This window comes from Amia ocellicauda, assembly GCF_036373705.1.
Source record: "Amia ocellicauda isolate fAmiCal2 chromosome 11 unlocalized genomic scaffold, fAmiCal2.hap1 SUPER_11_unloc_1, whole genome shotgun sequence".
In the NCBI taxonomy this organism is placed as follows: Eukaryota; Metazoa; Chordata; class Actinopteri; order Amiiformes; family Amiidae; genus Amia; species Amia ocellicauda.
The window spans coordinates 9,057-73,269 of NW_027102659.1; the positions used below are offsets into that span (position 1 = coordinate 9,057).

Below are 64,213 nucleotides of genomic sequence, written 5' to 3' on the forward strand. Positions count from 1 at the left end.
CTCTCTGTGTCAGAATAGATCCCAAATATACGCCCCAGTTGGCCGCTGGTTTGAATGCTAATACCTGGTTTTGACACCTTGTACACTCTGTTTTTAATAGGGTTGTAATATAGCTTGATGTTGGGGGTGCCTTCTGAGAACTGTTTATGCATCTCATCTAATATTTTATCCACATTGTCATAATAACCTCCTTGTATCGTGAATGTCCATTGACTCTTTTTAACATCATCAAAAATGGCGAAGGTGGCATCCTTATCTTGTAAAACAGCCCAAGTGTAAGGATACTGTATTTCCGCCAACCCCACTTCCCACGACCCCCTTAGATCTATAGATTTTCCAAATTGTACCGTGTAACTGGATATTTCATTTTTAGGGTATATATCGAGAGAGGCGTTACTGGGTAGAGTCACGTAGAAGCCTCCTGATTCCATCTTGAGTATCGAAAGTAATGCCCACAACACACCCGCGGGCAAGTTGTTATAAGGATTGAATATCGCAAACCTGTTGTTCCGGGACCCAACTATTGAACTTTTCAGGCCATCCAAGCCATTTCATCAACACATATTTTTTCCGGTTCTGGGTTTTTTAAGCTAATATCTTTTCAACTCTGTATACACTGTCTTTACCCACAATAAGTTTTTGTAACTCAGCTTCGTAAAACGTTCCTTCTATATTCTCCCCGTCATAGTCTTTTAACCGGTACACGGGTGGGTCTCTAGCCAACTGTTCGGTAACTGTAAAATATTCGTCAGAAAATGTTTCTTCATAACCATTGGCAAAAGTACTCCTTAGCTTTGAAACGCGAACCACATCACCGATGTTGAACTTATAAGTAGTTTTTCCCTTCTTAATAAATGGTCCGTATAATTTTTTATAGACCTTAAAAGAATTACTTTGATCAACATCTATAGGCTTCATTTTAATACTGGTGTGATACCCTTGGTTGTAAGCATCGATAAAATCCTGAACTTTATCAAAATACTTGAACGTGTTGACCGCTGTAAAATATCTCCACATTTTGGTCTTTATGGTGCGGTTAAACCTCTCCACTACCGATGCCCTAAGCTCATTACCGGTGGTGAAATGATGTATTTTGTGTCTCTTCAGTAGATTCTGAAATTCTCTGTTGAGAAACTCTTTTCCTTTATCAGTCTGCAGTTTTTTAGGACATCGACCCTTGGACAATATATCCTCAAAGGCCCTTGTGACCGCCCGACCTGTTTTATTATGTAGAATGCGAGCCCAGGCATATTTTGATAACACATCGATACACATCAACATCAATTTGTGACCATTGTTATGTTTTGATAAATTTGACATATCGACTAGATCCATTTGCCATTGTGAGTCTGTCAGTTGCATATACGCGGTTTCTTTTAAACTTAATCCTGAGAGGTTTATGAAAGGTATAGGCGTCTTGTTCCCGTAACCATTCTGAAACAACCACAACATTAACCTTCACTCCGGCCTCAGCGAGTCCTCTTTGAAAACCCTTCTTACCCGCCAAACCCCCAATCTTGGCTGGGTTGTAGTATAGTTCCTGCATTTGGGGAGCTTGCCGAGTCATTCTGTCAAATAACCACACAGACCCACACTATGCGCAAAGTTTTTATACAAGGTTTTTTATTCAACTTCAGGAGAGCAGATACCCCTTTTAAGACATTTGAGAAAAGTATAACATACACAACAATTTTTTCTACGGTCCAGACAAAAAGAAATCAGATGATTGGTTACTTGATCTATATCAACAAATATACCTGTTTCTTTATCTTGTAGGCACACACCTCAGTTACATATGTAAATAAAACAACATTATGACCTATTTTAAAATTAAACAGAGGTGTATTAAACATGCTCAGTAAAAGGTCATACAGATGTTGATGAAATGGCCTAATATCATTCTTGGCCCCCTTGAGCCCTTCATCCCAGTGTTCGTACCCCCCGGTCTTTGTTACAGCAGCCATTCACTTTTCCAGGTTTGAAAGTTGATCCTCATCGATGGTTAAATCTGTAGAGAAAAGGCTCGCGTTGGCTACTTTTCTGTCAAGCACATGGTGTAATAGCGCTCTCAGGTTAGCTGCAGAGTGTTGATGACAGAACCAGTTGCAGAACCAGTCCAGAACATTCCCCATGTTCAAAGTCCCTTAGTTCAGGTCAGAGTCTGAATCAGTGGCGTAGATGTCGAATTCTTCGTCGCTGCCCCCAGCTTTAACTTCTTTACGGAAGAAATAAGCTTTTAGCTTGCCAGCGGTTTTTCTACTCGGCTCATCCAGGTCATTGAGCAGCTGCCCAAGTTTCTCTATTATAAACGGCTCCTTTTTCAGCTCCAGCAAAATCTCATCTATGATTTTCTGGACTTGTCCCACAGTGACATGTATGTGGGAGTAAGAGAGCGCCTTGATTAGTGCCGGTTTCAGCCACGGTTTGTTCAGTCTTCTGTAAAACACGTTGAAATAGAACAGGAAATAGTAACGGTCTGGTTCAAACAAACAACTGTGTCTCAACTGACTGGGGTGATTCACTTCACACCCCCGACAGACTTCTTTCAGAGCTCGGTCGATGAGAGCACTCAGAATATACACCAGGGTGCTTTTAACCACTCTGCTTACTTGGTCACATACCCCGGGCATAAATCCTGCGTCTTCATCACGCCCCCGGGACAGTCCGATGCTCATTGGGTCGCCTGGTGGTTTGTGGGGTGTTTCTCCATCCATTGGACTGACCCCCTCCTGAGACGCACAGACGGTAGACAGTTCGGCAAAATCGAGGCCCTCCATGAGCTCCAGAGGCTGGGGATCCCCGAGACTCATTTGGACATCCATCGCACCGCATGTTGTTTCGTCCTGAGGGACCGGGGTCTGAGGTCTTGGAGAGTAACCACAGTCAAAGGGTTCCAGAGTGTATACAAAATCTGGGGAATAGAACCAGGGGTGATCCCGGGTTTGAAGAGGCCTGTAGAGCCTGTCGACGTCCGCAGCTTTCGGGTAAGACATTCTCTTTAATTTTAAACCATGAATGAATTGTTGCACCTTTTATCCTATCTCTTCACTACGTCACGACACACCGCCCTCTTAGAAGAGAGTAGCCCCTGAGCCGTCAGACCCCCCTCCAAAACCCCACACGTCGTCTGTCGTAGTTCTGCAAGCTTTCCCATTCACACCTTTCAAAACCCTGAGTCGGAGACTCCATTTCGCATTCTCTTGGACCCTCTTGCAAGCCTTCTAGAGTCTTATCCACAAGCCCCAGATCTCTCCAGGCCATCACCTTCAACCAGTCCTCATAAGAGTATTCAATTACCGTCTCAAAAGGTTCCAACGTACCCTCCTTCTCTCCCAAAGCAAGAAGCTCCACTCCAACATAGCTGGGATCCCTTTTAAAGCGGTAACCCCGTCGAGCCCCCCAGAACAACACCCAGGAGCGTTCAATCTTCAAATTGGTGAGTACAGGAACCCTTGCCCGGGATTGTTTCTTGCGGGGTTTCATGTTGATGTCGCTGGACATGTTGAAGAAGCGGGATGTTTCAGAAGCTGAGAATTAAAGAGGTATTGCCTAAAAGAAGCGCGGGTTCTTAAATAGAGAGGAGAGTTTCGGGGCGTTGCCTTCAGAGGGGTGGGGGTATTTATGGGTGGCCTTGTTGTTCAGGGTTTTATGGGTGCACACTTTCTGACGGATATGACGTAGGAATAATTAAGGAAATAACTCTACCTAAAATCACGCCCCCCAATTATGACGTAGGAATATTAATAAGCTTAGGGCATACGTCATAACAAAATAGGCCGCGCCCAAAAAACCCTACTATCTACTCTTATGTAGTTGAAGGCGCAGTATAGCTCTCATAGTCTGGTGGTGACGGAAGACCACCAGCCGTTTGAACAAGCCATTCAGCATCACCTTGTTGGGTTAAGTGCAGGCACTGTCAGAGCGCAGGGCGTCCTGCCTTTGAAAGAGTTTCCGAAGTGTCCTGATGTGCCCTTAAGCAATGCCAAACAGGTCTGTGAAAATGGCATCCTTTCGCGGCACTTCAGACGCCATCTCACAGTCTAGCCGACCTGAAACGCCTGAGCCTGTTTTACCAGCAGGCTCCAACGGTAACCGTTTGAAGCAAGAGGCGGCGTTGTCAGTTTCTGTAGTGTAGCGGTTATCACATTTGCCTAACGCGCGAAAGGTCCCCGGTTCGAAACCGGGTGGAAACAGCCTGCTTTGGGCCGGCCCTTTTCGTCCTGCTTGCCCTCATGGTTCCCCGGAGGCGGTGGGTGTCTTTTCTTCATTGGAGTGCCCGAAATCGGTGCTCTCAGAGCGTCCGTCCGTCGACAGGTTGAAATTGTAAACGCTGGTGTAGCCACTTTTAATTAAAATCTGATGATGATGATGATGATGATGTTGTTGTTGTTGTTCTTGTTGTCATCGTGGTCGCCGTCATTATTATTGTTAAAGTAAAGCAGTAGTTAGATTTGTTGCTACCGTAAGGTGTAGAAGACAACAGTAGGTATGGCGTGTGATATCAAAACATTCAGAATACTTTTAACCTATATAATTTATAAGCTTTGTAAAATAAACCCAAATATCTCTTTTGCGGGGATAAACGCTGTTCTGAGTAGTTTGTGACTTGTTTAATACCAAACAAAGCATCGCTATAAAAAATAAATAAAAAAATCACTGTAAAAGCGCTAGTTATTTTTGATCTTTATAGTTATTTTCTAGGCTCAGGTTGTTTTTTAGCGCTTATAAAGGCCTGAAATATTCTTAGTGGTTGTTGACTATAGGTCTTGATGCTTAAAAATGTTTTTTTGAGAGACCAAAAGGTTCTAATAAAAGTTTAGAGTAGAGAGGAGAGAGATCGTCTCCATCTTGGTTTCTATTTGAAATTTGATGCAGTGTCATTTTATTGGTTGGTTTTGATATGTTAATTGGTAACAGGGTGGCACAAAGGCCAGACCAGAACAATGCCTTACAAGCAGATCCGGCATGTGGCCATCAGTATAAGTATGAAGGTCTGGTCTTCAGCTCGACAGACTCACACTGACCTTTCGATTTAAGACTAAAGATCAACAATGTCCGGAAACAACATCAGCGATTCGATTTAAACGAGTTTTTAGGCAAGTCTTCAGATTATTTTCATTGACTCAGAGCGTGTTGTGTGCATGTATTGTAAATAAGGCTATAACATCTGTTTTAAGTTCTGTAAAATTATTTTTCAGCCAGTCAACAGGAGTTAATTCCCAACGCTGAGGAGATCATCTGGAACAACGACGGTAAGATTTTTGTGTTTGCGCTCATGGGTTCTTATGTATGGGTGTGTGTGGTTTTGAAGCGGCTCATTAGAGTTATGAAAACGTTTTAATATATAATAATGCCGGTCTCTTTAATTACACAGAAACTATCGAAAGGCCTGTGATTAATGTCTCCGAGGATCGACCAAGAGAAGTGGTTGTCCCTAGACAGGCTGTCTGCCGACCGGGTAAGAACTAAACCCCTGTTTGTTTGTATAACGTTTCTGTAAGATGTTTGAGTCCAGTTTTGTTAATTTAAAAAAATTATCCTGTCTAACAGTATTAAGAAACGTGGTTCGAGACAACGAAAGGCCTTCCACATCGAGGGCTTGTTTCGTTTTACCTTCGAGAACCGTAACCTTTCAAGAATCTGAAAGGCCGTCAGCCCCGGTATCTGATAGCTGTGAGTATATATCTGCAGCCTGTAAGAGGTTAAAGCTTTTTATAAAGCGGTGTGGTTAAAGGTTAAACATGTCTCTTACCTTCACAGCGGTGCAAAAAGCTAAACCAGCCGAAAAACATAAGAAACGATTATTCTGTGGAGGTAAGTAAGATCTTTCAAACTTTAATGTTTTTAAAAGAGCTTTGTTTGCCCGTTGAGGGCTAATATTTAAGCGATGGGTGACCGTTTCCTGTAGGGCGGGGGGTTCTGGGAAAGATCTTTAGAAGTCCGGACAGGTCTAGGCTTGTTTCTGGGGAACGTGTTTAGAAATGACCGATTGCTGTACCGTCTGGTTAGGAAGTAAAGCCGTCCGAAAGGGTTTAGTAAGTTGTTTGGCTTATATCCCGCTATTATACTTCTGTTTTAAAGTGGTTGTAGGAAAAGTCTTGAAGGTGTTCATTGTATTTAATATTTAAACAGATCGTGAAAACGTTTGTGAAACAGGAAGTCCCGGGATCAGGAAGCGTTTACACTTGGAAGGTTCGTTTAAAAATGAAATGTTGTTGTGTGTGTGTGTGTTTTATTAACAATATTACAGTTTTTAAAGAAACATTTAAGAAACAGTTTATTTACAGCGGCTTCTCTGTTTTACATTTATTATCAAGTCCTAATAAATATATTGTCTGTAAATAATAAGGCGTTGTAGTGAATGTCTAAGGCTATTTTCAAAGGTCTAAAAAAGCTAAAGGTTTTGAATGTCCTGGACATGTTGTTTTAAGTTTGATTTCTGTCGCCGTTTAAAGATGTAAATGTAATGTATATTTTTATTCTTCCCAAGACTCTTGGGATAGTCATTCTGTGAATGAGCTATTGAGGACAATTACCCCGTCTAAGTGGGATCAAACATCTTCCCCGGTGAGATCACCGAGAGGATCCCCCACGGTGGTCTTGGAGACCCCCCAACATCTACTCAGGCCACAGCCTTCTGGGAGTAATTCAACACCCCAGATTCAGCCTGCCGCATTGTCAGGCGGAACAAATACAGGCATCCAACAACCTCAGGGGTCGCCGTCAGTCAGGGCTGACACACCACCCAACGACGGCCTGGTTTCAACATCGTCCCCCCAGACCCGTTTCTTGGCTACAGAAACGCGGAACAGTACCCCGCGCTTGGCCAGGGTGTCACCGCAAAGGCCTTCTTGGTCTCCGTCCATGAGTATACGCTCGCTCCCTGCCTCCTTCGACCGAGATTTACCGGAGCGACCATCCTTTGAAGCTGAGCCAGGCCACCAGCCCCCGGAGCTACATCCTGAAGGTCGGCATGAGTTGCTACATACTTTGTTACAAAATCAAAGACTTGTGTTAGTGGGGCAAAACCTGGTGATAGAGAGCCAAAACACCCTTATTAATACCCTTACTAACGAATTGTACCGTATTTAATGTTTTAATAGACACAAAACGCCTTACTATTGTGGGTTGTTGGAAAAATAAAAAATAAATTAAAAAATGTCCTGACTTGGTAAAAGAACTCACAAACTAAAGGATTATGAACAAGCTAGGGCCCCAAAAAGACCTTCCCGAGAGAACATCCCCGGCCCTGTTGTGAACTCCTCTGATGTCCCAATGAACCTGGAACTATTACAAATGATAAATGATTTAAATAACCCCCAATTACCACCGATAGAATGTGAATTAACAGACTTACCGGTGAACCCCGACCTGTTACAGATGGTCAATGATCTAAATAACCACCTCCCACCGGTAGCGCTTATAGAGGTTCACCCCCTAGTTCACCCCGATTTGTTTGAAATGGTGGAGGCTTTGGAGGAGCTACCCCGACCAAATTCTGCCCCTATTATAAATGATTTGAGACAATTAGAACACAGGATGGCGGCAGAAGCAGCCATCACTATAGAGGAGGGTCTTGACATTAACCGGTTGGATATCTTTGAAGGACTTTTACAGGCTTTAAATGAGCCTCCTCAAAAAGGGGGTTTTGTAGATGTCAGCAGTGGGGGTTTTCGGAATGTGGAGGGTTCTGAGACTGATAAGGCTGTGGAGGTCATGCTCTGTGAGAATGTAGGGGGTGAAGGCTTTGTTCAAAATGATGATGTGTCCAAGAGTACCAGTGATCCCGTGATTATAGATAGACCGGCCTATAACAATTTTGAAATGATTCAGCGTTTTAATTTTGCAGAACTTTTAAATTGTGACAATTATGCAGAAATATTTGTCAACATACACGAGGCCTTGCAGAAAATGCTTGAACAGGTTGCTGAAAGGGTCAGACCTCGAGATGTTGTACAGTTAGAACTCAGAGGGGATGATTTGTTTAGCAACCTATCTGTAATGCTGAGTGGAGATAATTTAGACGTCTGGCTAAAATCGAAGCGTTATTGCAAAGTAACGCAGCCATCATAGCTGATGAAAGTCTGTCTCTGGTAATGAATGTGGTTCGTAACCCTGAGGGTGGGGCGCTTAGAAGACTGTCGAAATGCTTGAAGAACGACATAATTAGGACCAAGCTCAGGCAATTAGTGGTGAGTTCCAGTGGGGACAATAAGCTCTGTTTTGCTTACAGTTTAATAAAACTACTCACCCCCGACATGCCTGAACCCCAAGCTCTGCAAGAAGCTTTAATGCTTCATCAGAGGGCCGGCTTAAACTCTCAACAGATGGTTGCCTTTTCAGACATCACCAAGTTTGAGGAGTTGTTGTCTTTAAAAATTGTTGTGTGGTACCGTTGTGAGGTAAAGGAAGTATTTGTGAAATTTCAGACACATCCTGAAACCCATACACAGACACTGTTTCTCTTCCTAAGTGATAGTCATTACTTTGGAATAAAGAGTTTGACGGCTTTTTTGGGTTGTTCGTATGTTTGTCATTGGTATTATAAGGCCTTCAATGATAAGCTTAAGCACCGATGTGACGGTTACTGTAACGTCTGTTTCAATCCGCAATGTCGTAAGGGTTTGGCCCCTACCATCCGATGTAAAGATTGCTTAAGGATTTGTCTCTCAGCGTTCTGTTTTTCCGAGCATAAGGTACAGAGGGCCGCTACTGAGGGGGTTAAAAAACTGAGTTATTGTGATCAAACTAAATATTGCCCGTAGTGTTGCCTCCAGTACCGTTTTCATGAGGTTAAACCACACAAATGTCTGGAGCCGAGATGCAGGATCTGTAATGCTGATTTAACCCCGGGGTCCGAACACCAGTGCTTTATTCAGCCGGTTAAAAAGGAGCCGCCGCACAACCGGTATGTCTTTTTTGCTTTTGAATGCCGGCAAGAAAACGGGGTCCACGTTGCTAATTATATACTCTGTATTGACATGTTGGATCGTGAGTGGTCAGCTAGCGGTGAGAGTTGTGTCAGGGATTTCTTTACGCGGTATCGCGGTCCAAAATACCTCAATTACACATTTATTGCCCACAATGCTAAGGGTTATGATTCTTACATTTTGATGAAGTATCTGGTGGAAAATGGGGTGACCCCAAAAATAATAGCTCAGGGTAGCAAGATCATGTGTTTCACCGACGAAGCTTTCAACTAACGTTACATAGACTTGTTAAATTTCATCCCCATGAAATTGAGCGCTTTGCCTAAGGCTCTGGGTTTTGAGGCTCAGAAGAAAGGTTGGTTCTGCCATTTTTTTAATACTATGGACACTCAAAATTATCGAGGGTCCTACCTGCCCGCCACTTATTATGGGGTTGATACTATGATGTCTCATGAGAGGGAGGAATTCTTTAAATGGTACAATACGGTTAAGGGAGGTGTTTTTGATGACCGAGAAGAGATGGCTGCTTATTGTAAAAATGATGTGGTGATCCTTAAAGAAGCCTGTGTGCGTTTCCGCGCCGAGGTTATCAACACATCGGGTCTCGACCCTTTGCAAAGTGTGACCATAGCGTCTCTCTGCATGAAAATGTATCGGTCCAATTTCTTGCAGAAAAACACTATAGCGGTCACCACTTCTGACAACTATCGTGCTAGACAAAAGAACTTTTCGACTGTCTCCATACAGTGGCTGGAATACCTGAGTGCCCGGGATAACATCTTCATCAGACATGCTTTAAATCAAGGGGAAGTCAAAATGGGGCCTTACTACTTAGACGGTTTTAGCGACGTGTCCGGGCGGCGTACCGCTTATGAGTTTGCAGGTTGTATTTAGCATGGCTGTCCTCAGTGCTTCGACCCAAACACCTTTAACCCCGTAACACAAAAACTCTGCAGTGATATGTACTATGATTTCCAGGAACGAATTGAAACTTTAAAAAACACCTATGGTTTGAACGTGCTGGTGATTTGGGAACACGAGTGGACGACCCTGAAGCAACAGGATGCGGGGGTACAACGGTTTATGGAAACCTTGGACTTTCCTGAACGTCTTGAGCCCCGGGATGCGTTATTTGGGGGTCGTACCAACGCCCTCTGTTTACATTATGAGGTAAAGGAGGGTGAGAGAGTAGATTACTATGATTTCACCAGTCTGTACCCTTATGTCAACAAGACCAAAATGTACCCGGTGGGGCGTCCAACCATTGTTTATCGTGACTTTCTCGAAATCGGACATTACTTTGGTTTGATCAAAGTCACCATGTACCCTCCTCGCGAGCTGTTCTTACCCGTGTTGCCTTACAGGTGTTCGGGAAAATTGATGTTCCCTCTGTGTAGAACGTGTGTGGAAACTGAAAATAAAACTACCTCTTGTCTGCACAGTGATGAAGAGAGAGCGCTGACGGGTGTCTGGTGTAGCATTGAGCTTGACAAGGCGGTGGAGAAAGGTTACAGAGTCGGTAAGGTGTATGAGGTTTGGCATTTTTCTGAAAAATCTGATACTCTTTTTGCTGATTACATTATGACCCATCTGAAAGGGAAACAGGAGGCATCGGGCTATCCCTCATGGTGTGTTGTCTCCGCGGCCAAAGAGCGATACGTTCAGCAATATTTTGAAAAGGAAGGGATCCGTCTAGAGCTGGGGAACATAACTGTAAACCCCGCCAAGAGACAAATGTCCAAACTGATTTTAAACAGTCTGTGGGGTAAGTTTGGGGAAAGAAATTACCGTCTAAACACAACCTTGATTAAAACCCCTGAACAGTTTATAGAATTTATGTTTTCCAAACAACATGCAGTATCACACTTTCAATTCTTAAATGACCATGTGGCACAGGTCCAGTGGAGGGCCCCTAAAGATTTCCCCACCAAACAGGGGAACGTTAATGTTTTCATAGCGGTTTTTACCACGGCTTACGCCCGGCTTGAACTGTACAACTTAATGGATCAGTTGCAGGAACGCACGCTCTATCATGATACTGACTCTGTAATCTTTGTCACCAGGCCAGGGGATTGGGTCCCTCCCCTCGGGGACTACCTTGGGGAGTTAACGAGCGAACTAGATCCTCAGGACCACATAGTGGAGTTTGTTTCAGGGGGTCCTAAGACTTACGCATACAGAACGGCTGCGGGTAAGACCTGTATGAAAGTTAAGGGTTTCACTCTGAACCATTGTAACAACAAGCTCATTAACATCAAGTCTCTGACGACCCTGGTAGAAAGTTTTGTAACCGAGAAAGACGCGCCTCCTCGTGAGATTATTACAGCCGGAAATCAGATCTATCGCAATAAAAAGGGGTACACGTTGGAAAATAGATCACTAAACAAACGGTTCAGGGTGGTGTACAATAAAAGAGTGTTGAAGACTGATTATACCACTCTGCCTTATGGATATTAGCGGTGGTTTTGAAAACAAACTTCAACACCCTTTCTCCTGTATTATAGCCGGTCCCTCCAATTCGGGGAAGAGCTATCTTATAAAGAACATCATAGAAGATGTGGACGCAACCGTGTCCCAAGCTCTTGACAACATAGTGTGGTGTTTCACTTGCTGGCAACCTCTCTACGATGATTTGGCTTCGAAAAAAAATAATCTGAAATTTGTGCAAGGTCTCCCCGCCTCGTTGTGTGACGATGACTTGTTCCCGCCCGGTCAAACTAATCTAGTGATCCTTGATGACCTGATGGAGCAGGCCGGTGACAACAGTGAAGTGGAAAAAGCTTTCACAAAGTACACTCATCATAGGAATTTAAGTATTATTTATTTAGTTCAAAATCTATTTTTTCAAGGTAAAAAAAGCCGCACTATTAATTTAAATGCCAATTATATAATTCTTTTTAAAAACCCCAGAGATAAACTACAGGTCACCGTCTTGGCTCGTCAAATGTACCCTAACCAGACCAAGTTCTTTTTGGAGGCATTTGAGGATGCCACCAAAAAACCCTACGGGTACTTGATTGCGGACTTAAAAGCACAAACCCCAGAAGACTTTCGCCTCAGAACAGGTTTGTGCCCGCCCGATTGGCCGGCAGTGTATGTGCTAAAGAAAAGGAAATAAATAAGAATGTCTGTTCGGATTAAAAGAAATCTGCCGCTTTTGCAAATGTTATTTGAGGGGAGCCCGCGCCATAGGAAAGCTGTGCTGGCAGGGGCCCCCTCGGATTTGATCGAGACCCTGTGTGAAATAGCTTTTAACATCTTACGCGGTAATATACCCCTAACCCCTTCTCAACATTCTAAACTCAAAAAACAAAAAGCGGTTATCAAGATCATCGCTAATAAGAAGTATTCTATTAAAAGAAAAAGAAAGAAGATTAATCAAACCGGGGGTTTTATAGGACCGCTGTTGAGCCAATCCGTGCCTTTCCTAACCAGTCTTCTAGCTTCCAGAGTGGGTTAATAATGGAATATGCTCAGAAAATGTTCTTGATCCCTCAGGAGCAGCTTGAGAAACTGAGAAAAAATGTTGTCGGGCCAGAGCCCATTAGACAAACGGCCGAAAACAACCTGGACTCTGAAATGAAAGCTATACAGGCCAGGGCCGATTTAAATCAGTATTCCAAAGCCCAGTTGTATACCAACACGTTACAGCGCTACCTCCGTCTGGTTAGACAGGGTGAAAAAGATCAAAACATTTTAACTTTAACCATGGCCTCTCAAGAAAATGGTTCTGGGGCTGATGCGGGGGGTACGGTTGATAAAGATGTTGCGGTGACCGAACCTGTTGAGAGTTCAGAGGGAGATGTTGTAACGGATGTTTTGAGAAACATGCCGGCCAGAAGCAAAAGACATGCACAATATATCCTGCACAAAATGGTTCAGAAACCGCGGGTAACGGCTTGGAATGAACAGGGTGAATTTGTTTTTAAAGGACAACTGATCAAAGGTTCACACATGTTTGATTTGTTGAAGAGTGTCACTAGCACTAATAAGGTACCCGATAGTCGCCGACCTGTAGGCTGGAATGCTTTCCTACAGGCGATGGCCTGTCTGAACATGCCCCAATCCACAGTTCCTAACCAGGTAACGCGACAAAAAATCTGTCTGTGTAAAGAGGTGGAGCCTGATCTGACTCCGATATCTCATTACTCTGACCGTGCTGAGCGACCATCCTCAGGATCTATCCATCGTTGGGAAGCTTATTAATCTCATGTTTTTATTTGTCTCCCCTGTAAATAATGACCCGACAAACAATTTTATTTTTTATTTTTTTTATTTTCAAATGTTGTACATTTATTTATAACATAACCTCTGCTTTGTATAAGAATTGTGTTGAATAAAAACAAAACTAATGATTCAAAGGCTGTTTTCATTATTTTTTCACCTTAACATGCATGACATCTTTTAAAATCCTCACAAGAACACCCCATCTGTATACATGGCTGGCTAGGGTTGTAAGTCATTGTGTTATAAGGGGGGGTCCACAGTGTCCTGACAAACTCTGCCACTTTTTTATCATTTTGGCCTAAATCCTCACTGTACAAGGCCATAATATCGGGGTATGACCTTCCTTTAGATCTATGATATAAGAAAAACACACAGTGCTGACCACAAGTGAAGGTCTGAAGACTTTGTACTTGACGACCGCTGTAAATGGTTTCTTGACAGTTGTTGAGCAGAAAGTTATTGATCTTCCGAGGGAAAGGTCTGAAATCCGGGGGGTTTGCATAGGAATCAAAAAATTCACCACGGTGGTCCTCCCTTAGATAAATAGCCAGCCAATGTTCTCCGGGCATATTTTTAGGGTGTGTGTTGATTATGTACATTGCAGGTAAATTCTTGATCTTAAATTTAGGCAGCTGATCGCAGGCGTAGACTCCTTGAAACAGTTTCCGTGAGCCGGCCAGGGCATTCATGATGTGGTTGAGCTCTCTGGTGTTCATTTTAATAATAATCATACGGAACGTTTCTCCTCTGATTCACCTCAATAATGTTGTCAAACACAGCATACACGACCATATTTACAGTGTGTGGTAGAGGCTGCTTGAAACGCATCTCCAAACGCATATTGCCCGTCATCATCAGTGAAATATGTTGTCCACACTCTTCGTCAGGGGTCAGGTTGAAACCGTACAGGGTGTAACCGCTGCAGTATTCCCGGCGATCGATCAGCAGAGTTTGATCCTTGAGATGGCGACCCGTAGCCAGTACTAGACTGTAATATTCACGAACCGCATTGCCGTTTTCAAAGTCAGGTTGAAAAGGTCTGGATGGAACCTGCACACCATCGACGTACAACGCTATAAATTCCGCGTTATAATGTTTAAAGTTAAAGGGGTTCTTGTTGTAAACCCCGGTAAATGCATCATTATCCACGAGACCTATAATAACCTGTTTTGGGAGCTGTCCTAGAAACAGATTTTCCTGGTTCATCACCCGTGTCACTGCGGGGATACTGTGGACTTTCATATAGACTCTTTCGATCGGGTACTTGGCGTTTGCCGTCATTAACGCCTGCGCGTATCCTAGTTTAACCGCCGGGGAGACGGACACTTTTTTCACAAACAGCGAGGCCGATAATATGGTCAGTTTATATTGTTCAGTATCAGGGGTCATCAGACAAAAAGCACTTTTACTACGGATCATTTTAATTTTAATGTCTACCCCGTTGAGCATGAGTTTTTCTTGGAAAAATATGTCTGCATGGATATGCCCCATTAGCTCAAAGGTCCTCCCTTCTGTTGAAGAGGCCGTTCTTTTTTGCAAACCCTTATTGAGTCCCTCTGGATCCTTGTCGTCCATAGCTTCCGGGATGTCTTTGACTAAAGGCTGAACTGTTTGCTTAGGGTCTCCTCATTATAATTAAGGATACACTCCATCATGGCTCTATAGGGGTAAGTATTGCTGCTTTGACTAATGAGCCGATCTCCCAGGGTCACATCCACCTGTGAAAATTGATGACCCCAGCGTTGGCCGTCTTCTCGACTGCATCGCCATCCTAATCAGTCACTTTACAGTTCATTAAAATAAATGTGTTATTCAAATCAATATAATCCTCGCCATTGCCAGCTATAAAAAACTCCAGAGGGGCCGTGTCTGAAATTGCAGAAAGAGGGGGAATCTCTACATATATGATCTTATCTATACTCGTTTGAGTGTATGGAACTGTAAACAGATCCAGTTCTGATTTGACGCATTCTTCCGATAGACTGTGGACAAAAGACATGTTTAAAAGATGTATCCTGAGGCTCTATTTTTCTTTCTTTGAGACTTTCTTTTTGCAGGTTTTTTCTTGTGCTGCTTCCTTCTCCGAGTGTTTCCACGATATGTTGGAGAATGAGAGATTCTTCGTTTTTTGTTAGCCACGGATCTTCGTCGCCCTGGTGGACACATGCTGTTTCTTCTTTTACCCCCCCTCCTCGCCATTACCATGAGACCCGAACCCTCCTGATGCTCATGGCTAGCTGCCCGGTTCATAACATTGGTGAACACGTCACTAACAATATTTTTAGCCGCTGATTTCAAGTGGGGTCTGGCTATAGCAAAGCCTCTCTTAAGCAGGGGTACGGCCATTCTAAAGAGACCATGAAAGAGTCCTCCTAGACCGGCGCCATACATTGTGGGGGCTCCTACAAAACCGGGCAAGCCGTTCCCGGCTTGCATCTTGTAATAATCCACATAGGCGCTAGGATCTACATAACCCCTCGAGGTAGCCATTTTAATAATGTACAAACTGTTTCAGGGGTCGAAAATGTAGTTTGACAATAACTTTACTGAAGCGGAAGGGTACGTTGATATTCTGATCCGATTTTACTTCGATCGTGATGTTGTCAAATTGGGTCTTTGAGACTGGTACGTAGTGTGGCTTGTCATAAGTAATTGTGACCATGTCATTGCTTTTACCTTTAATAAGTACATTTCTCAAAAGGGGGACATAACTATCCCCGACCCTCTGGTGGGTTATGATATCCGTATACACATAAAGAGTGTAAAAGCCGCCCCACCACTTCTGAGAACCTGCTCTCTGTGTCAGAATAGATCCCAAATATACGCCCCAGTTGGCCGCTGGTTTGAATGCTAATACCTGGTTTTGACACCTTGTACACTCTGTTTTTAATAGGGTTGTAATATAGCTTGATGTTGGGGGTGCCTTCTGAGAACTGTTTATGCATCTCATCTAATATTTTATCCACATTGTCATAATAACCTCCTTGTATCGTGAATGTCCATTGACTCTTTTTAACATCATCAAAAATGGCGAAGGTGGCATCCTTATCTTGTAATACAGCCCAAGTGTAAGGATACTGTATTTCCGCCAACCCCACTTCCCACGACCCCCTTAGATCTATAGATTTTCCAAATTGTACCGTGTAACTGGATATTTCATTTTTAGGGTATATATCGAGAGAGGCGTTATTGGGTAGAGTCACGTAGAAGCCTCCTGATTCCATCTTGAGTATCGAAAGTAATGCCCACAACACACCCGCGGGCAAGTTGTTATAAGGATTGAATATCGCAAACCTGTTGTTCCGGGACCCAACTATTGAACTTTTCAGGCCATCCAAGCCATTTCATCAACACATATTTTTTCCGGTTCTGGGTTTTTTCAGCTAATATCTTTTCAACTCTGTATACACTGTCTTTACCCACAATAATTTTTTGTAACTCGGCTTCGTAAAACGTTCCTTCTATATCCTCCCCGTCATAGTCTTTTAACCGGTACACGGGTGGGTCTCTAGCCAACTGTTCGGTAACTGTAAAATATTCGTCAGAAAATGTTTCTTCATAACCTTTGGCAAAAGTACTCCTTAGCTTTGAAACGCGAACCACATCACCGATGTTGAACTTATAAGTAGTTTTTCCCTTCTTAATAAATGGTCCGTATAATTTTTTATAGACCTTAAAAGAATTACTTTGATCAACATCTATAGGCTTCATTTTAATACTGGTGTGATACCCTTGGTTGTAAGCATCGATAAAATCCTGAACTTTATCAAAATACTTGAACGTGTTGACCGCTGTAAAATATCTCCACATTTTGGTCTTTATGGTGCGGTTAAACCTCTCCACTACCGATGCCCTAAGCTCATTACCGGTGGTGAAATGATGTATTTTGTGTCTCTTCAGTAGATTCTGAAATTCTCTGTTGAGAAACTCTTTTCCTTTATCAGTCTGCAGTTTTTTAGGACATCGACCCTGGGACAATATATCCTCAAAGGCCCTTGTCACCGCCCGACCTGTTTTATTATGTAGAATGCGAGCCCAGGCATATTTTGATAACACATCGATACACATCAACATCAATTTGTGACCATTGTTATGTTTTGATAAATTTGACATATCGACTAGATCCATTTGCCATTGTGAGTCTATGTCAGTTGCATATACGCGGTTTCTTTTAAAGTTAATCCTGAGAGGTTTATGTAAGGTATAGGCGTCTTGTTCCCGTAACCATTCTGAAACAACCACATCATTAACCTTCACTCCGGCCTCAGCGAGTCCTCTTTGAAAACCCTTCTTACCCGCCAAACCCCCAATCTTGGCTGGGTTGTAGTATAGTTCCTGCATTTGGGGAGCTTGCCGAGTCATTCTGTCAAATAACCACACAGACCCACACTATGCGCAAAGTTTTTATACAAGGTTTTTTATTCAACTTCAGGAGAGCAGATACCCCTTTTAAGACATTTGAGAAAAGTATAACATACACAACAATTTTTTCTACGGTCCAGACAAAATGAAATCAGATGATTGGTTACTTGATCTATATCAACAAATATACCTGTTTCTTTATCTTGTAGGCACACACCTCAGTTACATATGTAAATAAAACAACATTATGACCTATTTTAAAATTAAACAGAGGTGTATTAAACAGGCTCAGTAAAAGGTCATACAGATGTTGATGAAATGGCCTAATATCATTCTTGGCCCCCTTGAGCCCTTCATCCCAGTGTTCGTACCCCCCGGTCTTTGTTACAGCAGCCATTCACTTTTCCAGGTTTGAAAGTTGATCCTCATCGATGGTTAAATCTGTAGAGAAAAGGCTCGCGTTGGCTACTTTTCTGTCAAGCACATGGTGTAATAGCGCTCTCAGGTTAGCTGCAGAGTGTTGATGACAGAACCAGTTGCAGAAGCAGTCCAGAACATTCCCCATGTTCAAAGTCCCTTAGTTCAGGTCAGAGTCTGAATCAGTGGCGTAGATGTCGAATTCTTCGTCGCTGCCCCCAGCTTTAACTTCTTTACGGAAGAAATAAGCTTTTAGCTTGCCAGCGGTTTTTCTACTCGGCTCATCCAGGTCATTGAGCAGCTGCCCAAGTTTCTCTATTATAAACGGCTCCTTTTTCAGCTCCAGCAAAATCTCATCTATGATTTTCTGGACTTGTCCCACAGTGACATGTATGTGGGAGTAAGAGAGCGCCTTGATTAGTGCCGGTTTCAGCCACGGTTTGTTCAGTCTTCTGTAAAACACGTTGAAATAGAACAGGAAATAGTAACGGTCTGGTTCAAACAAACAACTGTGTCTCAACTGACTGGGGTGATTCACTTCACACCCCCGACAGACTTCTTTCAGAGCTCGGTCGATGAGAGCACTCAGAATATACACCAGGGTGCTTTTAACCACTCTGCTTACTTGGTCACATACCCCGGGCATAAATCCTGCGTCTTCATCACGCCCCCGGGACAGTCCGATGCTCATTGGGTCGCCTGGTGGTTTGTGGGGTGTTTCTCCATCCATTGGACTGACCCCCTCCTGAGACGCACAGACGGTAGACAGTTCGGCAAAATCGAGGCCCTCCATGAGCTCCAGAGGCTGGGGATCCCCGAGACTCATTTGGACATCCATCGCACCGCATGTTGTTTCGTCCTGAGGGACCGGGGTCTGAGGTCTTGGAGAGTAACCACAGTCAAAGGGTTCCAGAGTGTATACAAAATCTGGGGAATAGAACCAGGGGTGATCCCGGGTTTGAAGAGGCCTGTAGAGCCTGTCGACGTCCGCAGCTTTCGGGTAAGACATTCTCTTTAATTTTAAACCATGAATGAATTGTTGCACCTTTTATCCTATCTCTTCACTACGTCACGACACACCGCCCTCTTAGAAGAGAGTAGCCCCTGAGCCGTCAGACCCCCCTCCAAAACCCCACACGTCGTCTGTCGTAGTTCTGCAAGCTTTCCCATTCACACCTTTCAAAACCCTGAGTCGGAGACTCCATTTCGCATTCTCTTGGACCCTCTTGCAAGCCTTCTAGAGTCTTATCCACAAGCCCCAGATCTCTCCAGGCCATCACCTTCAACCAGTCCTCATAAGAGTATTCAATTACCGTCTCAAAAGGTTCCAACGTACCCTCCTTCTCTCCCAAAGCAAGAAGCTCCACTCCAACATAGCTGGGATCCCTTTTAAAGCGGTAACCCCGTCGAGCCCCCCAGAACAACACCCAGGAGCGTTCAATCTTCAAATTGGTGAGTACAGGAACCCTTGCCCGGGATTGTTTCTTGCGGGGTTTCATGTTGATGTCGCTGGACATGTTGAAGAAGCGGGATGTTTCAGAAGCTGAGAATTAAAGAGGTATTGCCTAAAAGAAGCGCGGGTTCTTAAATAGAGAGGAGAGTTTCGGGGCGTTGCCTTCAGAGGGGTGGGGGTATTTATGGGTGGCCTTGTTGTTCAGGGTTTTATGGGTGCACACTTTCTGACGGATATGACGTAGGAATAATTAAGGAAATAACTCTACCTAAAATCACGCCCCCCAATTATGACGTAGGAATATTAATAAGCTTAGGGCATACGTCATAACAAAATAGGCCGCGCCCAAAAAACCCTACTATCTACTCTTATGTAGTTGAAGGCGCAGTATAGCTCTCATAGTCTGGTGGTGACGGAAGACCACCAGCCGTTTGAACAAGCCATTCAGCATCACCTTGTTGGGTTAAGTGCAGGCACTGTCAGAGCGCAGGGCGTCCTGCCTTTGAAAGAGTTTCCGAAGTGTCCTGATGTGCCCTTTAGCAATGCCAAACAGGTCTGTGAAAATGGCATCCTTTCGCGGCACTTCAGACGCCATCTCACAGTCTAGCCGACCTGAAACGCCTGAGCCCGTTTTACCAGCAGGTTCCAACGGTAACCGTTTGAAGCAAGAGGCGGCGTTGTCAGTTTCTGTAGTGTAGCGGTTATCACATTTGCCTAACGCGCGAAAGGTCCCCGGTTCGAAACCGGGCGGAAACAGCCTGCTTTGGGCCGGCCCTTTTCGTCCTGCTTGCCCTCGTGGTTCCCTGCAGGCGGTGGGTGGCTTTTCTTCATTGGAGTGCCCGAAATCGGTGCTCTCAGAGCGTCCGTCCGTCGACAGGTTGAAATTGTAAACGCTGGTGTAGCCACTTTTAATTAAAATCTGATGATGATGATGATGATGATGTTGTTGTTGTTCTTGTTGTTCTTGTTGTCGTCGTAGTCGCCGTCATTATTATTGTTAAAGTAAAGCAGTAGTTAGATTTGTTGCTACCGTAAGGTGTAGAAGGCACAATAGCTCTGATAGTCTGGTGGTGAAGGAAGACCACCAGACGTTTGAACAAGCCATTCAGCATCACCTTGTTGGGCTAAGTGCAGGCACTGTCAGAGCGCAGGGCGTCCTGCCTTTGAAAGAGTTTCCAAAGTGTCCTGATGTGCCCTTTAGCAATGCAAAATAGGTCAGTGAAAATAGAAACCTTTATCTCACAGGCTGGCCCACGGGAAACGCCTGTGCGTGTTTTATCAGCCTGCTTCGATGGGAGCCATTCGAAACGCCAGGACGGGTCGTTTTCCGTAGTGTAGTGGCTATCACGTTTGCCTCACACGCGAAAAGTCCCCGGTTCGAAACCGGGCGGAAACAACCTGCGGTGCACTCGTGCCAGTGCCATGTTACCCGTTGCCATCTCTCTGCCCCAAGGCCGGCCGTCGTTTTCTCTTCCTCGGAGTGGCAAGAAATCCTGACCTTGAGAACAAACGATCGCAGAAGGGTAGCTTTGCGAGGCGCTGGAACTCACACTTTTAAAATCGATACATGTTGTAGCTGTTACAATACGACCGTAGCAGGATCAGCGACATTGCTGTTACTCTTATGTAGTCGAAGGCGCAGTATAGCTCTGATAGTCTGGTGGTGACGGAGGACCTCCAGCCGTTTGAACAAGCCATTCAGCATCACCTTGTTGGGCTAAGTGCAGGCACTGTCAGAGCGCAGGGCGACCTGCCTTTGATAGAGTTTCCTAAGTGTCCCGAAATCGGTGCACTCAGAGCGTCCGTCCGTCGACAGGTTGAAATTGTAAACGCTGGTGTAGCCACTTTTAATTAAAATATGATGATGATGTTGTTGTTCTTGTTCTTGTTGTTGTTGTTGTTCTTGTTTTTCTTGTTGTCGTCGTGGTCGCCGTCATTATTATTGTTAAAGTAAAGCAGTAGTTAGATTTGTTGCTACCGTCAGGTGTAGAAGGTACAATAGCTCAGTGATTGTCTGATGGTGGCACAAGACGAGCAGCAGCTGTTTGAACAAGCCATTGAGCATCACCTTGTTGGGGTAAGTGTAAGTCTTGTCATAGCTCAGGGCGTTCTTCCTTTGAAAGAGTTTCCAAAGTGTCCTGATGTGCCCTTGAGCAATGCAAAATAGGTCAGTGAAAATAGAAACCTTTATCTCACAGGCTGGCCCACGGGAAACCCCTGTGCGCGTTTTACCAGCCGGCTTCGATGGGAGCCATTCGAAACGCCAGGACGGGTCGGTTTTACCAGCAGTCTCCAACGGTAACCGTTCTAAGCAAGAGGTGACGGTGTCAGTTTCCGAAGTGTAGCGGTTATCATGTTCGCCTAACGCACGAAAGGTCCCCGGTTTGAAACCGGGCGGAAACAGCCTGCTGTGGGCCGGCCCTTTTCGTCCTGCTTACCCTCGTGGTTCCCCGGAGGCGGTAGGTGGCTTTTCTTCATTGGAGTGCCCGAAATTGGTGCACTCAGAGCGTCCGTCAATCGACAGGTTGAAATTGTAAATGCTGGTGTAGTCACTTTTAATTAAAATCTGATGATGATGTTATTGTTGTTGTTGTTGTTGTTCTTGTTGTCGTCGTGGTCGCCGTCATTATTATTGTTAAAGTAAAGCTACCGTAAGGTGTAGAAGGCACAATAGCTCTGTGATTGTCTGATGGTGGCACAAGACAAGCAGCAGCTGTTTGAACAAGCCATTGAGCATCACCTTGTTGGGGTAAGTGTAAGTCTTGTCATAGCTCAGGGCGTTCTTCCTTTGAAAGAGTTTCCAAAGTGTCCTGATGTGCCCTTGAGCAATGCAAAATAGGTCAGTGAAAATAGAAACCTTTATCTCACAGGCTGGCCCACGGGAAACGCCTGTGTGCGTTTTACCAGCCGGCTTCGATAGGAGTTATTCGAAACACCAGGACGGGTCGGTTTCCGTAGTGTAGTGGCTATCACGTTTGCCTCACACGCGAAAGGTCCCCGGTTCGAAACCGGGCGGAAACAACCCGTCCCCCATCTCTCTGCCCCAAGGGTGGCTGTCGTTTTCTCTTCCTCGGAGTGGCAAGAAATCCTGACCTTGAGAACAAACGATATAAGAAGGGTAGCTTTGCGAGGCGCTGGAACTGACACTTTTAAAATCGATACATGTTGTTGCTGTTACAATACGACCGTAGCAGGATCGGCGACATTGCTGTTACTCTTATGTAGTTGAAGGCGCAAAATAGCTCTGATAGTCTGGTGGTGACGGAAGACCACCAGCCGTTTGAACAAGCCATTCAGCATCACCTTGTTGGGCTAAGTGCAGGCACTGTCTGATCGCAGGGCGTCCTGCCTTTGAAAGAGTTTCCGAAGTATCCCGAAATCGGTGCACTCAGAGCGTCCGTCCGTCGACAGGATGAAATTGTAAACGCTGGTGTAGCCACTTTTAATTAAAATCTGATGATGATGATGATGATGATGTTGTTGTTCTTGTTGTTGTTGTTGTTGTTCTTGTTGTCGTCGTGGTCGCCGTCATTATCATTGTTAAAGTAAAGCAGTAGTTAGATTTGTTGCTACCGTAAGGTGTAGAAGGCACAATAGCTCTGATAGTCTGGTGGTGAAGGAAGACCACCAGCCGTTTGAACAAGCCATTCAGCATCACCTTGTTGGGCTAAGTGCACGCACTGTCTGATCGCAGGGCGTCCTGCCTTTGAAAGAGTTTCCGAAGTATCCCGAAATCGGTGCACTCAGAGCGTCCGTCCGTCGACAGGTTGAAATTGTAAACGCTGGTGTAGCCACTTTTAATAAAAATCTGATGATGATGTTATTGTTCTTGTTGTTGTTGTTGTTCTTGTTTTTCTTTTTGTCGTCGAGGTCGCCGTCATTATTATTGTTAAAGTAAAGCTACCGTAAGGTGTAGAAGGCACAATAGCTCTGTGATTGTCTGATGGTGGCACAAGACGAGCAGCAGCTGTTTGAACAAGCCAGTGAGCATCACCTTGTTGGGGTAAGTGTAAGTCTTGTCATAGCTCAGGGCGTTCTTCCTTTGAAAGAGTTTCCAAAGTGTCCTGATGTGTCCTTGAGCAATGCAAAATAGGTCAGTGAAAATAGAAGCCTTTATCTCACAGGCTGGCCCACGGGAAACGCCTGTGCGCGTTTTACCAGCCGGCTTCGATGGGAGCCATTCGAAACACCACGACAGGTCGGTTTCCGTAGTGTAGTGGCTATCACGTTCGCCTCACACGCGAAAGGTCCCTGGTTCGAAACCGGGCGGAAACAACCCGCGGTGCACGCGTGCTAGTGCTTTGTTATCTGTCCCTGTAACGCGGCCGGCCATCGTTTTCTCTTCCTCGGAGTGTCAAGAAATCCTGACCTTGAGAACAAACGATCACAGAAGGGTAGCTTTGCGAGGCGCTGGAACTGACAGTTTTAAAATCGATACATGTTGTTGCTGTTACAATACGACCGTAGCAGGATCGGCGACATTGCTGTTACTCTTATGAGTAGATAGTAGGGTTTTATGGGCGCGGCCTATTTTCTTATGACGTATGCCCTAAGCTTATTAATATTCCTACGTCATAATTGGGGGGCGTGATTTTAGGTAGAGTTATTTCCTTAATTATTCCTACGTCATATCCGTCAGAAAGTGTACACCCATAAAACCCTGAACAACAAGGCCGCCCATAACCTGTTGTTCTTGTTGTTCTTGTTGGTCAACTGTAGAGTGTGAATGGGTCGGCTCTTCCTGTAGTGTTTGGGGGTCTTTTTTAAATATACATGTAATGGTTTAGTAAATCTAAACCGTTATAAGATCAACAAGTTCTGTTGTCTGTAATGGTCCCAGGTCTTAACAATGCCAGTTTTGAATAGTGCGTTTATCATATTCACACTGTCTCTGTCTGTCTCTCTCTCTCTCTCGCCCAATCATTTTATAAGATCAACAAGTTCTATTGTCTGTTATGATCCCAGGTCCTAACAATGCCTGTTTTGCATAGGGTACTTATGTTATCCACACTGTATCTGGCTCTGTCTCTCCCCTCAAATTTAATTAAAAATAAAATTAAAAAAGAGGGTGTGTGTGTGGGTGTTTGTGTGTATAGGTTAATTGTTTTTGTAAAAAAAAAAAAAAAAGCTGTGGTTATATTTTATCTCTCACATAATGTGTTCAGTCGTTTTACTTAAATACATTCTAGGGTCTTAAAGCTCATAAGAGTTAGACTTAAGATAAGGATATGCTTTTAAGGTATTTTAGCAGTCTCAATCCCTGATGATAAGGAATCGTTTAAAAAATAAAAACAACTGATCACTCAATGCTAAATAGATCACAACACTCAAGGCTAAATCACTCACACCATGGGTGGCGGGGGTGGGCTCAGACAACAGTACGTATGGCATGTGGTATCAAAACATTCAGAATACTTTTAACCTATATAATTTATAAGATTTGTAAAATAAACCCAAATATCTCTTTTGCGGGGATAAACGCTGTTCTGAGTAGTTTGTGACTTGTTTAATACCAAACAAAGCATCGCTATTAAAAAAAAAAAAAAAAACACTGTAAAAGCGCTAGTTATTTTAGATCTTTATAGTTATTTTCTTGGCTCAGGTTGTTTTTTAGCGCTTATAAAGGCCTGAAATATTCTTAGTGGTTTGTTGACTATAGGTCTTGATGCACAAAGGCCAGACCAGAACAATGCCTTACAAGCAGATCCGGCATGTGGCCATCAGTATAAGTATGAAGGTCTGGTCTTCAGCTCGACAGACTCTTACTGACCTTTCGATTTAAGACTAAAGATCAACAATGTCCGGAAACAACATCAGCGACTTCGATTTAAATGAGTTTTTAGGCAAGTCTTCAGATTATTTTCATTGACTCAGAGCGTGTTGTGTGCATGTATTGTAAATAAGGCTATAACATCTGTTTTAAGTTCTGTAAAATTATTTTTCAGCCAGTCAACAGGAGTTAATTCCCAACGCTGAGGAGATCATCTGGAACAACGACGGTAAGATTTTTGTGTTTGCGCTCATGGGTTCTTATGTATGGGTGTGTGTGGTTTTGAAGCGGCTCATTAGAGTTATGAAAACGTTTTAATATATATTAATGCCGGTCTCTTTAATTACACAGAAACTATCGAAAGGCCTGTGATTAATGTCTCCGAGGATCGACCAAGAGAAGTGGTTGTCCCTAGACAGACTGTCTGCCGACCGGGTAAGAACTAAACCCCTGTTTGTTTGTATAACGTTTCTGTAAGATGTTTGAGTCCAGTTTTGTTAATTTTAAAAAATTATCCTGTCTAACAGTATTAAGAAACGTGGTTCGAGACAACGAAAGGCCTTCCACATCGAGGGCTTGTTTCGTTTTACCTTCGAGAACCGTAACCTTTCAAGAATCTGAAAGGCCGTCAGCCCCGGTATCTGATAGCTGTGAGTATATGTCTGCAGCCTGTAAGAGGATAAAGCTTTTTATAAAGCGGTGTGGTTAAAGGTTAAACATGTCTCTTACCTTCACAGCGGTGCAAAAAGCTAAACCAGCCGAAAAAAATAAGAAACGATTATTCTGTGGAGGTAAGTAAGATCTTTCAAACTTTAATGTTTTTAAAAGGGCTTTGTTTGCCCGTTGAGGGCTAATATTTAAGCGATGGGTGACCGTTTCCTGTAGGGCGGGGGGTTCTGGGAAAGATCTTTAGAAGTCCGGACAGGTCTAGGCTTGTTTCTGGGGAATGTGTTTAGAAATGACCGATTGCCGTACCGTCTGGTTAGGAAGTAAAGCCGTCCGAAAGGGTTTAGTAAGTTGTTTGACTTATCTCCCGCTATTATACTTCTGTTTTAAAGTGGTTGTAGGAAAAGGCTTGAAGGTGTTCATTGTATTTAATATTTAAACAGATCGTGAAAACGTTTGTGAAACAGGAAGTCCCGGGATCAGGAATCGTTTACACTTGGAAGGTTCGTTTAAAAATGAAATGTTGTTGTGTGTGTGTGTGTTTTATTAACAATATTACAGTTTTTAAAGAAACATTTAAGAAACAGTTTATTTACAGCGGCTTCTCTGTTTTACATTTATTATCAAGTCCTAATAAATATATTGTCTGTAAATAATATTGCGTTGTAGTGAATGTCTAAGGCTATTTTCAAAGGTCTAAAAAAGCTAAAGGTTTTGAATGTCCTGGACATGTTGTTTTAAGTTTGATTTCTGTCGCCGTTTAAAGATGTAAATGTAATGTATATTTTTATTCTTCCCAAGACTCTTGGGATAGTCATTCTGTGGATGAGCTATTGAGAACAATTACCCCGTCTAAGTGGGATCAAACATCTTCCCCGGTGAGATCACCGAGAGGATCCCCCACGGTGGTCTTGGAGACCCCCCAACATCTACTCAGGCCACAGCCTTCTGGGGGTAATTCAACACCCCAGATTCAGCCCGCCGCATTGTCGGGCGGAACAAATACAGGCATCCAACAACCTCATGGGTCGCCGTCAGTCAGGGCTGACACACCACCCAACGACGGCCTGGTTTCAACATCGTTCCCCCAGACCCATTTCTTGGCTACAGAAACGCGGAACAGTTCCCCGCGCTTGGCCAGGGTGTCACCGCAAAGGCCTTCTTGGTCTCCGTCCATGAGTATACGCTCGCTCCCTGCCTCCTTCGACCGAGATTTACCGGAGCGACCATCCTTTGAAGCTGAGCCAGGCCACCAGCCCCCGGAGCTACTTCCTGAAGGTCGGCATGAGTTGCTACATACTTTGTTACAAAATCAAAGACTTGTGTTAGTGGGGCAAAACCTGGTGATAGAGAGCCAAAACACCCTTATTAATACCCTTACTAACGAATTGTACAGTATTTAATGTTTTAATAGACACAAAACGCCTTACTATTGTGGGTTGTTGGAAAAATAAAAAATAAATTAAAAAATGTCCTGACTTGGTAAAAGAACTCACAAACTAAAGGATTATGAACAAGCTAGGGCCCCAAAAAGACCTTCCCGAGAGAACATCCCCGGCCCTGTTGTGAACTCCTCTGATGTCCCAATGAACCTGGAACTATTACAAATGATAAATGATTTAAATAACCCCCAATTACCACCGATAGAATGTGAATTAACAGACTTACCGGTGAACCCCGACCTGTTACAGATGGTCAATGATCTAAATAACCACCTCCCACCGGTAGCGCTTATAGAGGCTCACCCCCTAGTTCACCCCGATTTGTTTGAAATGGTGGAGGCTTTGGAGGAGCTACCCCGACCAAATTCTGCCCCTATTATAAATGATTTGAGACAATTAGAACACAGGATGGCGGCAGAAGCAGCCATCACTATAGAGGAGGGTCTTGACATTAACCGGTTGGATATCTTTGAAGGACTTTTACAGACTTTAAATGAGCCTCCTCAAAAAGGGGGTTTTGTAGATGTCAGCAGTGGGGGTGTTCGGAATGTGGAGGGTTCTGAGACTGATAAGGCTGTGGAGGACATGCTCTGTGAGAATGTAGGGGGTGAAGGCTTTGTTCAAAATGATGATGTGTCCAAGAGTACCAGTGATCCCGTGATTATAGATAGACCGGCCTATAACAATTTTGAAATGATTCAGCGTTTTAATTTTGCAGAACTTTTAAATTGTGACAATTATGCAGAAATATTTGTCAACATACACGAGGCCTTGCAGAAAATGCTTGAACAGGTTGCTGAAAGTGTCAGACCTCGAGATGTTGTACAGTTAGAAATCAGAGGGGATGATTTGTTTAGCAACCTATCTGTAATGCTGAGTGGAGATAATTTAGATGTCTGGCTAAAATCGAAGCGTTATTGCAAAGTAACGCAGCCATCTTAGCTGATGAAAGTCTGTCTCTGGTAATGAATGTGGTTCGTAACCCTGAGGGTGGGGCGCTTAGAAGACTGTCGAAATGCTTGAAGAACGACATAATTAGGACCAAGCTCAGGCAATTAGTGGTGAGTTCCAGTGGGGACAATAAGCTCTGTTTTGCTTACAGTTTAATAAAACTACTCACCCCCGACATGCCTGAACCCCAAGCTCTGCAAGAGGCTTTAATGCTTCATCAGAGGGCCGGCTTAAACTCTCAACAGATGGTTGCCTTTTCAGACATCACCAAGTTTGAGGAGTTGTTGTCTTTAAAAATTGTTGTGTGGTACCGTTGTGAGGTAAAGGAAGTATTTGTGAAATTTCAGATACATCCTGAAACCCATACACAGACACTGTTTCTCTTCCTAAGTGATCGTCATTACTTTGGAATAAAGAGTTTGACGGCTTTTTTGGGTTGTTCGTATGTTTGTCATTGGTGTTATAAGGCCTTCAATGATAAGCTTAAGCACCGCTGTGACGGTTACTGTAACGTCTGTTTCAATCCGCAATGTCGTAAGGGTTTGGCCCCTACCATCCGATGTAAAGATTGCTTAAGGATTTGTCTCTCAGCGTTCTGTTTTTCCGAGCATAAGGTACAGAGGGCCGCTGCTGAGGGGGTTAAAAAACTGAGTTATTGTCATCAAACTAAATATTGCCCGCAGTGTTGCCTCCAGTACCGTTTTCATGAGGTTAAACCACACAAATGTCTGGAGCCGAGATGCAGGATCTGTAATGCTGATTTAACCCCGGGGTCCGAACACCAGTGCTTTATTCAGCCGGTTAAAAAGGAGCCGCCGCACAACCGGTATGTCTTTTTTGATTTTGAATGCTGGCAAGAAAACGGGGTCCACGTTGCTAATTATATACACTGTATTGACATGTTGGATCGTGAGTGGTCAGCTAGCGGTGAGAGTTGTGTCAGGGATTTCTTTACGCGGTATCGCGGTCCAAAATACCTCAATTACACATTTGTTGCCCACAATGCTAAGGGTTATGATTCTTACATTTTGATGAAGTATCTGGTGGAAAATGGGGTGACCCCAAAAATAATAGCTCAGGGTAGCAAGATCATGTGTTTCACCGACGAAGCTTTCAACTAACGTTACATAGACTCGTTAAATTTCCTCCCCATGAAATTGAGCGCTTTGCCTAAGGCTCTGGGTTTTGAGGCTCAGAAGAAAGGTTGGTTCTGCCATTTTTTTAATACTAAGGACACTCAAAATTATCGAGGGTCCTACCCGCCCGCCTCTTATTATGGGGTTGATACTATGATGTCTCATGAGAGGGAGGAATTCTTTAAATGGTACAATACGGTTAAGGGAGGTGTTTTTGATTTCCGAGAAGAGATGGCCGCTTATTGTAAAAATGATGTGGTGATCCTTAAAGAAGCCTGTGTGCGTTTCCGCGCCGAGGTTATCAACACATCGGGTCTCGACCCTTTGCAAAGTGTGACCATAACGTCTCTCTGCATGAAAATGTATCGGTCCAATTTCTTGCAGAAAAACACTATAGCGGTCACCACTTCTGACAACTATCGTGCTAGACAAAAGAACTTTTCGACTGTCTCCATACAGTGGCTGGAATACCTGAGTGCCCGGGATAACATCTTCATCAGACATGCTTTAAATCAAGGGGAAGTCAAAATGGGGCCTTACTACTTAGACGGTTTTAGCGACGTGTTCGGGCGGCGTACCGCTTATGAGTTTGCAGGTTGTATTTACCATGGCTGTCCTCAGTGCTTCGACCCAAACACCTTTAACCCCGTAACACAAAAACTCTGCGGTGATATGTACTATGATTTCCAGGAACGAATTGATACTTTAAAAAACACCTATGGTTTGAACGTGCTGGTGATTTGGAAACACGAGTGGACGACCCTGAAGCAACAGGAAGCGGGGGTACAACGGTTTATGGAAACCTTGGACTTTCCTGAACGTCTAGAGCCCCGGGATGCGTTATTTGGGGGTCGAACCAACGCCCTCTGTTTACATTATGAGGTAAAGGAGGGTGAGAGAGTAGATTACTATGATTTCACCAGTCTGTACCCTTATGTCAACAAGACCAAAATGTACCCGGTGGGGCGTCCAACCATTGTTTATCGTGACTTTCTCGAAATTGGACATTACTTTGGTTTGATCAAAGTCACCATGTACCCTCCTCGCGAGCTGTTCTTACCCGTGTTGCCTTACAGGTGTTCGGGAAAATTGATGTTCCCTCTGTGTAGAACGTGTGTGGAAACTGAAAATCAAACTACCTCTTGTCTGCACAGTGATGAAGATAGAGCGCTGACGGGTGTCTGGTGTAGCATTGAGCTTGACAAGGCGGTGTAGAAAGGTTACAGAGTCGGTAAGGTGTATGAGGTTTGGCATTTTTCTGAAAAATCTGATACTCTTTTTGCTGATTACATTATGACCCATCTGAAAGGGAAACAGGAGGCATCGGGCTATCCCTCATGGTGTGTTGACTCCGCGGCCAAAGAGCGATACGTTCAGCAATATTTTGAAAAGGAAGGGATCCGTCTAGAGCCGGGGAACATAACTGTAAACCCCGCCAAGAGACAAATGTCCAAACTGATTTTAAACAGTCTGTGGGGTAAGTTTGGGGAAAGAAATTACCGTCTAAACACAACCTTGATTAAAACCCCTGAACAGTTTATAGAATTTACGTTTTCCAAACAACATGCAGTATCACACTTTCAATTCTTAAATGACCACGTGGCACAGGTCCAGTGGAGGGCCCCTAAAGATTTCCCCACCAAACAGGGGAACGTTAATGTTTTCATAGCGGTTTTTACCACGGCTTACGCCCGGCTTGAATTGTACAACTTAATGGATCAGTTGCAGGAACGCACGCTCTATCATGATACTGACTCTGTAATCTTTGTCACCAGGCCAGGGGATTGGGTCCCTCCCCTCGGGGACTACCTTGGGGAGTTAACGAGCGAACTAGATCCTCAGGACCACATAGTGGAGTTTGTTTCAGGGGGTCCTAAGACGCATACAGAACGGCTGCGGGTAAGACCTGTATGAAAGTTAAGGGTTTCACTCTGAACCATTGTAACAACAAGCTCATTAACATCAAGTCTCTGACGACCCTGGTAGAAAGTTTTGTAACCGAGAAAGACGCGCCTCCTCGTGAGATTATTACAGCCGGAAATCATATCTATCGCAATAAAAAGGGGTACACGTTGGAAAATAGATCACTAAACAAACGGTTCAGGGTGGTGTACAATAAAAGAGTCTTGAAGACTGATTATACCACTCTGCCTTATGGATATTAGTGGTGGTTTTGATAACAGACTTCAACACCCTTTCTCCTGTATTATAGCCGGTCCCTCCAATTCGGGGAAGAGCTATCTTATAAAGAACATCATAGAAGATGTGGACGCAACCGTGTCCCAAGCTCTTGACAACATAGTGTGGTGTTACTCTTGCTGGCAACCTCTCTACGATGATTTGGCTTCGAAAAAAAATAATCTGTAATTTGTGCAAGGTCTCCCCGCCTCGTTGTGTGACGATGACTTGTTCCCGCCCGGTCAAACTAATCTAGTGATCCTTGATGACCTGATGGAGCAGGCCGGTGACAACAGTGAAGTGGAAAAAGCTTTCACAAAGTACACTCATCATAGGAATTTAAGTATTATTTATTTAGTTCAAAATCTATTTTTTCAAGGTAAAAAAAGCCGCACTATTAATTTATATGCCAATTATATAATTCTTTTTAAAAACCCCAGAGATAAACTACAGGTCACCGTCTTGGCTCGTCAAATGTACCCTAACCAGACCAAGTTCTTTTTGGAGGCATTTGAGGATGCCACCAAAAAACCCTACGGGTACTTGATTGCGGACTTAAAAGCACAAACCCCAGAAGACTTTCGCCTCAGAACAGGTTTGTGCCCGCCCGATTGGCCGGCAGTGTATGTGCTAAAGAAAAGGAAATAAATAAGAATGTCTGTTCGGATTAAAAGAAATCTGCCACTTTTGCAAATGTTATTTGAGGGGAGCCCGCGCCATAGGAAAGCTGTGCTGGCAGGGGCCCCCTCGGATTTGATCGAGACCCTGTGTGAAATAGCTTTTAACATCTTACGCGGTAATATACCCCTAACCCCTTCTCAACAATCTAAACTCAAAAAACAAAAAGCGGTTATCAAGATCATCGCTAATAAGAAGTATTCTATTAAAAGAAAAAGAAAGAAGATTAATCAAACCGGGGGTTTTATAGGACCGCTGTTGAGCATAGCCGTGCCTTTCCTAACCAGTCTTCTAGCTTCCAGAGTGGGTTAATAATGGAATATGCTCAGAAAATGTTTTTGATCCCTAAGGAGCAGCTTGAGAAACTGAGAAAAAATGTTGTCGGGCCAGAGCCCATTAGACAAATGGCCGAAAACAACCTGGACTCTGAAATGAAAGCTATACAGGCCAGGGCCGATTTAAATCAGTATTCCAAAGCCCAGTTGTATACCAACATGTTACAGCGCTACCTCCGTCTGGTTAGACAGGGTGAAAAAGATCAATACATTTTAACTTTAACCATGGCCTCTCAAGAAAATGGTTCTGGGGCTGATGCGGGGGGTTCGGTTGATAAAGATGTTGCGGTGACCGAACCTGTTGAGAGTTCAGAGGGAGATGTTGTAACGGATGTTTTGAGAAACATGCCGGCCAGAAGCAAAAGACATGCACAATATATCCTGCACAAAATGGTTCAGAAACCGCGGGTAACGGCTTGGAATGAACAGGGTGAATTTGTTTTTAAGGGACAACTGATCAAAGGTTCACACGTTTGATTTGTTGAAGAGTGTCACTAGCACTAATAAGGTACCCGATAGTCGCCGACCTGTAGGCTGGAATGCTTTCCTACAGGCGATGGCCTGTCTGAACATGCCCCAATCAACAGTTCCTAACCAGGAAACGCGATAAAAAATCCATCTGTGTAAAGAGGTGGAGCCTGATCTGACTCCGATATCTCATTACTCTGACCGTGCTGAGCGACCATCCTCAGGATCTATCCATCGTTGGGAAGCTTATTAATCTCATGTTTTTATTTGTCTCCCCTGTAAATAATGACCCGACAAACAATTTTTTTTTTTTTTTTTTTTTTTTTCAAATGTTGTACATTTATTTATACCATAACCCCTGCTTTGTATAAGAATTGTGTTGAATAAAAACAAAACTAATGATTCAAAGGCTGTTTTCATTATTTTTTCACCTTAACACGCATGACATCTTTTAAAATCCTCACAAGAACACCCCATCTGTATACATGGCTGGCTAGGGTCGTAAGTCATTGTGTTATAAGGGGGGTCCACAGTGTACTGACAAACTCTGCCACTTTTTTATCATTTTGGCCTAAATCCTCACTGTACAAGGCCATAATATCGGGGTATGACCTTCCTTTAGATCTATGATATAAGAAAAACACACAGTGCTGACCACAAGTGAAGGTCTGAAGACTTTGTACTTGACGACCGCTGTAAATGGTTTCTTGACAGTTGTTGAGCAGAAAGTTATTGATCTTCCGAGGGAAAGGTCTGAAATCCGGGGGGTTTCCATAGGAATCAAAAAATTCACCACGGTGGTCCTACCTTAGATAAATAGCCAGCCAATGTTCTCCGGGCATATTTTTAGGGTGTGTGTTGATTATGTACATTGCAGGTAAATTCTTGATCTTAAATTTAGGTAGCTGATCGCAGGCGTAGACTCCTTGAAACAGTTTCCGTGAGCCGGCCAGGGCATTCATGATGTGGTTGAGCTCTCTGGTGTTCATTTTAATAATAATCATACAGAACGTTTCTCCTCTGATTCACCTCAATAATGTTGTCAAACACAGCATACACGACCATATTTACAGTGCGTGGTAGAGGCTGCTTGAAACGCATCTCCAAACGCATATTGCCCGTCTTCATCAGTGAAAAATGTTGTCCACACTCTTCGTCAGGGGTCAGGTTGAAACCGTACAGGGTGTAACCGCTGCAGTATTCCCGGCGATCGATCAGCAGAGTTTGATCCTTGAGATGGCGACCCGTAGCCAGTACTACACTGTAATATTCACGAACCGCATTGCCGTTTTCAAAGTCAGGTTGAAAAGGTCTGGATGGAACCTGCACACCATCGACGTACAACGCTATAAATTCCGCGTTATAATGTTTAAAGTTAAAGGGGTTCTTGTTGTAAACCCCGGTAAATGCATCATTATCCACGAGACCAATAATAACCTGTTTTGGGAGCTGTCCTAGAAACAGATTTTCCTGGTTCATCACCCGTGTCCCTGCAGTCATATAGACTCTTTCGATCGGGTACTTAACGCCTGCGCGTGTCCTAGTTTAACCGCCGGGGAGACGGACACTTTTTTCACAAACAGCGAGGCCGATAATATGGTCAGTTTATATTTTTCAGTATCAGGGGTCATCAGATAAAAAGCACTTTTACTACGGATCATTTTAATTTTAATGTCTACCCCGTTGAGCATGAGTTTTTCTTGGAAAAATATGTCTGCATTGATATGCCCCATTAGCTCAAAGGTCCTCCCTTCTGTTGAAGAGGCCGTTCTTTTTTGCAAACCCTTATTGAGTCCCTCTGGATCCTTGTCGTCCATAGCTTCCGGGTTGTCTTTGAAGAAAAGGCCGGGGCTGAACTGTTTGCTTAGGGTCTCCTCACTATAATTAAGTTTACACTCCATCATGGCTCTATAGGGGTAAGTATTGCTGCTTTGACTAATGAGCCGATCTCCCAGGGTCACATCCACCTGTGAAAACATGGTGGCCACCGGGTAATTGATGACCCCAGCGTTGGCCGTCTTCTCGATTGCATCGCCATCCTCATTAGTCACTTTACAGTTCATTAAAATAAATGTGTTATTCAAATCATTATAATCCTCGCCATTGCCAGCTATAAAAAACTCCAGAGGGGCCATGTCTGAAATTGCAGAAAGAGGGGGAATCTCTACATATATGCTCTTATCTATACTCGTTTGAGTGTATGGAACTGTAAACAGATCCAGTTCTGATTTGACGCATTCTTCCAATAGACTGTGGACAAAAGACATGTTTAAAAGATATATCCTGAGGCTCTATTTTTCTTTCTTTGAGACTTTCTTTTTGCAGGTTTTTTCTTGTGCTGCTTCCTTCTCCGAGTGTTTCCACGATATGTTGGAGAATGAGAGATTCTTCGTTTTTTGTTAGCCACGGATCTTCGTCGCCCTGGTGGACACATGCTGTTTCTTCTTTTACCCCCCCTCCTCGCCATTACCATGAGACCCGAACCCTCCTGATGCTCATGGCTAGCTGCCCGGTTCATAACATTGGTGAACACGTCACTAACAATATTTTTAGCCGCTGATTTCAAGTGGGGTCTGGCTATAGCAAAGCCTCTCTTAAGCAGGGGTACGGCCATTCTAAAGAGACCACGAAAGAGTCCTCCTAGACCGGCGCCATACATTGTGGGGGCTCCTACAAAACCGGGCAAGCCGTTCCATCTTGCATCTTGTAATAATCCACATTGGCGCTAGGATCTACATAACCCCTCGAGGTAGCCATTTTAATAATGTACACACTGTTTCAGGGGTCGAAAATGTAGTTTGACAACTTAACTTTACCGAAGCGGAAGGGTACGTTGATATTCTGATCCGATTTGTCTTCGATCGTGATGTTGTCAAAGTGGGTCTTTGAGACTGGTACGTAGTGTGGCTTGTCATAAATAATTGTGACCATGTCATTGCTTTTACCTTTAATAAGTACATTTCTCAAAAGGGGGACATAACTATCCCCGACCCTCTGGTGGGTTATGATATCCGTATACACATAAAGAGTGTAAAAGCCGCCCCACCACTTCTGAGAACCTGCTCTCTGTGTCAGAATAGAACCCTAATATACGCCCCAGTTGGCCGCTGGTTTGAATGCTAATACCTGGTTTTGACACCTTGTACACTCTGTTGTTAATAGGGTTGTAATATAGCTTGATGTTGGGGGTGCCTTCTGAGAACTGTTTATGCATCTCATCTAATATTTTATCTACATTGTCATAATAACCTCCTTGTATCGTGAATGTCCATTGACTCTTTTTAACATCATCAAAAATGGCGAAGGTGGCATCCTTATCTTGTAAAACAGCCCAAGTGTAAGGATACTGTATTTCCGCCAACCCCACTTCCCACGACCCTCTTAGATCTATAGATTTTCCAAATTGTACCGTGTAACTGGATATTTCATTTTTAGGGTATATATCGAGAGAGGCGTTACTGGGTAGAGTCACGTAGAAGCCTCCTGATTCCATCTTGAGTATCGAGAGTAATGCCCCCAACACACCCGCGGGCATGTTGTTATAAGGATTGAATATCGCAAACCTGTTGTTCCGGGACCCAACTATTGAACTTTTCAGGCCATCCAAGCCATTTCACCAACACATATTTTTTCCGGTTCTGGGTTTTTTCAGCTAATATCTTTTCAACTCTGTATACACTGTCTTTACCCACAATAATTTTTTGTAACTCGGCTTCGTAAAACGTTCCTTCTATATCCTCCCCGTCATAGTCTTTTAACCGGTACACGGGGGGGGCTCTAGCCAACTGTTCGGTAACTGTAAAATATTCGTCAGAAAATGTTTGTTCATAACCTTTGGCAAAAGTACTCCTTAGCTTTGAAACGCGAACCACATCACCGATGTTGAACTTATAAGTAGTTTTTCCCTTCTTAATAAATGGTCCGTATAATTTTGTATAGACCTGAAAAGAATTACTTTGATCAACATCTATAGACTTCATTTTAATACTGGTGTGATACCCTTGGTTGTAAGCATCAATAAAATCCTGAACTTTATCAAAATACTTGAACGTGTTGACCGCTGTAAAATATCTCCACATTTTGGTCTTTATGGTGCGGTTAAACCTCTCCACTACCGATGCTTTAAGCTCATTTCCGGTGGTGAAATGATGTATTTTGTGTCTCTTCAGTAGATTCTGAAATTCTCTGTTGAGAAACTTTTTTCCTTAATCAGTCTGCAGTTTTTTAGGACATCGACCCTGGGACAATATATCCTCAAAGACCCTCGTCACCGCTCAACCTGTTTTATTATGTAGAATTCGAGCCCAGGCATATTTTGATTAAACATCGATACACATCAACATCAATTTGTGACCATTGTTATGTTTTGATAAATTTGACATATCGACTAGATCCATTTGCCATTGTGAGTCTATGTCAGTTGCATATACGCGGTTTCTTTTAAAGTTAATCCTGAGAGGTTTATGTAAGGTATAGGCGTCTTGTTCCCGTAACCATTCTGAAACAACCACATCATTAACCTTCACTCCGGCCTCAGCGAGTCCTCTTTGAAAACCCTTCTTACCCGCCAAACCCCCAATCTTGGCTGGGTTGTAGTATAGTTCCTGCATTTGGGGAGCTTGCCGAGTCATTCTGTCAAATAACCACACAGACCCACACTATGCGCAAAGTTTTTATACAAGGTTTTTTATTCAACTTCAGGAGAGCAGATACCCCTTTTTAGACATTTGAGAAAAGTATAACATACACAACAATTTTTTCTACGGTCCAGACAAAAAGAAATCAGATGATTGGTTACTTGATCTATATCAACAAATATACCTGTTTCTTTATCTTGTAGGCACACACCTCAGTTACATATGTAAATAAAACAACAATATGACCTATTTTAAAATTAAACAGAGGTGTATTAAACTTGCTCAGTAAAAGGTCATACAGATGTTGATGAAATGGCCTAATATCATTCTTGGCCCCCTTGAGCGCTTCATCCCAGTGTTCGTACCCCCCGATCTTTGTTACAGCAGCCATTAACTTTTCCAGGTTTGAAAGTTGATCCTCATCGATGGTTAAATCTGTAGAGAAAAGGCTCGCGTTGGCTACTTTTCTGTCAAGCACATGGTGTAATAGCGCTCTCAGGTTAGCTGCAGAGTGTTGATGACAGAACCAGTTGCAGAAGCAGTCCAGAACATTCCCCATGTTCAAAGTCCCTTAGTTCAGGTCAGAGTCTGAATCAGTGGCGTAGATGTCGAATTCTTCGTCGCTGTCCCCAGCTTTAACTTCTTTACGGAAGAAATAAGCTTTTAGCTTGCCAGCGGTTTTTCTACTCGGCTCATCCAGGTCATTGAGCAGCTGCCCAAGTTTCTCTATTATAAACGGCTCCTTTTTCAGCTCCAGCAAAATCTCATCTATGATTTTCTGGACTTGTCCCGCAGTGACATGTATGTGGGAGTAAGACAGCGCCTTGATTAGTGCCGGTTTCAGCCACGGTTTGTTCAGTCTTCTGTAAAACACGTTGAAATAGAACAGGAAATAGTAACGGTCTGGTTCAAACAAACAACTGTGTCTCAACTGACTGGGGTGATTCACTTCACACCCCCGACAGACTTCTTTCAGAGCTCGGTCGATGAGAGCACTCAGAATATACACCAGGGTGCTTTTAACCACTCTGCTTACTTGGTCACATACCCCGGGCATAAATCCTTCATCTTCATCACGCCCCCGGGACTGTCCGATGCTCATTGGTTCGCCTGGTGGTTTGTGGGGTGTTTCTACATCCATTGGACTGACCCCCTCCTGAGACGCACAGACGGTAGACAGTTCGGGAAAATCGAGGCCCTCCATGAGCTCCAGAGGCTGGGGATCCCCGAGACTCATTTGGACATCCATCGCACCGCATGTTGTTTCGTCCTGAGGGACCGGGGTCTGAGGTCTTGGAGAGTAACCGCAGTCAAAGGGTTCCAGAGTGTATACAAAATCTGGGGAATAGAACCAGGGGTGATCCCGGGTTTGAAGAGGCCTGTAGAGCCTGTCGACGTCCGCAGCTTTCGGGTAAGACATTCTCTTTAATTTTAAACCATGATTGAATTGTTGCGCCTTTTATCCTATCTCTTCACTACGTCATGACACACCGCCCTCTTAGAAGAGAGTAGCCCCTGAGCCGTCAGACCCCCCTCCAAAACCCCACACGTCGTCTGTTTTATCATCGTCGTCGTCATTCAAGGGGGATATATAATCCATAATCCAGCATATTCTCCTTCTAACCAAATCCAGTTGCGAACATTTGGTCAAGATGTCAAATCCATCATTTATACAGTTTATGACCTCTTTCAAGAACGGCCAGTCCACGGCGTCAAACATCATTTCAGTAACCTGTTTTTCTGGATCCTCTTGCCCTTGAGCAATGCAAAATAGGTCAGTGAAAATAGAAACCTTTATCTCACAGGCTGGCCCACGGGAAACGCCTGTGCGCGTTTTACCAGCCTGCTTCGATGGGAGCCATTCGAAACGCTAGGACAGGTCGGTTTCCGTAGTGTAGTGGCTATCACGTTCGCCTCACACGCGACAGGTCCCCGGTTCGAAACTGGGTGGAAACAACCCGCGGTGCACATATGCCAGTGCCGTGTTACCCGTCCTCATCTCTCTGCCCCAAGGCCGGCCGTTGTTTTCTCTTCCTCGGAGTGGCAAGAAATCCTGACCTTGAGAACTAATGATCGAAGAAGGGTAGCTTTGCGAGGCGCTGGAACTGACACTTTTAAAATCGATACATGTTGTTGCTGTTACAATACGACCGTAGCAGGATCGGCGACATTGCTGTTACTCTTATGTAGTTGAAGGCGCAGTATAGCTCTGATAGTCTGGTGGTGAAGGAAGACCACCAGCCGTTTGAACAAGCCATTCAGCATCACCTTGTTGGGCTAAGTGCAGGCACTGTCAGAGCGCAGGGCGTCCTGCCTTTGAAAGAGTTTCCAAAGTGTCCTGATGTGCCCTTGAGCATTGCAAAATAGGTCAGTGAAATTAGAAACCTTTATCTCACAGGCTGGCCCAAGGGAAACGCCTGTGCACGTTTTACCAGCCTGCTTCGATGGGAGCCATTCGAAACACCAGGACAGGTTGGTTTCCGTAGTGTAGTGGCTATCACGTTCGCCTCACACGCGAAAGGTCCCTGGTTCGAAACCGGGCGGAAACAACCCGCGGTGCATGTGTGCTAGTGCTGTGTTACCTGTCCCTGTAACGCGGCCGGCCATCGTTTTCTCTTCCTCGGAGTGTCAAGAAAGCCTGACCTAGAGAACAGACGATCACAGAAGGGTAGCTTTGCGAGGCGCTGGAACTGACACTTTTAAAATCGATACATGTTGTTGCTGTTACAATACGACCGTAGCAGGATCGGCGACATTGCTGTTACTCTTATGAGTAGATAGTTGGGTTTTTTGGGCGCGGCCTATTTTGTTATGACGTATGCCCTAAGCTTATTAATATTCCTACGTCATAATTGGGGGGCGTGATTTTAGGTAGAGTTATTTCCTTAATTATTCCTACGTCATATCCGTCAGAAAGTGTACACCCATAAAACCCTGAACAACAAGGCCGCCCATAACCTGTTGTTCTTGTTGTTCTTGTTGGTCAACTGTAGAGTGTGAATGGGTCGGCTCTTCCTGTAGTGGTTGGGGGTCTTTTTTAAATATACATTTAATGGTTTAGTAAATCTAAACCGTTATAAGATCAACAAGTTCTGTTGTCTGTAATGGTCCCAGGTCTTAACAATGCCAATTTTGAATTGTGCGTTTATCATATTCACACTGTCTCTGTCTGTCTTTCTCTCTCTCTCGCCCAATCATTTTATAAAATTCAACAAGTTCTGTTGTCTGTTATGATCCCAGGTCCTAACAATGCCTGTTTTGCATAGGGTACTTATGTTATCCACACTGTATCTGGCTCTGTCTCTCTCCTCAAATTTAATTAAAAATTAAATTAAAAAAGAGGGTGTGTGTGTGGGTGTTTGTGTGTATAGGTTAATTGTTTTTGTAAAAAAAAAAAAAAAAAAGCTGTGGTTATATTTTATCTCTCACATAATGTGTTCAGTCGTTTTACTTAAATACATTCTAGGGTCTTAAAGCTCATAAGAGTTAGACTTAAGATAAGGATATGCTTTTAAGGTATTTTAGCAGTCTCAATCCCTGATGATAAGGAATCGTTTAAAAAATGAAAACAACTGATCACTCAATGCTAAATAGATCACAACACTCAAGGCTAAATCACTCACACCATGGGGGGCGGGGGTGTGCTCAGACAACAATAGGTATGGCGTGTGGTATCAAAACATTCAGAATACTTTTAACCTATATAATTTATAAGCTTTGTAAAATAAACCCAAATATCTCTTTTGCGGGGATAAACGCTGTTCTGAGTAGTTTGTGACTTGTTTAATACCAAACAAAGCATCGCTATAAAAAAAAAAAAAAAAATCACTGTAAAAGCGCTAGTTATTTTTGATCTTTATAGTTATTTTCTAGGCTCAGGTTGTTTTTTAGCGCTTATAAAGGCCTGAAATATTCTTAGTGGTTGTTGACTATAGGTCTTGATGCTTAAAAATGTTTTTTTGAGAGACCAAAAGGTTCTAATAAAAGTTTAGAGTAGAGAGGAGAGAGATCGTCTCCATCTTGGTTTCTATTTGAAATTTGATGCAGTGTCATTTTATTGGTTGGTTTTGATATGTTAATTGGTAACAGGGTGGCACAAAGGCCAGACCAGAACAATGCCTTACAAGCAGATCCGGCATGTGGCCATCATTTTAAGTATGAAGGTCTGGTCTTCAGCTCGACAGACTCATACTGACCTTTCGATTTAAGACTAAAGATCAACAATGTCTGGAAACAACATCAGCGATTCGATTTAAACGAGTTTTTAGGCAAGTCTTCAGATTATTTTCATTGACTCAGAGCGTGTTGTGTGCATGTATTGTAAATAAGGCTATAACATCTGTTTTAAGTTCTGTAAAATTATTTTTCAGCCAGTCAACAGGAGTTAATTCCCAACGCTGAGGAGATCATCTGGAACAACGACGGTAAGATTTTTGTGTTTGCGCTCATGGGTTCTTATGCATGGGTGTGTGTGGTTTTGAAGCGGCTCATTAGAGTTATGAAAACGTTTTAATATATATTAATGCCGGTCTCTTTAATTACACAGAAACTATCGAAAGGCCTGTGATTAATGTCTCCGAGGATCGACCAAGAGAAGTGGTTGTCCCTAGACAGGCTGTCTGCCGACCGGGTAAGAACTAAACCCCTGTTTGTTTGTATAACGTTTCTGTAAGATGTTTGAGTCCAGTTTTGTTAATTTAAAAAAATTATCCTGTCTAACAGTATTAAGAAACGTGGTTCGAGACAACGAAAGGCCTTCCACATCGAGGGCTTGTTTCGTTTTACCTTCGAGAACCGTAACCTTTCAAGAATCTGAAAGGCCGTCAGCCCCGGTATCTGATAGCTGTGAGTATATATCTGCAGCCTGTAAGAGGTTAAAGCTTTTTATAAAGCGGTGTGGTTAAAGGTTAAACATGTCTCTTACCTTCACAGCGGTGCAAAAAGCTAAACCAGCCGAAAAACATAAGAAACGATTATTCTGTGGAGGTAAGTAAGATCTTTCAAACTTTAATGTTTTTAAAAGGGCTTTGTTTGCCCGTTGAGGGCTAATATTTAAGCGATGGGTGACCGTTTCCTGTAGGGCGGGGGGTTCTGGGAAAGATCTTTAGAAGTCCGGACAGGTCTAGGCTTGTTTCTGGGGAACGTGTTTAGAAATGACCGATTGCCGTACCGTCTGGTTAGGAAGTAAAGCCGTCCGAAAGGGTTTAGTAAGTTGTTTGGCTTATCTCCCGCTATTATACTTCTGTTTTAAAGTGGTTGTAGGAAAAGGCTTGAAGGTGTTCATTGTATTTAATATTTAAACAGATCGTGAAAACGTTTGTGAAACAGGAAGTCCCGGGATCAGGAAGCGTTTACACTTGGAAGGTTCGTTTAAAAATGAAATGTTGTTGTGTGTGTGTGTGTTTTATTAACAATATTACAGTTTTTAAAGAAACATTTAAGAAACAGTTTATTTACAGCGGCTTCTCTGTTTTACATTTATTATCAAGTCCTAATAAATATATTGTCTGTAAATAATAAGGCGTTGTAGTGAATGTCTAAGGCTATTTTCAAAGGTTTAAAAAAGCTAAAGGTTTTGAATGTCCTGGACATGTTGTTTTAAGTTTGATTTCTGTCGCCGTTTAAAGATGTAAATGTAATGTATATTTTTATTCTTCCCAAGACTCTTGGGATAGTCATTCTGTGGATGAGCTATTGAGGACAATTACCCCGTCTAAGTGGGATCAAACATCTTTCCCGGTGAGATCACCGAGAGGATCCCCCACGGTGGTCTTGGAGACCCCCCAACATCTACTCAGGCCACAGCCTTCTGGGGGTAATTCTACACCCCAGATTCAGCCCGCCGCATTGTCGGGCGGAACAAATACAGGCATCCAACAACCTCAGGGGTCGCCGTCAGTCAGGGCTGACACACCACCCAACGACGGCCTGGTTTCAACATCGTCCCCCCAGACCCGTTTCTTGGCTACAGAAACGCGGAACAGTACCCCGCGCTTGGCCAGGGTGTCACCGCAAAGGCCTTCTTGGTCTCCGTCCATGAGTATACACTCGCTCCTTACCTCCTTCGACCGAGATTTACCGGAGCGACCATCCTTTGAAGCTGAGCCAGGCCACCAGCCCCCGGAGCTTCTTCCTGAAGGTCGGCATGAGTTGCTACATACTTTGTTACAAAATCAAAGACTTGTGTTAGTGGGGCAAAACCTGCTGATAGAGAGCCAAAACACCCTTATTAATACCCTTACTAACGAATTGTACCGTATTTAATGTTTTAATAGACACAAAACGCCTTACTATTGTGTGTTGTTGGAAAAATAAAAAATAAATTAAAAAATGTCCTGACTTGGTAAAAGAACTCACAAACTAAAGGATTATGAACAAGCTAGGGCCCCAAAAAGACCTTCCCGAGAGAACATCCCCGGCCCTGTTGTGAACTCCTCTGATGTCCCAATGAACCTGGAACTATTACAAATGATAAATGATTTAAATAACCCCCAATTACCACCGATAGAATGTGAATTAACAGACTTACCGGTGAACCCCGACCTGTTACAGATGGTCAATGATCTAAATAACCACCTCCCACCGGTAGCGCTTATAGAGGTTCACCCCCTAGTTCACCCCGATTTGTTTGAAATGGTGGAGGCTTTGGAGGAGCTACCCCGACCAAATTCTGCCCCTATTATAAATGATTTGAGACAATTAGAACACAGGATGGCGGCAGAAGCAGCCATCACTATAGAGGAGGGTCTTGACATTAACCGGTTGGATATCTTTGAAGGACTTTTACAGGCTTTAAATGAGCCTCCTCAAAAAGGGGGTTTTGTAGATGTCAGCAGTGGGGGTGTTCGGAATTTGGAGGGTTCTGGGACTGATAAGGCTGTGGAGGACATGCTCTGTGAGAATGTAGGGGGTGAAGGCTTTGTTCAAAATGATGATGTGTCCAAGAGTACCAGTGATCCCGTGATTATAGATAGACCGGCCTATAACAATTTTGAAATGATTCAGCGTTTTAATTTTGCAGAACTTTTAAATTGTGACAATTATGCAGAAATATTTGTCAACATATACGAGGCCTTGCAGAAAATGCTTGAACAGGTTGCTGAAAGGGTCAGACCTCGAGATGTTGTACAGTTAGAACTCAGAGGGGATGATTTGTTTAGCAACCTATCTGTAATGCTGAGTGGAGATAATTTAGACGTCTGGCTAAAATCGAAGCATTATTGCAAAGTAACGCAGCCATCATAGCTGATGAAAGTCTGTCTCTGGTAATGAATGTGGTTCGTAACCCTGAGGGTGGGGTGCTTAGAAGTCTGTCGAAATGCTTGAAGAACGACATAATTAGGACCAAGCTCAGGCAATTAGTGGTGAGTTCCAGTGGGGACAATAAGCTCTGTTTTGCTTACAGTTTAATAAAATTACTCACCCCCGACATGCCTGAACCCCAAGCTCTGCAAGAGGCTTTAATGCTTCATCAGAGGGCCGGCTTAAACTCTCAACAGATGGTTGCCTTTTCAGACATCACCAAGTTTGAGGAGTTGTTGTCTTTAAAAATTGTTGTGTGGTACCATTGTGAGGTAAAGGAAGTATTTGTGAAATTTCAGACACATGCTGAAACCCATACACAGACACTGTTTCTCTTCCTAAGTGATAGTCATTACTTTGGAATAAAGAGTTTGACGGCTTTTTTGGGTTGTTCGTATGTTTGTCATTGTTGTTATAAGGCCTTCAATGATAAGCTTAAGCACCGCTGTGACGGTTACTGTAACGTCTGATTCAATCCCCAATGTTGTAAGGGTTTGGCCCCTACCATCCGATGAAAAGATTGCTTAAGGATTTGTCTCTCTGCGTTCTGTTTTTCCGAGCATAAGGTACAGAGGGCCGCTGCTGAGGGGGTTAAAAAACTGAGTTATTGTGATCAAACTAAATATTGCCCGCAGTGTTGCCTCCAGTACCGTTTTCATGAGGTTAAACCACACAAATGTCTGGAGCCGAGATGCAGGATCTGTAATGCTGATTTAACCCCGGGGTCCGAACACCAGTGCTTTATTCAGCCGGTTAAAAAGGAGCCGCCGCACAACCGGTATGTCTTTTTTGCTTTTGAATGCCGGCAAGAAAACGGGGTCCACGTTGCTAATTATATACACTGTATTGACATGTTGGATCGTGAGTGGTCAGCTAGCGGTGAGAGTTGTGTCAGGGAAATCATTACGCGGTATCGCGGTCCAAAATACCTCAATTACACATTTATTGCCCACAATGCTAAGGGTTATGATTCTTACATTTTGATGAAGTATCTGGTGGAAAATGGGGTGACCCCAAAAATAATAGCTCAGGGTAGCAAGATCATGTGTTTCACCGACGAAGCTTTCAACTAACGTTACATAGACTCGTTAAATTTCCTCCCCATGAAATTGAGCGCTTTGCCTAAGGCTCTGGGTTTTGAGGCTCAGAAGAAAGGTTGGTTCTGCCATTTTTTTAATACTAAGGACACTCAAAATTATCGAGGGTCCTACCCGCCCGCCTCTTATTATGGGGTTGATACTATGATGTCTCATGAGAGGGAGGAATTCTTTAAATGGTACAATACGGTTAAGGGAGGTGTTTTTGATTTCCGAGAAGAGATGGCCGCTTATTGTAAAAATGATGTGGTGATCCTTAAAGAAGCCTGTGTGCGTTTCTGCGCCGAGGTTATCAACACATCGGGTCTCGACCCTTTGCAAAGTGTGACCATAGCGTCTCTCTGCATGAAAATGTATCGGTCCAATTTCTTGCAGAAAAACACTATAGCGGTCACCACTTCTGACAACTATCGTGCTAGACAAAAGAACTTTTCGACTGTCTCCATACAGTGGCTGGAATACCTGAGTGCCCGGGATAACATCTTCATCAGACATGCTTTAAATCAAGGGGAAGTCAAAATGGGGCCTTACTACTTAGACGGTTTTAGCAACGTGTCCGGGCGGCGTACCGCTTATGAGTTTGCTGGTTGTATTTACCATGGCTGTCCTCAGTGCTTCGACCCAAACACCTTTAACCCCGTAACACAAAAACTCTGCGGTGATATGTACTATGATTTCCAGGAACGAATTGAAACTTTAAAAAACACCTATGGTTTGAACGTGCTGGTGATTTGGGAACACGAGTGGACGACCCTGAAGCAACAGGATGCGGGGGTACAACGGTTTATGGAAACCTTGGACTTTCCTGAACGTCTAGAGCCCCGGGATGCGTTATTTGGGGGTCGTACCAACGCCCTCTGTTTACATTATGAGGTAAAGGAGGGTGAGAGAGTAGATTACTATGATTTCACCAGTCTGTACCCTTATGTCAACAAGACCAAAATGTACCCGGTGGGGCGTCCAACCATTGTTTATCGTGACTTTCTCGAAATCGGACATTACTTTGGTTTGATCAAAGTCACCATGTACCCTCCTCGCGAGCTGTTCTTACCCGTGTTGCCTTACAGGTGTTCGGGAAAATTGATGTTCCCTCTGTGTAGAACGTGTGTGGAAACTGAAAATCAAACTACCTCTTGTCTGCACAGTGATGAAGAGAGAGCGCTGACGGGTGTCTGGTGTAGCATTGAGCTTGACAAGGCGGTGGAGAAAGGTTACAGAGTCGGTAAGGTGTATGAGGTTTGGCATTTTTCTGAAAAACCTGATACTCTTTTTGCTGATTACATTATGACCCATCTGAAAGGGAAACAGGAGGCATCGGGCTATCCCTCATGGTGTGTTGACTCCGCGGCCAAAGAGCGATACGTTCAGCAATATTTTGAAAAGGAAGGGATCCGTCTAGAGCCGGGGAACATAACTGTAAACCCCGCCAAGAGACAAATGTCCAAACTGATTTTAAACAGTCTGTGGGGTAAGTTTGGGGAAAGAAATTACCGTCTAAACACAACCTTGATTAAAACCCCTGAACAGTTTATAGAATTTATGTTTTCCAAACAACATGCAGTATCACACTTTCAATTCTTAAATGACCACGTGGCACAGGTCCAGTGGAGGGCCCCTAAAGATTTCCCCACCAAACAGGGGAACGTTAATGTTTTCATAGCGGTTTTTACCACGGCTTACGCCCGGCTTGAACTGTACAACTTAATGGATCAGTTGCAGGAACGCACGCTCTATCATGATACTGACTCTGTAATCTTTGTCACCAGGCCAGGGGATTGGGTCCCTCCCCTCGGGGACTACCTTGGGGAGTTAACGAGCGAACTAGATCCTCAGGACCACATAGTGGAGTTTGTTTCAGGGGGTCCTAAGACTTACGCATACAGAACGGCTGCGGGTAAGACCTGTATGAAAGTTAAGGGTTTCACTCTGAAACATTGTAACAACAAGCTCATTAACATCAAGTCTCTGACGACCCTGGTAGAAAGTTTTGTAACCGAGAAAGACGCGCCTCCTCGTGAGATTATTACAGCCGGAAATCAGATCTATCGCAATAAAAAGGGGTACACGTTGGAAAATAGATCACTAAACAAACGGTTCAGGGTGGTGTACAATAAAAGAGTCTTGAAGACTGATTATACCACTCTGCCTTATGGATATTAGCGGTGGTTTTGATAACAGACTTCAACACCCTTTCTCCTGTATTATAGCCGGTCCCTCCAATTCGGGGAAGAGCTATCTTATAAAGAACATCATAGAAGATGTGGACGCAACCGTGTCCCAAGCTCTTGACAACATAGTGTGGCGTTACTCTTGCTGGCAACCTCTCTACGATGATTTGGCTTCGAAAAAAAATAATCTGAAATTTGTGCAAGGTCTCCCCGCCTCGTTGTGTGACGATGACTTGTTCCCGCCCGGTCAAACTAATCTAGTGATCCTTGATGACCTGATGGAGCAGGCCGGTGACAACAGTGAAGTGGAAAAAGCTTTCACAAAGTACACTCATCATAGGAATTTAAGTATTATTTATTTAGTTCAAAATCTATTTTTTCAAGGTAAAAAAAGCCGCACTATTAATTTAAATGCCAATTATATAATTCTTTTTAAATACCCCAGAGATAAACTACAGGTCACCGTCTTGGCTCGTCAAATGTACCCTAACCAGACCAAGTTCTTTTTGGAGGCATTTGAGGATGCCACCAAAAAACCCTACGGGTACTTGATTGCGGACTTAAAAGCACAAACCCCAGAAGACTTTCGCCTCAGAACAGGTTTGTGCCCGCCCGATTGGCCGGCAGTGTATGTGCTAAAGAAAAGGAAATAAATAAGAATGTCTGTTCGGATTAAAAGAAATCTGCCGCTTTTGCAAATGTTATTTGAGGGGAGCCCGCGCCATAGGAAAGCTGTGCTGGCAGGGGCCCCCTCGGATTTGATCGAGACCCTGTGTGAAATAGCTTTTAACATCTTACGCGGTAATATACCCCTAACCCCTTCTCAACATTCTAAACTCAAAAAACAAAAAGCGGTTATCAAGATCATCGCTAATAAGAAGTATTCTATTAAAAGAAAAAGAAAGAAGATTAATCAAACCGGGGGTTTTATAGGACCGCTGTTGAGCATAGCCGTGCCTTTCCTAACCAGTCTTCTAGCTTCCAGAGTGGGTTAATAATGGAATATGCTCAGAAAATTTTTTTGATCCCTCAGGAGCAGCTTGAGAAACTGAGAAAAAATGTTGTCGGGCCAGAGCCCATTAGACAAACGGCCGAAAACAACCTGGACTCTGAAATGAAAGCTATACAGGCCAGGGCCGATTTAAATCAGTATTCCAAAGCCCAGTTGTATACCAACACGTTACAGCGCTACCTCCGTCTGGTTAGACAGGGTGAAAAAGATCAAAACATTTTAACTTTAACCATGGCCTCTCAAGAAAATGGTTCTGGGGCTGATGCGGGGGGAACGGTTGATAAAGATGTTGCGGTGACCGAACCTGTAGAGAGTTCAGAGGGAGATGTTGTAACGGATGTTTTGAGAAACATGCCGGCCAGAAGCAAAAGACATGCAGAATATATCCTGCACAAAATGGTTCAGAAACCGTGGGTAACGGCTTGGAATGAACAGGGTGAATTTGTTTTTAAAGGACAACTGATCAAAGGTTCACACATGTTTGATTTGTTGAAGAGTGTCACTAGCACTAATAAGGTACCCGATAGTCGCCGACCTGTAGGCTGGAATGCTTTCCTACAGGCGATGGCCTGTCTGAACATGCCCCAATCCACAGTTCCTAACCAGGAAACGCGACAAAAAATCCGTCTGTGTAAAGAGGTGGAGCCTGATCTGACTCCGATATCTCATTACTCTGACCGTGCTGAGCGACCATCCTCAGGATCTATCCATCGTTGGGAAGCTTATTAATCTCATGTTTTTATTTGTCTCCCCTGTAAATAATGACCCGACAAACAATTTTTTATTTTATTTTTTTTATTTTCAAATGTTGTACATTTATTTATAACATAACCCCTGCTTTGTATAAGAATTGTGTTGAATAAAAACAAAACTAATGATTAAAAGGCTGTTTTCATTATTTTTTCACCTTAACACGCATGACATCTATTAAAATCCTCACAAGAACACCCCATCTGTATACATGTCTGGCTAGGGTCGTAAGTCATTGTGTTATAAGGGGGGGTCCACAGTGTCCTGACAAACTCTGCCACTTTTTTATCATTTTGGCCTAAATCCTCACTGTACAAGGCCATAATATCGGGGTATGACCTTCCTTTAGATCTATTATATAAGAAAAACACACAGTGTTGACCACAAGTGAAGGTCTGAAGACTTTGTACTTGACGACAGCTGTAAATGGTTTCTTGACAGTTGTTGAGCAGAAAGTTATTGATCTTCCGAGGGAAAGGTCTGAAATCTGGGGGGTTTCCATAGGAATCAAAAAATTCACCACGTTGGTCCTCCCTTAGATAAATAACCAGCCAATGTTCTCCGGGCATATTTTTAGGGTGTGTGTTGATTATGTACATTGCAGGTAAATTCTTGATCTTAAATTTAGGCAGCTGATCGCAGGCGTAGACTCCTTGAAACAGTTTCCGTGAGCCGGCCAGGGCATTCATGATGTGGTTGAGATCTCTGGTGTTCATTTTAATAATAATCATACAGAACGTTTCTCCTCTGATGCACCTCAATAATGTTGTCAAACACAGCATACACGACCATATTTACAGTGCGTGGTAGAGGCTGCTTGAAACGCATCTCCAAACGCATATTGCCCGTCTTCATCAGTGAAAAATGTTGTCCACACTCTTCGTCAGGGGCCAGGTTGAAACCGTACAGGGTGTAACCGCTGCAGTATTCCCGGCGATCGATCAGCAGAGTTTGATCCTTGAGATGGCGACCCTTAGCCAGTACTAGACTGTAATATTCACGAACCGCATTGCCGTTTTCAAAGTCAGGTTGAAAAGGTCTGGATGGAACCTGCACACCATCGACGTACAATACTATAAATTCCACGTTATAATGTTTAAAGTTAAAGGGGTTCTTGTTGTAAACCCCGGTAAATGCATCATTATCCACAAGACCTATAATAACCTGTTTTGGGAGCTGTCCTAGAAACAGATTTTCCTGGTTCATCACCCGTGTCCCTGCGGGGATACTGTGGACTTTCATATAGACTCTTTCGATCGGGTACTCGGCGTTTGCCGTCATTAACGCCTGCGCGTGTCCTAGTTTAACCGCCGGGGAGACGGACACTTTTTTCACAAACAGCGAGGCCGATAATATGGTCAGTTTATATTTTTCCGTATCAGGGGTCATCAGACAAAAAGCACTTTTACTACGGATCATTTTAATTTTTATGTCTACCCCGTTGAGCATGAGTTTTTCTTGGAAAAATATGTCTGCATGGATATGCCCCATTAGCTCAAAGGTCCTCCCTTCTGTTGAAGAGGCAGTTCTTTTTTGCAAACCCTTATTGAGTCCCTCTGGATCCTTGTCGTCCATAGCTTCCGAGATGTCTTTGAAGAAAAGGCCGGGGCTGAACTGTTTGCTTAGGGTCTCCTCACTATAATTAAGTTTACACTCCATCATGGCTCTATAGGGGTAAGTATTGCTGCTTTGACTAATGAGCCGATCTCTTAGGGTCACATCCACCTGTGAAAACATGGTGGCCACCGGGTAATTGATGACCCCAGCGATGGCCGTCTTCTCGATTGCATCGCCATCCTAATCAGTCACTTTACAGTTCATTAAAATAAATGTGTTATTCAAATCAGTATAATCCTCGCCATTGCCAGCTATAAAAAACTCCAGAGGGGCCGTGTTTGAAATTGCAGATAGAGGGGGAATCTCTACATATATGATCTTATCTATACTCGTTTGAGTGTATGGAACTGTAAACAGATCCAGTTCTGATTTGACGCATACTTCCGATAGACTGTGGAAAAAAGACATGTTTAAAAGATGTATCCTGAGGCTCTATTTTTCTTTCTTTGAGACTTTCTTTTTGCAGGTTTTTTCTTGTGCTGCTTCCTTCTCCGAGTGTTTCCACGATATGTTGGAGAATGAGAGATTCTTCGTTTTTTGTTAGCCACGGATCTTCGTCGCCCTGGTGGACACATGCTGTTTCTTCTTTTACCCCCCCTCCTCGCCATTACCATGAGACCCGAACCCTCCTGATGCTCATGGCTAGCTGCCCGGTTCATAACATTGGTGAACACGTCACTAACAATATTTTTAGCCGCTGATTTCAAGTGGGGTCTGGCTATAGCAAAGCCTCTCTTAAGCAGGGGTACGGCCATTCTAAAGAGACCACGAAAGAGTCCTCCTAGACCGGCGCCATACATTGTGGGGGCTCCTACAAAACCGGGCAAGCCGTTCCATCTTGCATCTTGTAATAATCCACATAGGCGCTAGGATCTACATAACCCCTCGAGGTAGCCATTTTAATAATGTACACACTGTTTCAGGGGTCGAAAATGTAGTTTGACATTAACTTTACCGAAGCGGAAGGGTACGTTGATATTCTGATCCGATTTTACTTCGATCGTGATGTTGTCAAAGTGGGTCATTGAGACTGGTACGTAGTGTGGTTTGTCATAAGTAATTGTGACCATGTCATTGCTTTTACCTTTAATAAGTACATTTCTCAAAAGGGGGACATAACTATCCCAGACCCTCTGGTGGGTTATGATATCCGTATACACATAAAGAGTGTAAAAGCAGCCACACCACTTCTGAGAACCTGCTCTCTGTGTCAGAATAGAACCCTAATATACGCCCCAGTTGGCCGCTGGTTTGAATGCTAATACCTGGTTTTGACACCTTGTACACTCTGTTTTTAATAGGGTTGTAATATAGCTTGATGTTGGGGGTGCCTTCTGAGAACTGTTTATGCATCTCATCTAATATTTTATCCACATTGTCATAATAACCTCCTTGTATCGTGAATGTCCATTGACTCTTTTTAACATCATCAAAAATGGCGAAAGTGGCATCCTTATCTTGTAAAACAGCCCAAGTGTAAGGATACTGTATTTCCGCCAACCCCACTTCCCACGACCCCCTTAGATCTATAGATTTTCCAAATTCCAAATATTTCATTTTTAGGGTATATATCGAGAGAGGCGTTACTGGGTAGAGTCACGTAGAAGCCTCCTGATTCGATCTTGAGTATCGAAAGTAATGCCCCCAACACACCCGCGGGCATGTTGTTATAAGGATTGAATATCGCAAACCTGTTGTTCCGGGACCCAACTATTGAACTTTTCAGGCCATCCAAGCCATTTCATCAACACATATTTTTTCCGGTTCTGGGTTTTTTCAGCTAATATCTTTTCAACTCTGTATACACTGTCTTTACCCACAATAATTTTTTGTAACTCGGCTTCGTAAAACGTTCCTTCTATATTCTCCCCGTCATAGTCTTTTAACCGGTACACGGGGGGGTCTCTAGCCAACTGTTTGGTAACTGTAAAAGTACTCCTTAGCTTTGAAACGCGAACCACATCACAGATGTTGAACTTATAAGTAGTTTTTCCCTTCTTAATAAATGGTCCGTATAATTTTTTATAGACCTTAAAAGAATTACTTTGATCCACATCTATAGGCTTCATTTTAATACTGGTGTGATACCCTTGGTTGTAAGTATCGATAAAATCCTGAACTTTATCAAAATACTTGAACGTGTTGACCGCTGTAAAATATCTCCACATTTTGGTCTTTATGGTGCGGTTAAACCTCTCCACTACCGATGCCTTAAGCTCATTACCGGTGGTGAAATGATGTATTTTGTGTCTCTTCAGTAGATTCTGAAATTCTCTGTTGAGAAACTCTTTTCCTTTATCAGTCTGCAGTTTTTTAGGACATCGACCCTGGGACAATATATCCTCAAAGGCCCTTGTCACCGCCCGACCTGTTGTATTATGTAGAATGCGAGCCCAGGCATATTTTGATAACACATCGATACACATCAACATCAATTTGTGACCATTGTTATGTTTTGATAAATTTGACATATCGACTAGATCCATTTGCCATTGTGAGTCTATGTCAGTTGCATATACGCGGTTTCTTTTAAAGTTAATCCTGAGAGGTTTATGTAAGGTATAGGCGTCTTGTTCCCGTAACCATTCTGAAACAACCACATCATTAACCTTCACTCCGGCCTCAGCGAGTCCTCTTTGAAAACCCTTCTTACCCGCCAAACCCCCAATCTTGGCTGGGTTGTAGTATAGTTCCTGCATTTGGGGAGCTTGCCGAGTCATTCTGTCAAATAACCACACAGACCCACACTATGCGCAAAGTTTTTATACAAGGTTTTTTATTCAACTTCAGGAGAGCAGATACCCCTTTTTAGACATTTGAGAAAAGTATAACATACACAACAATTTTTTCTACGGTCCAGACAAAAAGAAATCAGATGATTGGTTACTTGATCTATATCAACAAATATACCTGTTTCTTTATCTTGTAGGCACACACCTCAGTTACATATGTAAATAAAACAACAATATGACCTATTTTAAAAGTAAACAGAGGTGTATTAAACATGCTCAGTAAAAGGTCATACAGATGTTGATGAAATGGCCTAATATCATTCTTGGCCCCCTTGAGCGCTTCATCCCAGTGTTCGTACCCCCCGGTCTTTGTTACAGCAGCCATTAACTTTTCCAGGTTTGAAAGTTGATCCTCATCGATGGTTAAATCTGTAGAGAAAAGGCTCGCGTTGGCTACTTTTCTGTCAAGCACATGGTGTAATAGCGCTCTCAGGTTAGCTGCAGAGTGTTGATGACAGAACCAGTTGCAGAAGCAGTCCAGGGTCTGAGGTCTTGGAGAGTAACCGCAGTCAAAGGGTTCCAGAGTGTATACAAAATCTGGGGAATAGAACCAGGGGTGATCCCGGGTTTGAAGAGGCCTGTAGAGCCTGTCGACGTCCGCAGCTTTCAGGTAAGACATTCTCTTTAATTTTCAACCATGATTGAATTGTTGCGCCTTTTATCCTATCTCTTCACTACGTCACGACACACCGCCCTCTTAGAAGAGAGTAGCCCCTGAGCCGTCAGACCCCCCTCCAAAACCCCACACGTCGTCTGTTTTATCATCGTCGTCGTCATTCAAGGGGGATATATAATCCATAATCCAGCATATTCTCCTTCTAACCAAATCCAGTTGCGAACATTTGGTCAAGATGTCAAAACCATCATTTATACAGTTTATGACCTCTTTCAAGAACGGCCAGTCCACGGCGTCAAACATAATTTCAGTAACCTGTTTTTCTGGATCCTCCACACCCCCTTCAATAGGGTTTGTAATCAGGGTACTGCTAAACAAAACCTTACGATCTGTAGTTAGAGATAGACTCTTCACCACTCTACCGTAGTTCTGCAAGCTTTCCCATTCACACCTTTCAAAACCCTGAGTCGGAGACTCCATTTCGCATTCTCTTGGACCCTCTTGCAAGCCTTCTAGAGTCTTATCCACAAGCCCCAGATCTCTCCAGGCCATCACCTTCAACCAGTCCTCATAAGAGTATTCAATTACCGTCTCAAAAGGTTCCAACGTACCCTCCTTCTCTCCCAAAGCAAAAAGCTCCACTCCAACATAGCTGGGATCCCTTTTAAAGCGGTAACCCCGTCGAGCCCCCCAGAACAACACCCAGGAGCATTCAATCTTCAAATTGGTGAGTACAGGAACCCTTGCCCGGGATTGTTTCTTGCGGGGTTTCATGTTGATGTCGCTGGACATGTTGAAGAAGCGGGATGTTTCTGATGCTGAGAATTAAAGAGGTATTGCCTAAAAGCAGCGCGGGTTCTTAAATAGAGAGGAGAGTTTCGGGGCGTTGCCTTCAGAGGGGTGGGGGTATTTATGGGTGGCCTTGATGTTCAGGGTTTTATGGGTGTACACTTTCTGACGGATATGACGTAGGAATAATTAAGGAAATAACTCTACCTAAAATCACGCCCCCCAATTATGACGTAGGAATATTAATAAGCTTAGGGCATACGTCATAACAAAATAGGCTGCGCCCAAAAAACCCTACTATCTACTCTTATGTAGTTGAAGGCGCAGTATAGCTCTGATAGTCTGGTGGTGACGGAAGACCACCAGCCGTTTGAACAAGCCATTCAGCATCACCTTGTTGGGCTAAGTGCAGGCACTGTCAGAGCGCAGGGCGTCCTGCCTTTGAAAGAGTTTCCGAAGTGTCCTGATGTGCCCTTTAGCAATGCCAAACAGGTCTGTGAAAATGGCATCCTTTCGCGGCACTTCAGACGCCATCTCACAGTCTAGCCGACCTGAAATGCCTGAGCCCGTTTTACCAGCAGGCTTCAACGGTAACCGTTTGAAGCAAGACGTGGCGGTGTCAGTTTCCGTAGTGTAGCGGTTATCACGTTCGCCTAACACGCGAAAGGTCCCCGGTTCGAAACCGGGCGGAAACAGCCTGCTGTGGGCCGGCCCTTTTCGTCCTGTTTGCCCTCGTGGTTCCCCGGAGGCGGTGGGTAGCTTTTCTTCATTGGAGTGCCCGAAATCGGTGCTCTCAGAGCGTCCGTCCGTCGACAGGTTGAAATTGTAAATGCTGGTGTAGCCACTTTTAATTAAAATCTGATGATGATGATGATGATGATGTTGTTGTTGTTGTTCTTGTTGTCATCGTGATCGCCGTCATTATTATTGTTAAAGTAAAGCAGTAGTTAGATTTGTTGCTACCGTAAGGTGTAGAAGGCACAATAGCTCTGTGATTGTCTGATGGTGGCACAAGACGAGCAGCAGCTGTTTGAACAAGCCATTGAGCATCACCTTGTTGGGGTAAGTGTAAGTCTTGTCATAGCTCAGGGCATTCTTCCTTTAAAAGAGTTTCCAAAGTGTCCTGATGTGCCCTTGAGCAATGCAATATAGGTCAGTGAAAATAGAAACCTTTATCTCACAGGCAGGCCCACGGGAAACGCCTGTGCGCGTTTTACCAGCCTGCTTCGATGGGAGCCAATCGAAACCCCAGGACAGGTTGGTTTCTGTAGTGTAGTGGCTATCATGTTCGCCTCACACGCGAAAAGTCCCCGGTTCGAAACTTGGCAGAAACAACCCGCGGTGCACGCGTGCCAGTGCCGTGTTACCCGTCCTCATCTCTCTGCCCCATGGCCGGCCGTCGTTTTCTCTTCCTCGGAGTGGCAAGAAATCCTGACCTTGAGAACAAATGATCGCAGAAGGGTAGCTTTGCGAGGCGCTGGAACTGACACTTTTAAAATCGATACATGTCGTTGCTGTTGCAATACGACCGTAGCAGGATCGGTGACATTGCTGTTACTCTTATGTAGTTGAAGGCACAAAATAGCTCTGATAGTCTGGTGGTGACGGAAGACCACCAGCCGTTTGAACAAGCCATTCAGCATCACCTTGTTGGGCTAAGTGCAGGCACTGTCTGATCGCAGGGCGTCCTGCCTTTGAAAGAGTTTCCGAAGTATCCCGAAATCGGTGCACTCAGAGCGTCCGTCCGTCGACAGGTTGAAATTGTAAACGCTGGTGTAGCCACTTTTAATTAAAATCTGATGATGATGATGATGATGTTGTTGTTGTTGTTCTTGTTGTCATCGTGATCGCCGTCATTATTATTGTTAAAGTAAAGCAGTAGTTAGATTTGTTGCTACCGTAAGGTGTAGAAGGCACAATAGCTCTGTGATTGTCTGATGGTGGCACAAGACGAGCAGCAGCTGTTTGAACAAGCCATTGAGCATCACCTTGTTGGGGTAAGTGTAAGTCTTGTCATAGCTCAGGGCATTCTTCCTTTAAAAGAGTTTCCAAAGTGTCCTGATGTGCCCTTGAGCAATGCAATATAGGTCAGTGAAAATAGAAACCTTTATCTCACAGGCAGGCCCACGGGAAACGCCTGTGCGCGTTTTACCAGCCTGCTTCGATGGGAGCCAATCGAAACCCCAGGACAGGTTGGTTTCTGTAGTGTAGTGGCTATCATGTTCGCCTCACACGCGAAAAGTCCCCGGTTCGAAACTTGGCAGAAACAACCCGCGGTGCACGCGTGCCAGTGCCGTGTTACCCGTCCTCATCTCTCTGCCCCATGGCCGGCCGTCGTTTTCTCTTCCTCGGAGTGGCAAGAAATCCTGACCTTGAGAACAAATGATCGCAGAAGGGTAGCTTTGCGAGGCGCTGGAACTGACACTTTTAAAATCGATACATGTCGTTGCTGTTGCAATACGACCGTAGCAGGATCGGTGACATTGCTGTTACTCTTATGTAGTTGAAGGCACAAAATAGCTCTGATAGTCTGGTGGTGACGGAAGACCACCAGCCGTTTGAACAAGCCATTCAGCATCACCTTGTTGGGCTAAGTGCAGGCACTGTCTGATCGCAGGGCGTCCTGCCTTTGAAAGAGTTTCCGAAGTATCCCGAAATCGGTGCACTCAGAGCGTCCGTCCGTCGACAGGTTGAAATTGTAAACGCTGGTGTAGCCACTTTTAATTAAAATCTGATGATGATGATGATGATGTTGTTGTTGTTCTTGTTGATGTTGTTGTTGTTGTTGTTGTTCTTGTTGTCGTCGTAGTCGCCGTCATTATTAATGTTAAAGTAAAGCAGTAGTTAGATTTGTTGCTACCGTAAGGTGCAGAAGGCACAATAGCTCTGTGATTGTCTGATGGTGGCACAAGACGAGCAGCAGCTGTTTGAACAAGCCATTGAGCATCACCTTGTTGGGGTAAGTGTAAGTCTTGTCATTGCTCAGGGCGTTCTTCCTTTGAAAGAGTTTCCAAAGTGTCCTGATGTGCCCTTGAGCAATGCAAAATAGGTCAGTGAAAATAGAAACCTTTATCTCACAGGCTGGCCCACGGGAAACGCCTGTGTGCATTTTACCAGCCGGCTTCGATAGGAGTTATTCGAAACACCAGGACGGGTTGGTTTCCGTAGTGTAGTGGCTATCACGTTCGCCTAACGCACGAAAGGTCCCCGGTTTGAAACCGGGCGGAAAGAGCCTGCTGTGGGCCGGCCCTTTCCGTCCTGCTTGCCCTCGTGGTTCCCCGGAGGTGGTAGGTGGCTTTCCTTCATTGGAGTTCCCGAAATTGTTGGACTCAGAGCGTCCGTCCGTCGACAGGTTGAAATTGTAAACGCTGGTGTAGCCACTTTTAATTAAAATCTGATGATGATGTTATTGTTGTTGTTGTTGTTGTTGTTGTTCTTGTTTTTCTTTTTGTCGTCGTGGTCGCCGTCATTATTATTGTTAAAGTAAAGCTACCGTAAGGTGTAGAAGGCACAATAGCTCTGTGATTGTCTGATGGTGGCACAAGACGAGCAGCAGCTGTTTGAACAAGCCATTGAGCATCACCTTGTTGGGGTAAGTGTAAGTCTTGTCATAGCTCAGGGCGTTCTTCCTTTAAAAGAGTTTCCAAAGTGTCCTGATGTGCCCTTGAGCAATGCAAAATAGGTCAGTGAAAATAGAAACCTTTATCTCACAGGCTGGCCCACGGGAAACGCCTGTGCGCGTTTTACCAGCCGGCTTCGATGGGAGCCATTCGAAACACCAGGACAGGTCGGTTTCCGTAGTGTAGTGGCTATCACGTTCGCCTCACACGCGAAAGGTCCCTGGTTCGAAACCGGGCGGAAACAACCCGCGGTGCACGCGTGCTAGTGCCGTGTTATCTGTCCCTGTAACGCGGCCGGCCATCCCTCGGAGTGTCAAGAAATCCTGACCTTGAGAACAAACAATCACAGAAGGGTAGCTTTGCGAGGCGCTGGAACTGACAGTTTTAAAATCGATACATGTTGTTGCTGTTACAATACGACCGTAGCAGGATCGGCGACATTGCTGTTACTCTTATGAGTAGATAGTAGGGTTTTATGGGCGCGGCCTATTTTGTTATGACGTATGCCCTAAGCTTATTAATATTCCTACGTCATAATTGGGAGGCGTGATTTTAGGTAGAGTTATTTCCTTAATTATTCCTACGTCATATCCGTCAGAAAGTGTACACCCATAAAACCCTGAACAACAAGGCCGCCCATAACCTGTTGTTCTTGTTTTTCTTGTTGGTCAACTGTAGAGTGTGAATGGGTCGGCTCTTCCTGTAGTGTTTGGGGGTCTTTTTTAAATATACATGTAATGGTTTAGTAAATCTAAACCGTTATAAGATCAACAAGTTCTGTTGTCTGTAATGGTCCCAGGTCTTAACAATGCCAGTTTTGAATAGTGCGTTTATCATATTCACACTGTCTCTGTCTGTCTCTCTCTCTCTCTCGCCCAATCATTTTATAAGATCAACAAGTTCTGTTGTCTGTTATGATCCCAGGTCCTAACAATGCCTGTTTTGCATAGGGTACTTATGTTATCCACACTGTATCTGGCTCTGTCTCTCCCCTCAAATTTAATTAAAAATAAAATTAAAAAAGAGGGTGTGTGTGTGGGTGTTTGTGTGTATAGGTTAATTGTTTTTGTAAAAAAAAAAAAAAAAAGCTGTGGTTATATTTTATCTCTCACATAATGTGTTCAGTCGTTTTACTTAAATACATTCTAGGGTCTTAAAGCTCATAAGAGTTAGACTTAAGATAAGGATATGCTTTTAAGGTATTTTAGCAGTCTCAATCCCTGATGATAAGGAATCGTTTAAAAAATAAAAACAACTGATCACTCAATGCTAAATAGATCACAACACTCAAGGCTAAATCACTCACACCATGGGTGGCGGGGGTGGGCTCAGACAACAGTACGTATGGCATGTGGTATCAAAACATTCAGAATACTTTTAACCTATATAATTTATAAGCTTTGTAAAATAAACCCAAATATCTCTTTTGCGGGGATAAACGCTGTTCTGAGTAGTTTGTGACTTGTTTAATACCAAACAAAGCATCGCTATTAAAAAAAAAAAAAAAATCACTGTAAAAGCGCTAGTTATTTTAGATCTTTATAGTTAGTTTCTTGGCTCAGGTTGTTTTTTAGCGCTTATAAAGGCCTGCAATATTCTTAGTGGTTTGTTGACTATAGGTCTTGATGCACAAAGGCCAGACCAGAACAATGCCTTACAAGCAGATCCGGCATGTGGCCATCAGTATAAGTATGAAGGTCTGGTCTTCAGCTCGACAGACTCATACTGACCTTTCGATTTAAGACTAAAGATCAACAATGTCCGGAAACAACATCAGCGACTTCGATTTAAACGAGTTTTTAGGCAAGTCTTCAGATTCTTTTCATTGACTCAGAGCGTGTTGTGTGCATGTATTGTAAATAAGGCTATAACATCTGTTTTAAGTTTTGTAAAATTATTTTTCAGCCAGTCAACAGGAGTTAATTCCAAACGCTGAGGAGATCATCTGGAACAACGACGGTAAGATTTTTGTGTTTGCGCTCATGGGTTCTTATGTATGGGTGTGTGTGGTTTTGAAGCGGCTCATTAGAGTTATGAAAACGTTTTAATATATATTAATGCCGGTCTCTTTAATTACACAGAAACTATCGAAAGGCCTGTGATTAATGTCTCGACCAAGAGAAGTGGTTGTCCCTAGACAGGCTGTCTGCCGACCGGGTAAGAACTAAACCCCTGTTTGTTTGTATAACGTTTCTGTAAGATGTTTGAGTCCAGTTTTGTTAATTTTAAAAAAATTATCCTGTCTAACAGTATTAAGAAACGTGGTTCGAGACAACGAAAGGCCTTCCACATCGAGGGCTTGTTTCGTTTTACCTTCGAGAACCGTAACCTTTCAAGAATCTGAAAGGCCGTCAGCCCCGGTATCTGATAGCTGTGAGTATATGTCTGCAGCCTGTAAGAGGTTAAAGCTTTTTATAAAGCGGTGTGGTTAAAGGTTAAACATGTCTCTTACCTTCACAGCGGTGCAAAAAGCTAAACCAGCCGAAAAACATAAGAAACGATTATTCTGTGGAGGTAAGTAAGATCTTTCAAACTTTAATGTTTTTAAAAGGGCTTTGTTTGCCCGTTGAGGGCTAATATTTAAGCGATGGGTGACCGTTTCCTGTAGGGCGGGGGGTTCTGGGAAAGATCTTTAGAAGTCCGGACAGATCTAGGCTTGTTTCTGGGGAACGTGTTTAGAAATGACCGATTGCCGTACCGTCTGGTTAGGAAGTAAAGCCGTCCGAAAGGGTTTAGTAAGTTGTTTGGCTTATCTCCCGCTATTATACTTCTGTTTTAAAGTGGTTGTAGGAAAAGGCTTGAAGGTGTTCATTGTATTTAATATTTAAACAGATCGTGAAAACGTTTGTGAAACAGGAAGTCCCGGGATCAGGAAGCGTTTACACTTGGAAGGTTCGTTTAAAAATGAAATGTTGTTGTGTGTGTGTGTGTTTTATTAACAATATTACAGTTTTTAAAGAAACATTTAAGAAACAGTTTATTTACAGCGGCTTCTCTGTTTTACATTTATTATCAAGTCCTAATAAATATATTGTCTGTAAATAATAAGGCGTTGTAGTGAATGTCTAAGGCTATTTTCAAAGGTCTAAAAAAGCTAAAGGTTTTGAATGTGCTGGACATGTTGTTTTAAGTTTGATTTCTGTCTCCGTTTAAAGATGTAAATGTAATGTATATTTTTATTCTTCCCAAGACTCTTGGGATAGTCATTCTGTGGATGAGCTATTGAGGACAATTACCCCGTCTAAGTGGGATCAAACATCTTCCCCGGTGAGATCACCGAGAGGATCCCCCACGGTGGTCTTGGAGACCCCCCAACATCTACTCAGGCCACAGCCTTCTGGGGGTAATTCAACACCCCAGATTCAGCCCGCCGCATTGTCGGGCGGAACAAATACAGGCATCCAACAACCTCAGGGGTCGCCGTCAGTCAGGGCTGACACACCACCCAACGACGGCCTGGTTTCAACATCGTCCCCCCAGACCCGTTTCTTGGCTACAGAAACGCGGAACAGTACCCCGCGCTTGGCCAGGGTGTCACCGCAAACGCCTTCTTGGTCTCCGTCCATGAGTATACGCTCGCTCCCTGCCTCCTTCGACCGAGATTTACCGGAGCGACCATCCTTTGAAGCTGAGCCAGGCCACCAGCCCCCGGAGCTACTTCCTGAAGGTCGGCATGAGTTGCTACATACTTAGTTACAAAATCAAAGACTTGTGTTAGTGGGGCAAAACCTGGTGATAGAGAGCCAAAACACCCTTATTAATACCCTTACTAACGAATTGTACCGTATTTAATGTATTAATAGACACAAAACGCCTTACTATTGTGGGTTGTTGGAAAAATAAAAAATAAATTAAAAAATGTCCTGACTTGGTAAAAGAACTCACAAACTAAAGGATTATGAACATGCTAGGGCCCCAAAAAGACCTTCCCGAGAGAACATCCCCGGCCCTGTTGTGAACTCCTCTGATGTCCCAATGAACCTGGAACTATTACAAATGATAAATAATTTAAATAACCCCCAATTACCACCGATAGAATGTGAATTAACAGACTTACCGGTGAACCCCGACCTGTTACAGATGGTCAATGATCTAAATAACCACCTCCCACCGGTAGCGCTTATAGAGGTTCACCCCCTAGTTCACCCCGATTTGTTTGAAATGGTGGAGGCTTTGGAGGAGCTACCCCGACCAAATTCTGCCCCTATTATAAATTATTTGAGACAATTAGAACACAGGATGGCGGCAGAAGCAGCCATCACTATAGAGGAGGGTCTTGACATTAACCGGTTGGATATCTTTGAAGGACTTTTACAGGCTTTAAATGAGCCTCCTCAAAAAGGGGGTTTTGTAGATGTCAGCAGTGGGGGTGTTCGGAATGTGGAGGGTTCTGAGACTGATAAGGCTGTGGAGGACATGCTCTGTGAGAATGTAGGGGGTGAAGGCTTTGTTCAAAATGATGATGTGTCCAAGAGTACCAGTGATCCCGTGATTATAGATAGACCGGCCTATAACAATTTTGAAATGATTCAGCGTTTTAATTTTGCAGAACTTTTAAATTGTGACAATTATGCAGAAATATTTGTCAACATACACGAGGCCTTGCAGAAAATGCTTGAACAGGTTGCTGAAAGGGTCAGACCTCGAGATGTTGTACAGTTAGAACTCAGAGGGGATGATTTGTTTAGCAACCTATCTGTAATGCTGAGTGGAGATAATTTAGATGTCTGGCTAAAATCGAAGCGTTATTGCAAAGTAACGCAGCCATCTTAGCTGATGAAAGTCTGTCTCTGGTAATGA

General features: G+C 43.7%; 7 non-coding genes across 7 annotated transcripts; all 7 read left to right on the forward strand.

Annotated features, from left to right (window-relative positions):
• The first annotated feature begins 4,120 nt into the window (after window positions 1-4,120).
• Window positions 4,121-4,193, forward strand: trnav-aac (transfer RNA valine (anticodon AAC)). Its single transcript has one exon. It is a non-coding gene; the product is annotated as a tRNA-Val (tRNA).
• Window positions 4,194-20,072: 15,879 nt separating this feature from the next.
• On the forward strand, window positions 20,073-20,145 carry trnav-aac (transfer RNA valine (anticodon AAC)). Its single transcript has one exon. It is a non-coding gene; the product is annotated as a tRNA-Val (tRNA).
• Window positions 20,146-22,337: 2,192 nt separating this feature from the next.
• Window positions 22,338-22,410, forward strand: trnav-cac (transfer RNA valine (anticodon CAC)). Its single transcript has one exon. It is a non-coding gene; the product is annotated as a tRNA-Val (tRNA).
• A 1,181-nt stretch (window positions 22,411-23,591) lies between these two features.
• Window positions 23,592-23,664, forward strand: trnav-cac (transfer RNA valine (anticodon CAC)). The gene has a single exon. It is a non-coding gene; the product is annotated as a tRNA-Val (tRNA).
• Window positions 23,665-40,126: 16,462 nt separating this feature from the next.
• On the forward strand, window positions 40,127-40,199 carry trnav-cac (transfer RNA valine (anticodon CAC)). Its single transcript has one exon. It is a non-coding gene; the product is annotated as a tRNA-Val (tRNA).
• Window positions 40,200-56,415: 16,216 nt separating this feature from the next.
• On the forward strand, window positions 56,416-56,488 carry trnav-aac (transfer RNA valine (anticodon AAC)). The gene has a single exon. It is a non-coding gene; the product is annotated as a tRNA-Val (tRNA).
• A 3,096-nt stretch (window positions 56,489-59,584) lies between these two features.
• trnav-cac (transfer RNA valine (anticodon CAC)) lies at window positions 59,585-59,657 on the forward strand. Its single transcript has one exon. It is a non-coding gene; the product is annotated as a tRNA-Val (tRNA).
• Window positions 59,658-64,213: the final 4,556 nt, after the last annotated feature.